Source organism: Acomys russatus, chromosome 2 (assembly GCF_903995435.1).
Source record: "Acomys russatus chromosome 2, mAcoRus1.1, whole genome shotgun sequence".
Classification (NCBI taxonomy): domain Eukaryota; kingdom Metazoa; phylum Chordata; class Mammalia; order Rodentia; family Muridae; genus Acomys; species Acomys russatus.
This window is the reverse complement of record NC_067138.1, coordinates 95,393,628-95,465,716: the sequence shown is the minus strand read 5'-3', so window position 1 is coordinate 95,465,716 and position 72,089 is coordinate 95,393,628. Positions and strand designations below refer to the sequence as shown.

The following is a 72,089-nucleotide window of genomic DNA, read 5'->3' as shown; positions in this document are numbered from 1 at the left end:
TCTTCTAAAAAGTGACAGGAAACAGGTGCAGTAATTCACACAGAGATCATAAAAACAAAAGAACTGTTTTCCTCATGAGAGCAGACTGGCTCTCAAGCATAATTTAGACTAATTTTGGTCAAGAATCCATCTGAGAGAGAGATGCTTAGCCAGTGAGCCAAGCTGAAAGGAGGACGAGACCCAGGAAGACATTAGATCGTGATGATGACTATCATTGGCAAATATTATATGGCTCAAGTGCCCTTTCAACTTAGCACATATGTATAAAAGAATGAAATAATTAAAAAACATATTGAAGGACTTAGGTTTCCAAATAAGGGATGAAGGGTGTAAGGCAAAGATCTCTGTCATTATCAACTTAATATCTCAACTCTGTAAGCTTCAGTGTCCTTGAGTGCAAGTTTCACATAGGAACCCGGATGCTTTACTCAAATTACAAAAGCTTTCTGATAAATTAAAAGTGTGAGTTGGCCTGATCTTAGCAGTCTGTTCATATGAAACCACATGTGTTTGATTTAGCTAGTTCAAGGTTCCAAGCCACAGCCCCTATAACTGATTATGGAATTATACTCAGCCTCAGTTCCACTGAGACACACTTCTCATGATTCTATTGATGGCTAAGGAAGAAAGGAACGTAAGAGTTTTTAAAATGAAATTGGTGTGTTCAGGATGTGAACCCATTCAGAAGGAAAAAGTGGAAACTAAGATCCTCAGTTAAAGACCAAGAAGATGTGTGCTTAGAAACAGGAAATCTAATGTATGCCTCAAACAAACAGGGCTCCCTTTCCTGCCCCTGGCAGGTTATCTGGCAGGAAGCCGCAAGGCCACACTGTTCTCCTTACGTGCCATTCTAAAGGCAATAGCCAACTTCTTTGAAAGTCAGATTCTGTTTTATTAATCTGACTATTCAAGCAGATTTTGAGTACAGAGAATCTTTTTCATTCATGTGAGTAGAAAAAGCTAATATAAGTAGTTGTGCTTCAGTGGGAAGTCCTTATAGAATCACAGGGTCTCAAGAAGCCGACACCTTTCAACAATTGCGGGAGGGAGGTTTCTGCCCTTGCCAAGGCCCAAACTCATATAAACAGCACTGAACAGACTCAGTGGGTTCTTTTTTTTTTTTTTAATGCATGTGTGTGTGTGTGTGTGTGTGTGTGTGTGTGCAACAATGATAATCAAAGTAAAGCCATCAATTTGACAGGGAGCAGGGAGCTACTTCGGAGGGACTAGGGAGAAGACACAGGAAGGTTAAAAGGAGAGGACACAGGAGCGATTGGAAGAAGGAAGGGAGAGGAATAAAGTGATGTAATGATATGTTAATTAAAATGCTAAAAGTCACATTGAGAAGCTGAATTCTCCTGTAGACTAATCTCTGGAAACTGAGCATCTCGACTTGCAGTTTAGTGTCTGAACCCTCAGGGCAGCAGGAAGGGTGTTGCGGCAAGAACCTGGCGGCAGAATTTAAACTTCTGTAAGTAAAAGCACTGCCCCAGCCTGCGTCCTGTTGCTGTGATTAGCACCAGGACTGAAGAAACCTGAGGAGGAAAGGGTTGATTTGCCTTACAGGTGCAAATCACAGGCCATCTATGAGGAACGCCCGGGGCAGGAACTGAAGTAGAGGTCACGGAGGAGTGCTGTTTACTGGATTTCTTCCCATGCCCAGCAACCTTTGTTAAACAAGCAAGAGTTGGCTTGGCCCTCCCATTATCAATCATTAATCAATAAAATGGCCCACAGAGTTGCCTATCGGCCAATCTCATGGAGGCATTTCCTTAACTAAGACTCCCTTTTCCCAGGTATCTCCAGTTTGTGTCAAGGTGACCAAAAAATAAGAGATAGAGAGATGCATATATAGATGATAGATAGATAGATAGATGGATGGATAGATAGATGGATAGATAGATGGATGGATGGATGGATAGATAGATAGATAGATAGATAGATAGATAGATAGATAGATAGATAGATAGATAGATAGATAGATAGATGGATAGATAGATAGATAGATAGATGGATGGATGGATAGATAGATAGATAGATAGATAGATAGATGGATGGATGGATAGATAGATAGATAGATAGATAGATAGATGGATGGATAGATAGATGGATAGATGGATAGATAGATAGATGATAGATAGATAGATAGATAGATCGATAGATAGATAGATAGATAGGATGAATCATTGCAAGACTGTTTCTGGAGGAAAAAATCCATTTGTGTCATCTGGCTCTCAGGTTAATCTAAAGTACACAAGGAAACTAGTCCTTACCCTGGACTCAGTGAGAGTGAAGACCTCAGGGTTGTCATGGCTCCTGAAAACACTCTGTATATTTTATATAAGGGGCAAACTGCTCAGAAAACCTGCTCTTTCCTTAGGTATATTTTTAAAGCCTGACTTTTCTCTGTAATTCCAAGTGATGATGAAGAAATCTGAATTAAACAGAAGCAGGCAGTGTATGTATTTGGGTTGTAACCCACACCATCCCTCCATTGAGCTTTGGCTACTTGGATTAAATACATAACTATGGAGATTCACCCTGTGTTTAGGAAGTATTAAAAGTTTTTTAAATGGTTTCTCTGACTGATATGCACTTATATTTTTGTGATTTTTTTAAATTGTATACAAGTTACTGCAACTTTTCTGCACCATGCAGAAATGAAGCCATTCTAGGTTAGGAAAAACAGTTCTTTCCCTACTGAGGGTATTTTCTGCACCACTTTCCCAAGAAATTCCATGGGGTCTGAAAGTTATTGTCATAACTCAGATGTTTGAGATTGGAAAAGAAGAACATTCCATTTTAAACATTGGAGAAAATGGTTCTACAGTCAACCATTTATATACAGAGTGATAGACTCCTGTGGCAATCACAGCAGTAATTAATGTTATAACTCTGGTACTTTTCCGTAGTAGAGCCCTGTTTTTAAGTTATATCTTTATCTTATTTTCACAGAAGCAGTGTGGCATTACCCAGTTACCTATTTTGCAAAAGAGAAAACAGATTCCACCTGTGCTCTAGGTCCTCCAGCCTTGGAAAAATGTTCTCACTTAGACTCTTCAGTTACCAAGACACATTTCTTCTCAGTGTTATTAGTCAACCAAGAGAGGGAGAGAGGGAGGGGGAAGAGTGAAAAAGAAGAGATGAAAAGGAGAGAGGGAAGCAAAAAGACCTTTTCTATATACAAACGGCACTTCATAATCTCTTACCTGTCTTTAATCCTTGACCCAAACAGTCACGTGCACTGCTTCCTGGATCTCAGTTCTATGCACCGTTCCACCCACCGCATCATGGCTTCCAACGTGGCCACATTATCAGTGCCCTCCTGGGTAATCAAATAAAGACAATAAACTGCATGTCTGGTCTCTTTGCAACTTTTCAAGCACATCTTCCCCAAACTTCAAGTTTTGACTTCTGCACCTGCTATTCTTACTTAAAATCTGAGAGCCACTTCTGAGGTGACAACCCTTTTTATTCTTCTCTGCCTTTAGATGCTCATGTACCTCAGGAACATGAATCTGCCCTCTTCTCATTGGGCTTTATATTTCTATCTACACATTTGGTAATTGTATCTATTCTAATTTTTTTTGAAAATGCATAAATCGATATAATGTATTTGGATCATGTTTGCCCCTCACTTGCCCCCCTCCAGATCCTCCCAAGCACTCCCACCACTTTCCCCTCCCAGCATCATGTACTCCTTTTTAAACCCACTGAGCCCACTTAGTGCCGCCCTTCTGTGCATAGATGTGTGGCTACTAGAACATAGGTAGCCGATCAGTAGCTTCATTCCTGCAGAAAAGACTCCCCCACCCTCAGCATCCATGAGTTGCCAATAGCTTGGCTAGGGGTGGGTTTTCATAAACACCTTTCCCATCCGTGCTGGAATGCCTCAACTTAGTAATAAATAGCTTAAGATTTGCCTTTTTTTTTTTTCTTTTGAAATTTCATTCTATTGCTAAGGGTGTTAGAGACAGCTCAGTACACCATATCTCCACTGCCACCTGTGCAGACACCTGGAGCACTCTTCATAGCAGCTGAGTCTAAGGAAGGTTTCCCATCAATGCTCCAAATGTTTTGTGTATTCACACGCCTGCTCCTCACAACAACCTCACTCCATATGTATCATTTTATAGGTTATTAAAATGAGCTTGAGAGAGGCTAGTTAGCATGTCTAAAGGAACATAATAGAGAGTGCAGAGTTGGATGTGAATGGAGGATTCAGATAGCTACGGGACCCCCTTCACCTAAGTATAAAGAAAAATAGTCTTAGCATGGAAAACAGTGCAGAAGATAGATGAGTGAGTTATATCTACTACTAACTAAAATACATTGTAAAAAATGGTATCAAAAGTATCTACTAAGTATTTTGAACACTGAAATACATGAAAGCTATTAAGATTCCTTTGGTTCAACATCTCACCCAAGGTAGACAGTGCAGAGAAATTTAAGTTTTGGTCAACTTTCCCAGTTATGTCCTGCTTCAATGTTTCTATTTAACAGACATATGCCGAAGGTCAGAAGCACCAATGGAATAAACTGCACATGATCTGTGAAATAGTTAGAAGCCACACCACCTACCTCATGAAGCTAATTATAGAAATAACAACCTAGGGTAGCACTACAGTGAACATGAATGCTTTCTATTCTGTCCCTTTAATTGGGTTAATTAGGCTTGATAGTAAATCTGTATCCTATAAAGAACTTATGCCATGAAAGGAGCAATGTGCTAAAGTCTCTGCAAGGGTTTCTCCCATTCCAGTTTTTCATAAGTAATGAAGAGTCAATTAAAGCCCACAGTTAACCAAAAATGGGCAACTAAAACATGAAAGACAGTCAATGAACCATGTCAAAATTCAGAGGCCAACATTAAGAGAAATTAAAATATAAAAATTTAATTTAAAATATCTAAGAACACTTCCTTTAAAAAGCTGAGAAAGACAAAGATGTCCATTTTATCTCTTACAGTACTGTTGCCCTAAGTCAGAGCAATTTGCAAAGAGAAAGAAAAGGGATTCCAATGGAAAGAAAGAAAATTAAATTAACCCTATTACATATAACAGCATTTCACATATAGAGAAACCAAACTACTCACTAAAATACTGTTAAAATTGATTTTAAAAGATTCAGTTAATTTTCACACAACACAAAACCAACATGCAAAAATTGAAATATTTTTTTACAGCAAAATGAACTGGATAGAAAAGGAATAATGAAAGTAATTCCTATTGTAACAGTAGCTACAAGAAATGCTTGTGATTATATAATCAAAGATGTAAATTATCTCTACTTAGAACATCATGAAATCAGTAGGTAAATTCAGTAGCAAGCATGAGGACCTGAGACCGAGCCCCAGAATCCATCTTTAAAAGGCCAGGCTGGAAGCATGCTTGTAATCACAGAACTGGAGACATGGAGACAGGTTTATCCCTGGGCTTCACTGACCCTAGCCTACTTGATGGGCTCCAGGCCAGTGAAAAACCTTGACTCTAAAAAAAAGAGAAAGAAAGAAAAAGAAAAAGGACATTCACCTAAACAACAACATCTGAGGATTTCCTCTTGTCTCAGTATACATAGCCACACACATGAACATACACCCCCACAACCACACAGACACACACACACACACACACACACACACACACACACACACACACACACAATCAAGTTCTGGTGAAAAAAATTAAATAAAACATTAGAAAATTGAAAGGAGTCCCAACTTCATGGATTAGAAGGGTTAATAGTCTTAAAATGTCCAAGCAACTCAAAGTTACTTACAAATGCAACTCAGTCCTCACAAAATACCAGTAGTATTTTGCATAGGAATAGGAAAAACAATCCTAAAATTCACATAGAATCATAAGTGACCCCCAAGTCATCTGTTTGACTGATGTTTTTGTGCACTGTGAAACTGTCCTTATACATTCAAATGCTGATTTCTGTTCCTGCAGGGATATGATTACAGGACAGACTTTGGTATTATCATCATTATGAAGCATTTTCTGCCTCAGTATTTTGTGAACATTTTTCTCCATGACCTGCTGTCAGAGACTCTCTGCTCTAGCAATGTCTGGAGTAGGATCAAGTACTGAATGTGGAATCTCCCTTCACTTTATCTCTTGGGTTGCTGAGATAAAACCCTCTCTAGTGACTGACTGTCTAGTGACTAAGGCTAAGGAGGAAAACTTAAACCAACCACTTATTTTCCTATAGCCAGGGCTGTAAAAGTGGCATCTAGCCAAAAACTGCAGAGGAGCCATAAGAGGGCTCTTTGATCTGTAGATAGGCCTCTGTGCAGAGATCTCCAATAAGCTAAAGTATGCCTGCTTGTCTGAGAGAGCTGATGGGGAGCCCTAAGTCTGTTCACTTATTTGTGAATCTATGGTGGAATAAGAAATAAGAGAGAAATAGAAAATCACACACACACACACACACACACACACACACACACACACACACACACATGGAAAAGGTGGGTGAAGTTCAAGGCCTTCAGGGCCATTTATTGTCTGGTTTCAGCGTTTTATACATTTGAGACAATGCTTTCTACCTCAGAAAAGGAATCACCTCATAGTCAAAAGGCAGTTAATCATAAAAACAGATGAATTCTAAAATACAACAGGTTACATGTTTTAAAACTAAACATTTTTTATTTATGTATCCATTACATAAGTTGATAGTGACTTCAAACTGACAAAGTTTGTCAAGGCCTAAAGGCACAGGGTCTAAAAGTTATAAGAATACATGTCCTTTCAATTCTGACCTGGCTACACATTTTCCATCTATCTCTTAGTTTATAGTGGGTTCAGGACAATAATTTTAACTGTCTATGAAACAAAGTAAATTTAAAATGACAACATATAATGCCATAAAGTGACAAGGTACAAGGAACTATAACACAACAGTTTGTACATTTGGACATTAAAGTTTCTTCTTAACTTAGACATTTCTAGGTAGCCCAATTATATTTTGGGTTCATGGGAAGCTTAAACGAATTTGCCTATATTTATGCTGTGTACCAGGATTCATGGTACCATCTGGAGTGAAGGTGTCCATGAGGCCACATATCTGCCTCAAGGCTGCCGCCTAGTGAGGCATCTGGAGGGCCACAAAGGTATTTATTGCAGCCATAAATTTTCTAAAATTATTTTACAAGATCTAAAACAATTTAACTTTTAAAATTATTTTAATCAAATCAGGAATTCCATAACCAGGAATTAATTCATCTGAACAGCAGTCTTCAATAAGATCCCATAAGATGTTTGTTCCATCAGAGCTGGCCAATACCCAGAAAGTGATCTAGGTCCTTACCATATTCCTTTCTATTACTGTGTCTTAATGAAAAATTACTGTAAAAATGCTATGTTCCTTGACTTTTTTATTTTATTTTTATTACTTTAATTATTTATTCTGTATACATATTGGGGTAAATGATATCCATGGTGCATGTGTGGAGGTCAGAAGACAACTTTCAGGAGTTGGTCCTCTCTTTCCATCATGTAGGATGGAGGAATCAAACTCACTTCATCAGGTTTTGCACCAAGGACTCTTACTCACCGAACCATCTTGCTACCTATCACACCTTTTTGTTTTGAGACAGGATCTCATGTAACTCAGGATGACTTCATACTCACTGGGTGTCTGAGAAGAGTTTTGAACTCCTGAATCCCATTCGTTTTCCTCCAGAGTCCTGGGAAAACAGGCATCCTACTTGTTACTTAGCTTCTTTATGCCTGTGATTTATAGTGTGGTTATCCTGTGTTACGTGGTTAATATCTGCTTATAATGTTAAGCATGTACCATGCCTGTCTTTCTGTGTCTCAATTGCCTCACTCAAGATAATCATTTCTAGTTCCATCCATTTGCCTGCAATTTTCAAGATTTTCTTGTTTTTAATAGCTAAGTAGTATTCCATTGTGTAAATGTACCACAGTTTCTTTTTCCATTCTTTGGTTGAGGGACATCTAGTTGTTTCCAGATTCTTGCTATTACAAATAAAGCAGTGATGAACATAGCTGAGCAACTGTCCTTGTGATGTGGTGGAGCATCTTTCGGGTATGTGCCTAAGAGCAGTGTAGCTGGGTCTTGAGATGGAACTATTGCCAGTTTCCTGAGAAAGCGCCAGATTGATTTCCAAAGTGGTTGTACAAGTTTGCATTCCCATCAGCAATGGAGGAGTGTTCCCATTTCTCCACATCCTCGCCAACATGTGCTGTCACTTGAGTTTTTTATCTTAGCCAATTCGAGGAATATATGGTGGAATCTCATAGTTGTTTAGACTTGCATTTCCCTAATGACTAGGGACAGTGAGCATTTCTTTAAGTGTTCCTCCACCATTCAGTATTCCTTTGTTGATAATTCTCTGTTTAATTCTGTACCCTATTGGTTAATTGGATTATCTAGTTTGGTGATGTTTAATTTCTTGACTTCTATATATATATTACTCCTTTGTCAGATGTAGGGTTGGTAAAGGTCTTTTCCTAGTCTATAGGCTGTCATTTTGTTCTGTTGAGTCTTTTGCCTTACAGAGGCTTTTCAGTTTCATAAGGTCCATTTATTAATTGTTGATCTTAGGGCCTGAGCTGCTGGTGATCTGTTCAGGAAGTTGTCTCCTGGGCCAATGAGCTCAGGGTTCTTTCTCACTTTCTCTCCTAACAGATTTAGTGTGCCTGGTCTTATGTTGAGGTCTTTAATCTACTTGGACTTCAGTTTTGTGCATGGTGATAAATATGGGTCTATTTGCATTTTTCTACATGTAGCCATCCAGTTAGACCAGCACCATTTGTTAAAGATGCTATCCTTTTTCCATTGTATGGTTTTGGCTTCTTTGTAAAAAAACAAAAAAACAAAAAAAGAAAAAAAGAAAAAAAACAAAAAAACAAAAAACAAAAAAAACAAAACAAAAAACAAGTGTCCACACATGTGTGGGTTTATTTCTGGGTCTTCAATTCTATTCCACTGACATACCTGGCTGTTTCTATATCAGTTCTGTACAGCTTTTATTACTGTTGCTCTATAGTGCAGCTTGAGATCGGGGATGGAGATACCTCCAGAAGATCTTTTATCGTATAGGATTGTCTTAGGTGTTCTGGGTTTTTTGTTTTTCCATATGAAGTTGAGAATTGATTTTTTTCAAGGATGGTAAATAGTTATGTAAGTATTTTGGTAGAGATTGCATTGAATCTGGATATTGCTTTCAGAAAGATAGCCATTTTTACTATGTTAATTCTACTGATCCATGAGCATGGGAGATCTTTCCATCTCCTGATATCTTCTTCAATTTCTTCGGAGACGTCATGTTTTTTTCATACAAGTCTTTCACTTGCTTGGTCAGAATTACACCAAGATACTTTATGGGTTTTGTAGCTATTGTGAATGGTGTTGTTTATGTAATTTCTTTCTCAGCCTATATGTCTTTTGTAAAAAAGAGGGCTACTGATTTTTTTTTAGTTGATTTTGTATCCAGCCAATTTGCTGAAAGTGTTTCTCAGCTGTAGGAGTTCCTTGGTAGAATTTTGTGGGACACTTATGTATACTATCATATCAGCAAAATTTAAATAATTACTAAGTTATTTAAATAATTTCAAAACTATTGCTAAAAGTAACAAGGACTGCCAAAGATTTAAAGAAAACTATTGTAGTCTTAGTAGAAATATACATTAATAGAGCCATTATGAAAAATGGTGTAAAATTTTTTGCAGAAAATTAAAATAGAGCTACCATTAATTCTAATGTCTCACTATCTTCTCTCACTCAGTGTGTGTGTGCGTGTGTGTGTGTATGTGTGTGTGTGTGTGTGTGAATTGGAAGCAGTATATCAGAGACCTCTGCATACCCATGTTCACTTCAACATTACTCACAATAGCCAAAACACAGAAGCAACCTAAATTCCCATCAAGCAGAACATAGGGAAAGCAAATGTAATGTGTATACATTGCAAATCTGACACTATTCAACTGCTAAGAAAATATCCAGCCATTTAAGACAATATGACTGTTACTAGGGGTCCTTGGGGTAAATGAAAAAGAAAAGGCCGCTACAGGAAGCAGGTATCACTCATATATAAACTTAAAAACGTTGATTTCATAAGAATAGAAGACCAAACGTGAATCGCAGAGACTAGAAGGAGTCGGGAGAGGAGATGTGGGGAAAGAAAACAGGTACCAGAACATAGATAGGAAAAAGACAGTGAAGTGTCTACAGATAACACAAAAGTGCTATATGCCTCAAAAATCCAGAAGGAAGAATAGAGAATGCTTTTGCTAGGAATAAAGAATAGATGTTTGAAGATAATATAGTTAAGCTGATTTAAAGATTATATAATTATGCATCATACAATGTACACGAGTGTCCAAATATTACATATGATATTGTCAGTGTGTACATTTTTGTGTTTTAAGTGTCCGTGTTTTACAGGAAAATCAAAGGCGGAGTCAACTCAACCTTGGAGTTGAACCCATTGCAATTTCTGATATTCTCTGTAACCAACAAAACATTTCTTAAAAAGAAAAAAGAAAAAAGAATCTTTTTTGTTTCGGTGCTATTTAGTTGTTTGGGTTTTCAATTTTCTTTTCCTTTTCTTTCCTTCCTCTGCTCCCCACCCCTCCTTTTTTTTAACAGCAGGAGAAACCTACAGCATCTGTCACTATATTGAACATTACAAAGTAGAAGGGAAGTCCAAGTAGGGGTGGGGCAAGATCTGGAATACTAAGTCTCAAAACCTAATAAAGTCTTTACCCAAATATTAAAACTCTGTCTCTAAGTACTAAGAAACTGGGAGAAATAAATTATATGGCCTTTCCACTTCAAAAATAATAAGATAACCAGTGGAGCAAAGAATGCACCAGGGGGATGAATGTAATTAAATAGCTGGCTCAAATAATGCACATTTGCAAATCTTAAGGAAAAAATCTTTAAATTATTTTGAGCATAAGCTGAGAGTTAATAACATAGTTCAAGTCTCTTCTGGGCATCCCTGAGAGGCTCCTTGGCACCACCTAGTGCCAACCATCACTAATGACACAACTGTTGTCAAGGAAAATTTAACATCTGTGCTGGTTTCTCCTTTTCCTTAGAAAAATAAGCTTCCAGGAGAAGAAATGTAGGCTCCTTCCCCATAATATGAGCTGTGAAGAATTTCAGCTCAATATAAATGGCCTCATAAGGACTATATATTCATGAACCTCTCCCTAGAGAATAAAATTCAACATGTGCCATTCTCTTAGTACCTCCTTTGTACCAGACCCTGTATGGTGGACCAGACTTATCATTATGGTGAAGAAAGATGCATAATCAATACAATAGAGTTTAGCAGGTGTTTACTTCCAAAGTGTACTTTTACGAATAATAGAAATCTGTCCAAATAGAGAAAAACAGAAAACAAAATGATCTGCATAATGAGCAGCCTTCCTGGTGGCTTTTCAGGATAATGAGAGAGGGTCTTCCAGGAGTTGAATATGGCAAAGGGGCTCTGAGAGGTGTGTTTATTTCAGCTTAACAAGGACGAAGCTAGTCTAGCCTGGTTATAACTTTTCTGTCTCATTTCTCTGTTACTTCATCTTCATCCTTGTTAAACTGGAATAAAAACAGTACCCTTCATATAGAGTAGCTGCATGGAACATGCATAGAAAGTAGCTGTCATGTGCTGTGTGTCCAATCCAAATTGGCTGTGACTGTTTGGACTGGAATTTAATCACTTGAACCAGCATAAAAGGGAACTGAGATATCACTCTGCTTCCAGCATGTTGTGTGGACTCAGCCCAGTTAGCCAGAAATTCATTTATTTTATCTAAAGACATGATGGGGCACTCACAAGTGACCATTTTTATCCTTGTAGCCCTAATATGAAAAGCAATATTCTAGAACTTTCTCTTGATCTGAGGTGTGTAATAGTCATTTGTGACTGAGAGTTTCAGTATGAGGAATTCTGTGGTTCCTACAATCTCCTCTGTAAGTACAGAGTGGGCTTGGCAGAGTGAACATAAAACGTCATCCAAGGGCCATAACTCAAGCTGCTATTTAAGTGGTTCTATGTGCTTGTGCCTCTTATAAATCTTGCCATATTCTTATCTTCTATATCCCAGGAAATTAAGGGTGAAGAGGAGAGAAATAAAGAGGGGAGGGAGAGAAATGACTAAGAGAAAGACAGAATAAATTCATCGTATGCTTATGTCCTAGCACTTTCTATTTATTAAACCCACTTTATTAACACATACATCCATGAAACAGCCATATTTTTCTTCACAGTTTAAAATGGGAAATATGAAGGTGAACCCCAGGGAGTTGAAATATCTTCCTCAGAGCTGCACAGTTGCTAAGTGAGAGGCCGTGATTCTGCTGCACCCCTAGCACTACATTTACTGTTACCCAGAAGCCATCAAGCTTCCCAAGAACCCAAGAAGGATGAGCTTAGCTAGGGTTAGCTTCCCAATCAGATGAGCCATGTTCCAGTATCCTGCCCCATCTGCCCACTGTTTAAATAGTTATTCTTGCAAGACGCTTGAATTTGGCCAGGTTCCAAAAATAATCACATATCTGTGTATACGCATTCAGTGGTATCTTAGCTATTGTTCTATTGCTCTGAAGAGACATCATAACTAAGGCAACCTACAAAGGAAAACATTTAATTTGGGTCTTGTTCACATTTTTCAGAGGGTTAGTCCATCATCATTATGGCTAGGAGCATGGCAGAATGGCACTGCAGCATGAGAGTTCGCATCTAATCCACAAGTTGAAGGCAGGGCCAGGTCAGGGAGGTGAGACTGGGCATAGCATTTGCTTTTGAAACCTAGAAGCCTCCAAGAAAGCCACATCTCCTAATCCTTCCCAGTTACACCAAATGGGAACCACACATTCAAATTATGAACACATGGAAGCCATTCACACTCAAACCACCACACGTGGTGCTTGGATAAAGAACAGTTAAAATCTCTCCCAGCAATATATGACACAACACACATGGCACAGCCTGACTCTTATCTTTCCAGAATCCTGTGACTTTGGAAGACTGTTAACTGAAATGATTTGTGCCTAAAGAATGTTTATAATCTAAATTTCTGTTGATAACCACTCCCCTTATTTCTGCACTTTCGTCTTGACTTAGCCTTAAGATAAGAACTTTCCATTAGCCACCAAACTGACATGCCAGTCATTTACTGTGTTTCAGTGGTGAGCAAGTATCACTTCTGCTTTAAAAATTTCACCTGCAGAGTGGGAGGTAAGCTTTTCTCTGGGTAGAGACTCAGCTGTAAAATATGCAAGATTTCATTTCCTCTACAGCCAAAGAGGCTAGACTTCTGTGCAAGCAAGACACTTTAAAGAAAAGAATATGGGTCAAATTTCAAGAGAATTATTATTTTTTCATCAAAAAGTGGTTCACTCTATCTCTGTACTATCTTTGTACATTTCTTTTTCTACACATAGGTACATATGTTTAGTCTATGTCCATAGCACCCTGGACCAGCCCAGTCTTGTCTGATCTTAGAAACTAAGCAAGGTCAGGCCTGGTTAGCACTTGATGGGAGATAAGGTTTACAACATGGGAACTTTTGATGTCCAAAAATCTTCTGAGCTATAAAAATGGAAAGAGAGGTGATGCAACTAAGTATTAAGAGGGAATACTGGGGAGCACAGGCAGCTTTGCAAAAGCTTCAATGTGATCAACTCAAGGACTCCCTTTGTGCATTAAATATAAGATCATTTTCTCTGCTCAGCCAAGTGTGCAGCAAGGCAACGTGATTGGTGAGTACTGCTACACACAGGAGAAATCGCAGATAGACAGAGGTGATCCATAACATGTGGACTTTCAAAGCCAGTTTTTTTCTATACCAGATTTGACTCATCTTGTGCATAACTTGCATGTTTTCTCTTTTCTCACTTCTATTGAAACAGCCTGAGTCACTATTTTGATATAAAATTTACAAAAGAAATGCTGTCTACAGACACCTGGCTAGCTGAGTCACTGATATTTTTAAACCTAGGGTTTCTTAAACAGAAGTGTTACTTTCTAAAGGCCTGAGTCAGAGGTGCTGTAATAGTTCCGTTTTCTTACAAAGACAAGAGGAAGGTGTTTAGGGGTTCCCCCTTAACATCATATAAGTGTACTGTCGTGTTACCCTGTGAATTACATATATCATCTCTTAGGTTACAGATCTGAGCACCTAAGTGGGGAGCTGAAATACATTGATTTTATTGAATATAGAAGGTATAACTTCAAGGATCAGGGGGGAATTAGAGACTTACTGATTAAAATAGTTGAGAATAACCAGGTTTTTAGAAAATGGGAAGGTACAACCCAGAAAGTAGAACCAGCACACAAATGAGAGCCAAGCCAAATATCTGATTGATTCTGATGGATCCCACTAGAATTTTATCACAGAAGCCTAAGAAGGTTTTAGAAAGAGGAGAAATTACTTTTGATTAGAGAACCTTGGAAAGGTAGCTCAAAGGCAATGTTTGTGAATCAATAAGACCAAGACCACATACACACAAGCTCAGATCTGAGAGCAGCAGTAGGAAGGAAATTCTAGTTAGTCGTGGCTCAGTGCTTAAGAGCACTGGCTGCTCTTACAGATGACCCAGGTTCAATTCCCAGTACCCCACATGGCAGCTTACAACTGCCTATAACTCCAGTTCCAGGTGATCTGACATCCTCCCACAGACATACATATACAGGCAAAACACAAGTGCACATAAAACAAGAATAAATAAATCATTAAAAATGCTTTTAATACCACTCTCACCCAGAGTCCAACAGTGAGTCCTAGCATCTGTCCTCATCCCCCACTGGGTGGAGTCTCACAGAGGACATGTATATTGGGCTAATATTCACTTTTCAATGAGAGCGGTATGGAAGAATGAGTGGATGGAAGGACCCAGAAGGTTCAGGCGCCCACAAGAAGATCATCAAGGCTGGCAGATCTGGACCCAGGTGGGCCTGCACAAACTGTTGCACCAACCAAGGACAATGCATGCAGCAAACCTATACTCCTTATTCAGATCTAGCTGTGGCCATATGATGGGGAAGAGGTCCCCTTCTGTCAGAGGTCCAAGGGAGAGGAATAGGGTGGAAGAGGGAGGGAGGGTGAACATGGGAAGATACAAGTGAGGGAATAACAATAGGGATGTAATTAGAATAAATTATAATAAATTTTTAAATGTTTTAAAAAGAAAAAACATGGTTCTATATACTATGCAATCAACTGCTTCTGAATTATAGTTAAGACCCCCAGACTCATGTTCCAACATATTGAGACCTTCTAATCAATAAAAGCAATGTACAATAACAACAATAAAGTTATCCCACATTTAAGTGAATGGAATTAGTCACATATACATTCACTACACCAACAAAAGCATGGACAGCTAGCCTCAGAATCTGTTGCTTGCACCACAATCCTGGGACTCACTGCATCCAGTCTCCAGTGGAAGGCTGTATACAAACTCAAAATAGGCCCAAGCATATACTAAGCACAGTGTACCAAGAATCTTGTGAGTCTTCTTTCTCCCCCAGAACATTCCCAGCCCCTGGCTAGGGAATGTTCTAAAGGTTTAGGGTGTGTCCTAAAGTGCCTGGGACCAATAATCAAACAAGACAGAGTCATATACAGTGTGCTTGTGGATTCAGTTAAGATGGGGACAAAGGGAAGCTTCTACAGGAGTAGCTAAAGTGAAACTTGAAGGTTCTTGGGAAGTCACAGTAGCGGTCTCCCCTAGATGGATGGACCCTCCTCCTACCTTCTTTATCAACTCTCCCACTACTTGTCCTCTTTAAGTCCCCTTTCAAATAATCTACTTGCCCACAAGGATTTGTTTCAGGTAAATACTATTTATGAGAAGCCATCCTAAGATAGAATGATCTATATAATTATTGATCTATGATCTATGCAAATGATGATATGTGCACATCAAAGAGCCTAGCCTTGGAAAAAGGTAGTGACTGGAAATTGCCAGTGAAATAAACCTGTTAATAAAAAGGATTTCTCAAATAATGTACAGGTCAAGTAAAAAATGATTATGCTCATTGACTAGCGATCTCCAATATTAACAGGCAATGAAACACAACCCAGGCTTCAAATCACGATGTGTGACAATATGTTTCTCTAAACATTCAAATTGCCTTGAAGTTTTGCAAGTGCCAGGACAGCATGATAGCCAGATATGTTCCAAGCAGAACTAATTCAAGACCTCAATAATCTTTATTAGTCCACTGATGTTTACAAATATCAGACTTGATCCTTCTTAAACACCTCCATTAATAGTTTATGTATAAGGCTTAGTCACAGGTAAAGAGTAAGGTGTCTGGACTTGCCCACTATTTACTGTTGAGGCCTTAAAATCAGAATTGGTTGCTATTGTTATTGTTTTAATTACTTCTCAGTTCACAAATTCTGAGCATGAAGAAACTTACCTATTAAGGCAGTAAACTGTCCCCATGGTATTTGAACTATTAAAATTTTACACAAGAAATATAAGTTGAAATTGTTTCAGGATAAAATAATGTATTTTCTGAATTAATTAATCTTGTTTAAAAAGAAAAATGGTTCTAAAGAGTCAGTTACTGTTCATTCTGCTCATTCCAAATTCTCGATAACCAAGAATAATCTCTGTGGAAAACAAAAGTTTTAGTCAAGGAAATGAGGCCATGTGAGCATGTGATAATGAGTCACAGATTCTTTGGCTTCTATCATTAGGAATGTCAGACTTCATCTGTTCAGTGCAGAATGCTCTTTACAAGCTGTGCACCTTGCTTGGCCTGGGAAACAAAGTAGGAGTATCCCTACTCTTATTAGATATATTGTGAATGGAAACACGTGTTTGGAGGGGGGGTTGGTTGTTGGTTGGTTGGTTGGTTGGTTGGTTTGGTTTGGTTTGGTTTTTCAAGACAATGTTGCTCTCTGTTGGCCAGGTTGTCCTAGAACTCAAGAGATCTGCCTGACTTTACCCACCCCGAATGCTGAGATTATAAGCCCCACAAACTGCCTGGTTGGTTTTGGTTTTTTAACCAAAGACATGTTGTTGGAAACGATGATTGGTGTTAGGAAGGAGGAATAAGGAGAGAAAACAAGGGAAGAAGTTAAACTGAGATTAGCGTCAGGGCACAGCTCTCTGAGAAAGTAATACTCATGAAAGAATGAGTAGGAAGCAGACAGGTGACCATATGATGATGTCACAATGGAGCACCTCAGATTTGAAAAGTGAATGGCCATGATTCTAAGGAGCAAGGCCAAGTGTGACTTGAGAAGAATCTGGAGACACAGGTAGAGAGGTGCTTAGCCAAGTCCTTGAGGCCGTGTTAAAGTGTTTGGGTTTTGTGTTAAATGCAGCAGGAATCTCAACTAAACACTCACCAAGTACAAGACAAACAGAGAACAGCTTTCCAGTCACCCATTCTTGACCCTACAACTGCCATGGATTTTATTGTGGAACAGCTAGTTTCAAAGTCCTGTACTGCAACTGCCTGCTCAGAATTAATTGGTGTGAGTTAACTTTGATCATAGAAAACAGGAATCTGGCTTAGATGTAAACTGCAAAGGAGACTCTTAGCCATGAGACTCAAGAGGGATGGATCAGTGTGCCATTCAGAGAGTTCTGTGTGAGGTGGGGAATGCCTCTGTCCAGAAGACAAACATAGGGAGAGCCATACTCAATCCCGGGGGAAAGAAACAGACCACGTGATTTTCACAATTTAGCATCTTCTAGATACTGTCCAAGCTGCCTGTGGTGCTTGTATCAGGTCTCCAGCTAATTACAGTCACTTCTATTGATAGATGTGGCAAAAGTCACTCACTGCCTCTGGGGACTTGACTAAGGAGGAAGCACTTCATTGTCATCGAGTTTGAAGACAAATAAGACACTATCCCCCAAAGATTCAAGCTCAAAGGAAATACAGAGGTCAAAACTCCCCCTAGAAATATTGCAGTCAGGTTCAAGGGTAGCAACTAGACTGGATAACAGTGGGTCAGGACCCTAAAGCTGAAGGACTGATTAATTGGGAGTAGGCATGGAAGTGGTATGGCAGGGCCATGTGAGCCAGGCAAAAGCTAATACACAGTGACAAATTAATGCTGATCTGTACACATGGAATACATATGTAAAAACACTTTAAAGATAACTTTCCTCATGGGTGAGATCCTGTTTTCAGTTGTGCACTGACTGGGTGGAGACCCAACATTGCTCCAATCATAGCCCTGATCTGGTGGTCACACAGATGGTCCTGAGTAGCAAATAGGACAGAGAAGAAAACAAAATGTCAGAAATCTGAGAAAAGGATACATAAAGAGGAAAGAGGTGATGGGGTGAGAGGGAGATTCAAAAGTGGGATAGAGGAACCAGAATGCATTGTATAGATACAGGAAATTTCCAAAGAACCAACTTATTTAAAAGACACAGTGTATGCATACATACAATTGTCCAAGAATAAAATACAGTTTAAAGATTCAGAGATCCACAGCCAGACTTTAGGTGGAACTGAGTGAATCCTGTGGAAGAAGAGGAGGAAGGATTGTAGGAGCCAGAAGAGTCAAGAACACCCCCCCCCCCGAGAAAGATGCCACAGAACCAACAAACTTGGACTCACAGGGCCTCCCTGGGACTGAATCAACAGTCAGGGGGGCTGCATGAGTCTAACCTAGGCCCTCTGCACACATGCTATGGCTGTGTAGCTTAGTGCTTTGTGGGATTCCTCGTAGAGGGAGTGGGGGCTGTTTCTGATGCTTCTGCGTGCTTTTGGGACCCTTGTCCTCCTACTGATTTGCCTTGCCCAGCCTTAATATGAGGGGAGGTGCCTAGTCTTAATGCAAATTGGTATGCCACATTTGATTGCTATCCCTGGGAGGCCTGCCCTTTTCTGAAGGAACACAGAGGAGGAGTGGATGGGCATGAGGAACAAGGAGGAAAGGAAGGTGGCGATAAACTGTGGTCAGATGCAATATACGAGAGAAAAAATTAATAAGAAAATAAATATGTGGCTTGAGAAAATTACATACTAGATTATGTAAAGTAGTTTTAGATGAAATGAATTAACCTTAACTTTTTTTTTTACACAAATTGTATTACACTAAATTTTCTCTTATTTGAAAGAGCTGACATAAAGAGCTATCATCCCAAACCATGGGTCAGAAAACTACAGCCTGAGGCTAAATCTTGCACTCAGTCTGCTTTTATACATCAATTTCTATTGGAAGATGGAATAAAAGAAAACCTCTCCAAAAAGTCTTAACTTCTGTTCTCCATTAGCTGAATTTTCAGTGATGAACAACTATTGTTTGTGTGTTTATTTTAAGGACATTTGTTACTAACACCTTGCAGTCCCAGAAAAAGCAATGTACAGCCTAGTAAATCATTACAAATAGGGGAAAAAAAAAAAAAAAAAAAAAAAAAAACACTATTTCTATTACCATAGAAATCTTCCTATCTTTGAGTCTCTCTCAAAATGACTCTCTGTCTATCTGTTGAGTTGAACAGATATGGCCACTCAATTGCAGTCCTTAGAGTTTTTCTTATGTGATACAGTAAATTCCCCACAATTCACCTGTGAAACAGTTAGGCCGAGAGAATCCTGTCCAAGGAGAGTGAAAGGCAGAAGCGAGTATTTCGCTGACTCGTCCACCAAGCAGTTTTCTCTTGAAGCTTTGGGCTATTTCTAGTTGCTTTGTGAAGGTGTTGTGAATTAAAAGAAGTTGCTTCAGAGCTACTAATTACGCCGATTTTTTTTTTTTTTTTTTTTTTTTTTCCTTCTTCTTTCTGTTTGCCTTTGAAGAACACAACCAACAAACAGCCACTAGGTGTCCTCAGAATCAAACGAATCCTCACTTCTGCGCTTTCAGAGTCGAATTCTTGCAGGCACTGGGCTCAGGGGCTCCCCAGGGATAGATTAAAACTGTGAGCGCTCAGCCCTGCTCTAAGTGAAAAGGAGTCCCCAGGGAAGCTCTGGGGTGTTTAGCACGGAACGAAGGCCGGATGATAGGGTGGAGAGCCTCTTAGCGCTAAAAGGGAACAAGAGAGGCCAACTTGCGGGCAATCGTGCCACTCAATCATTTCAGAGGTGCAGAGATGTATGCTTTGGTTTTCTTTAGTCATGGCGTTCAGCTAAGTAGATCTGTCCTTTCATTTTGACGAAAAGAGAACAACGCATCGCCAAGTCTTCAGGCAGAGTCACCTGACTATTCACCAACTCCTCTCCTCTCTCCAGACGCTTCTCTTTTTCTCCAGTTCTCCCCTGACCGCCCACCCACCAATCTCTCTCTTTTCAGTTTTCTTCTAAACAGCATCTACACACACACACACACACACACACACACACTTTCCGGACTTAAATATGAAATTTACATATTCAATGAGAGTAATATTTCATGACTTCTGAGGGTCAACGAAAAAGAAAACGGGAATAAAAGAAAAAAGAGAGAGAGAGATGCTGAAGAGAGGCTCGGGTGTTGTTGAGTCATTGTTGCTCTAGTAAAGGACTTGGGTCCTATTGGTCATCCTATTCCCAGGACCAACATGGCAGCTCACCACTTCCTGTAACTCTGGTGGGTGGGGTGGGGGTGGGGGGGTAATCCCATGATCTCTTCTGTCCTCCGCGGGCTCTAGTATGCATGCCCATACTCATGCACAAATTATAAAATAAAAAGTAAAAGAGGCAGAAGAGGTAAAAGGGGGAGAAAGAAGAGAAAGCAAGCAGGTAACTGCTCAGATCTACCCAAAAGTTCAGGAAAATAAGGTCACATGGTGGGAGCTGGTGGCAGGAGCTGCACAGGGCACTTCCCTTCATCTTTCCTGCCTCAAACTCCGGATTCTTTATCATGTGTTAGGAATTTCTAATCTTACCACAGCCAGATGACTCAGACCGGCTGACTGGCTGTCTAGGCCTCTACAAAACACCTGTAAAGATAAACCGTAGTGAGAAAACAACACTCATTGCAGGGTGGCCTTTTCAGATAGTCAGGGGGATTTTCAGGGTTGGTTTCTATTTTTCCCCCGCTGCAACGGCTCACAGACCTTGATCTTAATTTCAGACATATTTGTGTCTGACAGCCAGAGGCTAATTACAAACAAGGAATAACCTCCCATGGACTGAGGCCTGGCTTCTGCTCAGGAAGGGAAGCTTATGATCAACACAACTTCAGTTGAAGCCACAGAGAGTTCTGGTTTGCAAGTTACTCAGACCAACCCTCCCCTCGCTCACTTCACTGCCCCAAGATGCTATTGAGGATCTCTCTCATTCAAGATCAGCTGAGAGGATCTTCCTAACTAATGTCTCTGGATGCTAGGCATAAGAGAACAGTGAGCTGCATGGTCTGATTCAAATTATAAATGTTAATTAGATACATAGTAACAGTTACATGCCAGTATGTGTCTTTCCATGCAAATGATAAAGAAAAATAATGAAGGAGCTGTGATTTCTGTAGGCTTATGCAGGAATAAAGTCCTGCACATTGAAGTAAACCGTACATAAGCAAGTAATGACCTGTCAACTCTTGTTTCTAAGCCTTTAAAATATCCTTAGTCCCTTCTAGGAGTTCTTTTTTTTTTAATTTTTTATTATTAATTTATTCTTGTTACATCTCAATGGTTATCCCATCCCTTGTGTCCTCCCATTCTTCCCTCCCTCCCGTTTTCCCCTTATTCCCCTTCCCTATGACTGTTCCTGAGGGGGATTACCTCCCCCAGTATATGCTCATAGGGTATCAAGTCTCTTCTTGCTAACCTGCTGTCCTTCCTCTGAGTGCCACCAGGTCTCCCCCTCCAGGGGACATGGTCAAATGTGAGGCACCAGAGTACGTGAGAAAGTCATATCCCACTCTCCACTCAAGTGTGGAGATTGTTAGAAGGATCCAGAGGGTCCTAGAAACCTATAAGTAGAACATTATGATAGGCAGATTTGGGCCCAGGGGTCCCGCTTAAACTAAGGCACCAGCCAAGGACAATACAGGTGGTAAACTTTAAACCCCTTCTAGGAGTTCTAAAAGCATTTATTCATTTAATATGTTCAACAACCTTATAAAGTACATATAATTGTAGAACTAATGTTCACAGAAGTTTAATTTTTTTCTTTAAAATGAATAGGGTTTTTTCTTTTGTTATAATTTGAGCAGGGTTCGAGTATGCCAGAAAGCTTGAAAGATATGTGAATCAGAAAACAAAACAAACAAACAAACAACAACAAAAAAAACTAGTCAGGAAATGTTTCTCAGGATGTGGAGAAAGGGAAACACTCCTTCATTGCCGGTGGGAGTGCAAACTTGTAAAACCACTTTGGAATCAATCTGGCGCTTCCTCAGAACTTTGGTAATAGGGCTAACTCAAGGCTTTTCCACTCCTTGGAATATACCCAAAAGATGCTCCACCACACAACAAGGACATTTGCTCAGCTGTGTTCATAGCAGCTTTATTCATTCTAGCCAGAATCTGGAAACAACCTAGATGTCCCTCAGTCAAAGAATGAATAAAGAAACTGTGGTACATTTACACTATGGAATACTACTCAACTGTTAAAAACAAGGAAATCTTGAAATTTGCAGGCAAATGGATGGAACTAGAAATTATCATCCTGAGTGAGTTAACCCAGACCCAGAAAGATACACATGGTATATACTCACTTATAATTGAATACTAACCAACATGGATGTCCTCTGAGAGTCTCAGTGGAGGATTGGGACAGATGCCAGGACTTGCATTGGGACTCCAGGTGAGAGAGGTATGGGAGAATAGGGAGATAGAAGGACCCAGAAGGTCCTGGAACCCTACAAGAAGACCATCAAGGCTAGCAAATCTAGAACCAGGGGTGCCTGCTCAAACTGCTGCACCAACCAAGGACAATACATGCAGTAAACCTAGACCCCCTATTCAGGTCTAGCCAATGGACAGAGCATTCTCCACAGTTGTGTGTAGAGTGGGGATGACTCTGACATGAACTCTGGTGCCCCCTATTTGACCACTTCCCCTTGGTGGGGAGGCCTGGTGGCACCCAGAGAGAGGGGAAGCAGGCTATCCAGATGAGACCTGATAGGCTGTGATCATATGGTGGGGGAGGAGGTCCCCTTTCACAGACCTAAGGGAGAACAATAGGATGAAAGAGGGAGGGAGGGCGAACAGGAAGATACAAGTGAGAGAATGACAATTGGGATGTAATCTGAATACATTATTTTAAAAATTTAAAATTAAAAAAAAAGATCCCATTCATTTTAGCATACAAGACAAGAATTTCCAGAGGTTTTGTAATGAGTGGTGACATCATTGACCTGATAGAATATGCATTTGTTATTCTGATATTTTAAATATTTCTCAGTTTCTATTTCTATCATGATAAATACCAGTATCTATAACCAATGCCAATGTATATAATCAAAGTTCTTTGGGCTCCTCAGCAAATTAAGGATGTAAAAGTTGCCTGATACTGAAAACGTTAAGAACTGCAGAGGCTTTTTTTTTTTTTTTTTTTTAATGTATTGAACACAACAGGAACAGGAGGAGAGGGCAGAGCAGAGACTGCTGGCAGAGGCGTCCATCTGAGCTGCATGTAAATGTGCAGAGTACGCATGCAAGATGTGGCAAGGAGGCCAGGTTCCTATGACTGGCTCTACTAGAAGTAGCTAAGCCCAGCAATGTACTAATATCTGCTTTGTCTTCCACAGAAAAGAGATACCAGCTCAATAAAGAATCCTTTACTCCAACATGGAAAAAAAATTAGTCAGGTAATGTTTCTCAGGTACCTTCCTGTTTTCCACCATGTATAATGATTAACTATATTTAATATTAATTATAATATAATACCAAATACTTATAATTCATATAAAATATAATTTGTGTTTGTGTTGTAATTTAATATTTAGTATTATTAATACTTAAATATTAATAATATTAAATGTGATTAATATATAAACATTATATATAAGCATGTATGTATATAAACACAAAGTCTCTCATTGGCCTGAAACTTGTCAAATAAGCTGGGCTGAGTCCTAGGAATCCACCTGGGCTTTCAAGCCCTGCTCCCTAACGCCCATTCCCAGGCTTTTGCTTTTCTTTTTGTTTTAAGTAAGTTCTGGGGGTTCAACTCAGGTTCTGGTGCTGGTAAAACAAGAATTTTACTGAGTTCTTTTCTCAACCTTTGAAAATATTTTTGGAGTTTAAAATTACCAATCTGAATCCAGATAAAGAAAACATACCTATTGATTACCTTCCTTCTTTCTTTCCTTCTTTCTTTCATTTTTGCTTCCTTCCTTCCTTCCTGTCTCCCTTTCCTTCCTCCTTTCTATTTTAGAAGACTATGTTTGTTCTCTTCAGTACATTCTATTTTCTGGTCTTCCTAAAGCACAGTGCTCGAGGACAGAGACTCAAGAGTTGAAGAAAGAACAGCCTAGCGTTTTCTACTGCTGGAACTCATCACACCACTGTTAGGGAGACCAAGGGTGATGACTGAAAGTCTAGAAACTGGGGTGGTGATGAATAGATCCCAGGAAGATTGGGTGAAATGCCAATGGAATAGCAGAAAATTGGCTCTCAGAGTTTGTCTGAAGTATCGTTTTATTCCCAACAGATTATGACTTTGATGCTCCTCAAAGTACAGGCTAGGGTCATCTGCCAATCGTAGATGTATTAACCATCAGCAGTGAGATAGAAACAAGCTTGGGCATGGGTAGAACTCATTCGTAATACCCCATCATAAAAGCAAAATAGTTTATGTTCCCAAGTAGATGTGTGCCATGGTTTGGAACAAAAGCTGTTAGTGCTCAGAACACATGAGTTTACTTCAGCAGGGTCCTGAGTGGTGTCTACAAATCTCCTCATAAGATAAAGGTCGATTCCCAGTCACAATTTTAGTTCAGAGACCACAAGAACCAGAGCCAGTTGTCTCCCCCTGGCCACCTTGTCACTCTACTACCTGAAACAGTCTTCCTTGTCCAGCTCAGGGCACCATGCCCAGAAAAAAAATGGAAAAATATTTTCTGCTGCTTTTTCTTCATAAGCTTCAGAATCATTTAGACATTTTTAAAAAATGTTCCACTGAGGCCATGGTTGGCAATACTTTAAGTATAAATTTATATATCATGTGTATGCAAATGGATCTAAAAATGAACACATTTAAGAAGTTTGTAACTTTCCTCATAATTATTCAGAAGTTGCTCTCTAAAATGCTTTGTTTTTGAAGTTGCTACCCAATGCGGGGTCTCTTTTTTTTAATTTAACTGAATGCTTTGTCAGTCAACCTCAGTCCTCCTTTACTCTCATATTTTCTATCTTTTGGCATAAAGGAATCATCTTAAAGCTGTTTGTTTTCTATCCATTTTTTAAAACTAAGCCGTTACTATTTCTGGAATTTTTATGCTTCATATGGGAATAGAATAACATTGCTGGCAACTACTCATTTTATTTTCTTTCCTTCCCTTAGTTGTGTCTCTGATTTAGGTTTCACTTCTTATTGCTACCAACAGAATGAATTTTTTTCTTAATTAAATCTTTATACTGGAAGACATTTAAAAATGAAACAGAATACAAAACAAAATTGTGAAGGCACTACTCTTCCACTGGGACACTGCCAGGAGAAGATTTAGGGATTAACAACTGTGAATGCATGCATTATTGAGGAGAAAGTAGAAATAATAAATTGCATTATTATCCAGTGAACTTCTTCTCATATTAAGTTAAAACCAAGCCAAAGACAAAAAAGGAAACAATAAATTTAAACAAAATAGAATAGAATGGGCAATTAAAACAAAAATGTATCCATCACCACCATAGTTTAGGAAGCACTAAGTTAAACAGATGTGTTTCCATAGGCCTATATCCCAGCACTTAGGACATATAAGCTGAGCCAGGCCAAGAGCCAGCTTAAGACTCTCTGGAATATGTAGTAAAACTGCCTCAGAAAAGTAAGGGCAGAGGTCATAGCTCAGTGGTAGGACACTTGAGTGAGTTCAATCTCAAGAACCAGCACTTGATGAAGAAGAGAAGAATGAGGAGGAAGAGGGGAGAGGGGAGGAGATGAAAGGAGGGCACTTTACTTCATAAAGGTTTTGTAAGTGTCTTGCGTCTCCCTTATAAAGTTAGAAGCACTAAGCAAATGCCACTCACAGAAGGCATTGACCTTTAATCTCTAGAGAGCTTCCTACAGTCCCTGGGCTCTAGAGACCTTGAACATCAAGCTAATCAGTCCAACCATAATAGACTTTTGTATATCAGCTCCACTACTGTATTGGAAATGATCATAATCTATGTGTCCTTTAAAACTAAACGGGGAGCACACCTGTAATCCCAGCACTCAGGGAGGCAGAGGCAGGTGAGTTCGAGGCCAGCCTGGTCTACAAAGTGAGTCTAGGACTGCCAGGGCCACACAGAAAAACCCTGTCTTGAGGAAAAGTAAAACCTAAGTGGGGGGGTTCTTACACTCAAGCAGACAAGCTCTAGGCACCTAGCTATTCTTCAGAGGTGTCAGAGCTACAGAGGACAGAACCCCATTTCTGCAGCCATTCCTGAGAATACTAAACCCAAAAAACTGTCTCTTTCCTTGTGGTTGAAGAAGGCCCAATCAATCTCAGAGGCAGGGAGATGGTGGAAGCTTCCCTGGCCCACTTGCCTGCTGACAGCTGCACCTGACCCTGGCTGCAGTGTGAGCAAGAGCAATTTGTAAAATGTTCCCAAGCCTTTGCCAAGGGATGAAAAGTTTTCCCTAAGAAATCTGAAATCCTCAGCAGGAAATCAGGCATAAAGGGGAACAGGGGATTTAATTTATTTGTCTCGGAAACCCTGGAACCACTCATCCGATGCGTGTAATCAAATGTGGCTCTAAGTTATTAATACCACAGGATATTGTCAAAGGGAAGTGCAAGTGCTTTCTGGAACATGGCCATCGTTGCCCAACCCTCGTCATAGCCCAACCGTGATCATCCAGTATGAGAAATAAGGAGTGATCGCAAAATGGACAAAAGGATGAAACAAAAAAATCAACAACTTCCAGGAATTAAACTTTTAACTGCCAACATTAAAGCCTAGCCAGATGATTTAAGCAAATTAAGATTAAACTGGCCAGCTTTGGCATTCCTAAGAACAAGCAGAGATTGAAAGACAGGAAGAAACGAGAGTCACAATAGCTCAGAAGGAGATGTTGCAGGCAGGAGGACACATTAGTCTTACATTTAAGCACAGAATTCATGCACACAGCCAATGGACACCAAGAACACCTGCTGTCTAAGAGCCAAGTTCCTCTCTAGAGACAGACTCTATACTCTATTTGTCTTTTTTTTTCCCTGACAAGGAAAAGAATTTAGAAAGAAAGGGGTACATTGGAGGAGAAAGTAAGATCTACAGTATTTTTAAGCTTTAAGACACAAATGTATATTGGCAATGAAAACCATTACATTTTCACAAGAATCTATAAGTTAGAAGCAAAAATTTGTATACCTTGTATGCCCTTTAGTGCATGAATTCAGAAATCATTTAAAAAACAAAATTAATTTACTTAAACTTTAAAAAATTCAGAAGATTCAGAGTCATAAGCAATCTCAGATTTTAATTCAGCCACTCAACTAGAAATCGCTAAGTGTCAGATGGCAGAAAGAAATGGATCTGTTTAAAACTTTTCATACTAATGTAATTTTTTTTACAATGTCATCCAATAATATTTTGACAATTTAAATACAGAAAAAAATGAAATTGGAACATTTGAACTTCTTTTTCTTAGTTCATCTCTTTTATTTTAAATTAAAGAATAGTTAGATGACTTTGTCTCTCCCTGTGCTCCCTCCAACACCTCCCATGTAACCCTGTTTTTTCTTAAATTCATAGCATTTTAGTCTTTGATTAGTATAGTTTTGTGTACATGCATATTTGTGTGCATATCCATACATTTATGGATAAATATCTAAATACAACCTGCTAAGTCTGGTTAGTGTTGCGTGCGTGCGTGTGTGTGTGTGTGTGTGTGTGTGTGTGTGTGTGTGTGTGTCTGTGTGTGTGTGTGCTTCTACTGATATAATTTTTAAGTAACAAAAAAAGTCTCACTTTTTATCTTTCATATTCAAATGTATTCCCATAAGCAATAAATCAACAGGATGTTTGTCCTTTTAATGATTTACTGGCTTATCCAAGATATCACCTTGTTAGCTTTTTATGAAGCTTATCACCTGAAGGCAGCCTCCAAAATTAGAAGCTCTGAAATGGTTAGCTACATGTCTGGATGTGCAGCAGCTGAGAGGGGAACACTAGCAGATCTTGCCTCACTCTTCACTCAGCCAAGTGATTAGTGTGTATCCAGTGGAGCCATCTTATAGCTTAGAAACCATTCTGTTGATGTGCTGGATGTAAAGATCTAGAGAAATCATTGTCTACATGGCTTGGAAAAAAACTCATAAAACTGCTTAGGCCAGCCACATTTACACATTGTCAAACCTACTTTTCCAAATGATCTGCAGACAAGGGTAGATGCTGATATTTATTTTCTACTTATATCAAGGCATTTTCAACTTACAGTGTCAGATATCACCTATCTGGATTCAAATCCCACCAAATTTGGAAGTACAAGCAGTACTTAAGATATTTGCTAAAAGTATATCTTTTATAAGAAAATACTGTTCTAAATCTATTTTTAAAATATGTAGTAAAGAACTTAGAGATACTTCATAGTTTTGGACAGAGAAAAAGGTTCTCTATACCTCAAAATTGTCTTTTAGCTCAATGTGGATATGGAGATACGTATTAGAGAGCATACGAATGATAGTTAATTTAGATAGATGATAATTGTGTGTGTGTGTGTGTGTGAGAGAGAGAGAGAGAGAGAGAGAGAGAGAGAGAGAGAGAGAGAGAGAGAGAGAAAGAGAGAGAGAGAGATATGAAATGTTGAGTTCTTGAAAAATGAAGACAGTCTTCAAATTTCTTTACAGGCCTAAAACTTAATATGTCTGATTATCTCAGAGTTGATCAGTCTCCTGTAAGCCAAATTTGACTCCATCAAAGGGAGGGAAGGAGAAAAGGAGAGAGGAAAGAAGACAAGAGCAGAAGGGCAGGGGAGAAGAGAGAGAAAGAGAGGGGGGAGAGAGAGAAAAAGAAAGAAAGAAAGAAAGAAAGAAAGAAAGAAAGAAAGAAAGAAAGAAAGAAAGAAAGGGAAGAGGAGGGGAGAGAAGGAGGAAGAGAAACCAGGGTGTGAGTGGCAGTGAAGTGTACGCAGGCAATCTAGGCAGCAGTGTGTGTAATCTGTCTCATCCTTTGCTATGTTATCCTGAAAACTCTTCGAGACTATTACAATAAGCAAAGCCAATTCCAGCCTTTGAGGGATATATGTGTGAGAAAGGAAGAAAGGCTTTTGGGCTAAGCCATTAAGATGTTTAAGTCATTAGTTACTGAAACAAATCCCAGCCTATGCTTCCTGTTGTGAGATACAACCCAGAATTAAAAACTGCTAATTCTAAAATGAGGCACCACCCTCTTAGAGTCGGGATATACTCACAAACTGATGAGTGGTTGGAGTTTGACTCTGTTGTATGATTAGAGCAAAGAGAACTGGAAAGTGAGGGCATTGTGAGATACTTAATGAAGCAGGATGGATAATTGCCGCGTCTACCTATGTCTCTGGTGAGTACAGCAAATCTGCCTGTCAAACGCCAGCACACATTCACTTAGTCACACAGTGTTTACTGTGTAGCATCTGTATACACTAAGAACCCAAGCAAGTTGTACTTAGTTCTCTTTTCCGTACATAATCAGATTTTTTAATCCAAATGGTATTTTTCTGATTTAATTGCAAAAAGACCTCACCACTGACTTTGAAACTAAAGAAAATTTCTTTTAATCCCTGACCAGTACTTTTTGTTGTTATACATGACGGAGTAGACTTAGTCTTAATCTACAAGGACAGTGTTGGCATAGTTACCCAACAGCCTCGGAGAAATGCCTTGGCCCCTGGATCTTCACATACAGCATAGACACTAGTGAAAAACCAGCCCTTTGTCCATAGCCAGTGAATTGCTCCTACCAAACACCTGCTCAAACTGCTATGGTCACTACATGAAGCTGGGAAGGTGAGCAGCCTGAAGAGTTAACTTCTGTGTGGAACTCCTAGAGATGGACACACAAGCAAAGTCTCCACAACAGCAGAAAGAGGCACAGGAGTATCTTACCTAAAGCTGAACTCATGTCAAAGAATTTTTCTTTCCAACTTGCTATTTCAAATAAGTGTTAACCATCCAGTGTCTTCTCTTTCCCTTCAGGATATACAAACCACAGAATTCCGATGACTCATCCCAAAATAGCTTATGAGTGTGCCAGAGGCGGAAGGGCATGCTGTTTGGTTCTTTAAGACTTCCTGCCAAACTGAAAAAAAAAAAAAGGGACACTGAACATACGAGGATACTTGGGACTAACTGTGAGTAATAATGAGAATCTAATCTTTTATCATTCTCAGCTTAGCCACAATTGCCTAGCATGTCCGGTTGCATACATGTGACTCCTCAAAATAATAATAAGAATAATAATAAGCTAACACTAATAGCACAATGTTTTTGTCATTGAGACTGCTACCATCTATGTTAATTTGTAGACTTCTTGGTAGAACCATAAAGGAAAAAAGATATGAAATAGATATACTGTTATGTGTCTTTAAAATAAATAGCCACCCTGGGCATGATGGCACATGCCTTTAATCCCAGCACTCGGGAGGCAAAGGCAGGTGGATCATTGTGAGTTTGAGGCCAACCTGGTCTCCAAAGTGAGTCCAGGACAGACAAGGCTACCCAGAGAAACCCTGTCTCATAAAACCAAAAAAATAAAATAAAATAATTAAAATTAAAAAAATAAAATAAAATAAATAGCCAGGATCTAATGTATAGAATTACAAATCATGATAAAGAATTGTACTGGCTAATTTTGATGTCATCTTGACACAGGCTGGAGACATTGGACAGAAGGAAACCTCAATTGAGAAATGGCTCCCACCGGATTGACCTGTGATGCTTTTTCTGGTTTGACGATTGATGTAGGAGGTCACTATGCATGCTATTAAAAGCAACACTCTTCTAAAGCCTCTGCATCAGTTCCTGCCTCAACTCCACACTATTAATGAAAATAAACTCTTTTCTCTCCAACTTGCTGGTGGGCACAATGCTTCACCACATAGCAAAGGAATGTGGAAGTTCAACGAAGCACATTCATTAAGACGTAGACTTTGTTAATCAGTCCACAAAACAACTCAGCTACCATCCCCCCTGCCCCCCCCCCCATTACTCCACAGACCCCAAGGTGCCCGGCTTTCCATGTGCAGATTCAGGGTGATAATAATATCTGGGCCTAGGAACTTTTTTTAAATTTTATTTAAGTAGTTTATTCAGATTACATCTTGTTATCCCATCACTTGTATCTTCCTGTTCCCCACTCCCTCCCTCCTTCACCCTGTTCCCTTCCCCTAGGTGGGCCTAGGAACTTTAAAAGGATTGGATTAGAGGTGTCAGCAACCAAAGAATACTGCCAAAACTAGCAAAGCTCCAGTGAATTCTCTTCTCAGGAATGATAACTCTGGAGGCTAAAGCCACTGAGTAACACTGGAGGGGCTGCCAGCCTACCAGGGCAGTGAGAAGCAGCCTGTTCTAGTGCTGTAGTTATAAGCACAGAGCCAGTCAGCCAAACTGCAACCCTATTACTAAACTTCTCAGCTGCATAGCCACCTCCGGAAAGTCACCTAGACTTTCAACTTCAACCTTTTAACTGAAATAAAAGATAATTAGTAGTAGCAGTAGCAGTAATAATAATAATAATAATAATAATAATAATAATAATAATAATAATAATAATAATAATAAAGCCTGTCTCATAGGGTTGTGACACCTTAAATGCATAATGGGTGCAGCAATAATATGCTATAAAGACAAGTCAGTAAATACTTCTACAATGCAATAAAGCTGGGAGGTTCTGGTTTCTCCAAAAACAAATATTAGAGCAAAATAAATGTCAGCAATGCCAGGCTTTACAATCCATATGCCTCAACGCAACCCAGCTTAAAAAGAAAACAACTGAAAAGCTTGTTTGATGTAGTTTTTACATGGGATCAAAATATTTGTGCAGATCTTTCCAGATCGAGATGCAGGTTTTCCTGAAACAAATGCATTTGTTCTGTTTCCTTTTTCTTCTAGAGGAAGGACACAAGCAAACAAATTTAAAATACTTCAAACAACAGCCTCTTGGAGTTTGAAAAGACTGTCAAAACCAAGAAAAGCAGGAGGGGTGGCCCTCACCAGGAGAGAGCACACCAACTGGCTGTCCAGTTCCGAGTAAATGGTCATCCCTGAAAACATACACACAGCTAACATTGTATGGATTGGCAGGCTATGTGTGGAAATATATATGTATATATGAATGTACCACAATTAGTGGGAAAAGAGGCCAAAATTTTTAATGAGACCTTTGGGGGATATACAGTAGGGTAAGGATGGAGGAAAGAGAACAACGAAACATTGTAATTAAATAGAAATAAAGTAAAAATTGGCAATACCCAGATGCCCATGGCATTTACCCACGGAGCTTCAGGGTCATTCATCCATCCAGCCTCAGGGCCTGCCTCCAGACCAGCTACAGTGAAGATGCCACACCTCTGCCACCCATAAAACGACAACAATACATCTACCTTATGATCCATCTCGATAGAAAAAGATGTGTGATACGATTCGTAAAATATAAGCTGCTTTTCTCATTTTAACTGACTAATTTTTCAAAACTATTCTGATATCTGAAAAGAAATAAAAATATTTATTTATGTATTTACTCATTTATTTATATTATTTATTATGTGCCCGAAGATATAGAGAAGAGGCCAAGAAGCAATAAAGAAGAAACTTTCACATTGTGGAGAAAGAAACACTATATTTTCATACATTATGGCAAGAGCTATAATAGGGCTACATACTAAGTAGGTTCATGTGTTTAAAAATAGAACCAAACGTCAGTATTTATTATATCTAGTATTGGCATGACAATGCTCCTATTCCCATCCAATTAGGCCTTAATTTGAAGATCACTGGTCTAGGCAAAGACATCAAGTACTTTCCTAGAGTTAAGTGTCTCTGTCAGCACCTTGGGGCAAAAGTCAAGATGGTGACAACAGTACAAAGGTGACTCTAACCTGTGACTTGGTTCCTAGCACACTGTCTTTGCACTGCCTTAGAACTGTGCAAATGATTGAAATCTCAAACTGAGGCTAGTTGTCCACAGGGCATTGAGTGCTACTTACTGTCCTAAATACAGTTTCTTTCAAAGAGAGAATGACACATATGCTTTGCTCCATATAAATCAGAAAGAAATATAACATAAGATCAAATGGGATCTTTTTATGATGTGGGAGATAGAAGGGAGCCTGAGAAGGTTATGGCCCTTCAAAACTCTTTAAACTTCCAGAAGAGAACTTCCTGAACAGACTTAAGTTTGAATGTTTGAGGCAATACTACAGTCAGACTGTACCACGCCCCAAACACATTACAGTATCTCCACTAAAGATGAAATGGAGACTATCTCGAGATTCCTGTATGCTACCAGGACATCTGGTGTTTCAGAGCCTCACCTGATACTGACTCATCAGATAGAAGAAGAAGAAGAAGAAGAAGAAGAAGAAGAAGAAGAAGAAGAAGAAGAAGAAGAAGAAGAAGAAGAAGAAGAAGAAGAAGAAGAAGAAGAAGAAGAAGAAGAAAACTAGGAAGAACAACACATGCAGGACGACATGCCAACAGCTGTTTCCAGCCAATGGTACCAAACTCCAGACACTGCCTGAGTTACTTACTTTCCCCTTACATTTTAAAATATTCCAAAAATCATAGTCATTGGCATTTGGACATTCTCTTGTCATTCAGAGGGTTTGGTGTCATCTGACAGATCCTCAACTCACAGCATCCTTGTGCCAGCACTACTGCAGAGGCTGATCATTCTCAGTAGGCTCTCAATTCACTAAGCTTAGCTCAGAGATAACAGATGGCAAGGACCACTAGATTTCCTAAGTGCATCTGAAAACCATTGTCTGGCAGCACAGATATTGAAGGTTGTTTCCTCACAGGGAGAAATTTTTTTTTCCTCAGCAAGACACTGTGTCAGGCTTCGTGTAAATGTAATGCGTGTCCGTCACCACACTGGGAAAGTGTGTGCATCAGTAGTAAAATGCCCCCAAGACAGTCGATGACTCACACATCTCAGAGTTAAACTAAATGCATACCAGACACAGTAGTATGGGATCTGATCCTCTTTTTTTTTTTTTTTTTTTCCCTTGACATATTCAAAGGACATGCCTTCCCCATCTCCATGGCAGGCTTTACATCCTACTGTGTCACCCTGCACCTCTAAAGTGCCAGGAACAGTGATGGACATGTGGAATATTTTCTCCCAGGTATAAAAAAAGGCTTTGAAGGAAGAAAAGGGAAGGGGCCAATAGTATAATTAATTATATTATAATCTCAAAAAAATAGAACTAATTTTGCAATATTAGCTTTGTAGGAAGATCAAACAACTCATATAATGAAAGACTAGCAATACTTTTGAAGTGTTGAAAAGGAGGAGGGTTCCTGGGATGCTAAAACACAAATAAATAAGCAAGTGAAAATAGTAGGCAGGTATGAGCTGCTGGGGCTGGAGTATATATAATATAGAAAAGACAAGTTAAGAGGAAATGTGTTTGTATGAGGAAGCACTTCAGTTATTCAGGACAGAGCAAGCAGTGGTAACATCTAGGAATCACTATGCACGTGCCCAGAAATGAGGACAAGAATGAGGAAAAAGAAAAACCTTTAGGAGCCAGCAAGGACAGCTGGGGATTACCAGCAACGGTAAGGGCAGCAGAATAGAAAGGCCAGTGCAGACACTGAGAGCTGAATCTGAACGTCTCTAAGTCATTTGCACTTAGCAGTGCTAACAGATGTGTTACTGATTTCCTTATTTTTCCCTGCTGATTTTACCACCTTTTACCATGTTGTTTGTTCACAGCAGGTACTTAGAAAACACTTGATGATTGAAAGGGGGAGGATAGAAACCTTGACAAAGAGACAGCTTGGGCTTAGGAGAGAGTAAATTCAGCCTGGTGCGGGCTTCTTTAGGATCCCAGCCCTGTGTATTATTTTGAGCCTATTTCGCAGTAGCCCTAGCAAAGAAATTCAGTAAGAACAGCCTCCCAACCTAGACAAAGCTGGATGCTTATCTTTCTCCGTAACTATAACTGTTTGACTTATAAACAGACTGCCCTTTTGCTTTGCTTCATGGTCGGCTGCACAGCAGAAGAAATGCCTAAGATCGCATTTCTGTTGTGACTAATCTCAACAGGGAACATGCAGAATGAAAAAGACAGACACCCCACAGCCCCCAGAACCAGGAGCAAGAAGCACATCAGCCCGTGGTATGTAGTAGAGATGCAGGAACTTCACAATATGACTGACTGTTTTTTAAAATATGACAAAATTCAAAAGAAAAAGAAAAGGAAGAGGAAGGGGAAGAAGAAGAATTATTATTTTAGCAATAAAAAAGAGATGTCAAATGACGAGACAATAATGGGTCCCTTCTGGAGAGCTTTCCACTTAAAAGACTGTTTATAGTGGTCATGTATACAGGTGTAAGATAAGGATAACAGATAATAAGATAAGATAATAAGGTACCAGATGCCAGATATTATGTTATAAAGGAGTTTATTAAATGAGCATGTGGGGAGGGAAAGTGGGTAGGGGTACCCCAGAGAGCGATACAGAGACAAGGGCAGAGACAGGAAGAGGAAGAAGAAGAAGGAGGAGGATGAGGAGGAGGAGGAGGAGAAGGAGGAGGAGGAGGAGAAGGAGAAGGAGAAGGAGAGAGAGTGTGTGTGTAAGGGGGAGTAGAGAGTAAAGAGAGAAAACCATGAGGCGGGTTTGTCCTTTAATGTAGCCCTGGGCCGGGCCACGCCCCCATGGTAGGCAAGAAATGACATCATAAGTAGGCAGACTGAAGCAGAACCCTAACATAGAATGCTTTTATTTATTTATTTATTTATTTTTTGCCTTTTCCTAGAATAAGTTAAAAAGACATCCCTCTCTCAAAAGAGGGTATTCCTAATTCATCAACTTAATAGCATGTTGCATGGCCTCAGAATATACCATTATTCATCTATGTGGAAGCACAAAAATTCACTTATTTATTGATCAAACAAATAGCTGCCAGCTTTCTTCTCCCTCCAGGTCTGATGGACTACGTCATTGGATGTCTGTATACATAAAGCAAGATTAAGCAAGAGGAATTCAATCAGAATCAGATCTGATAAAACAATGTTCTAGCTGCCCAAAGAAAAGGAAATAAAAACAGAAGCTTTGTAGAGTGTTGTTGTATGTTTTTGGGGGGCTTTGTTTTGTTTTGTTTTAATGAATGTGTGCCTGAAAAGGCAGGTAAGCTAGGGAAATTCTCAGAGGCCAGAAGTGATGAGAAATCACAGAACCAAGCTACCAAGCAAGTAGCTGAGTCAGCACTTACTTTGTGGGCATCTGTGACTCAACTCAGTACCAATAAAGTGAGAAATGAACCCCAATACTGGGATTCCCAAAAGACAATGCTTAAGACACACTGAGAAACTCTCCCATGTCACCCTTATATGCAATGTGTAGGAAAATAAAATCTGCATCAAAAAACCTACTGGCAAAATCCTGCAACCACAGAGATCAAAGGATCCTTGGTCACCGTCCCTGTGAGGATCCAAGTAAGGAAAATAAAGCTGGAAATTTAGACTGAAAGATTCCCAGGTTTGTGATGTCATCACAAGCCCCTGACCAAGGTAAAATGCCAAACTCAAAGCAAAGGTTCTCACATGGGCTCCATAACGCCCTCAATTCATAGGGCCTACCAAAGTGAGTATGGAAATGTTAAGGATTTATTTTCATTACTGGAAACCAAGCATTTCTTACTATCATGAGCATAAAGAACAGAAATAATGCTCATGATAGTAATAACTGGCATTTTCTCAAATATGTTAAGTATTTTCATATCATGAAAACTGTTATAACTATCAATAAACATCATTTATACTTATTAAGACTATATTATTCATTTTAATCAACTTGGAGCCTCTTGTTACTTCATGTATTTATTTCTAAAAGTATGCATATTCACCAATCTTTGTGTCAGAGGCCTACTTAGAATGCAGAGGCAGCAAGCTCAGGTTTAACACTAGCCTGGGCTACAGAGTGAAGTCAAGGCCAGCCTAGGCAATTAGTGAGACCCCATCTTAAAATAAAAAAAGTAAAATCAGGTTTAAATATAATAGCCTGTGTGCGTCTCTCTCTCTCTCTCTCTCTCTCTCTCTCTCTCTCTCTCTCTCTCTCTCTCTCTCTCTCTCTCTCTCTCTCTCTCTCTCTCTCGTGTGTGTGTGTGTGTGTGTGTGTGTGTGTGTGTGTGTGTGTGTGTGGTTTTCTAACTATATTTTAGCATGATCCTATTATTATAATCTGAAGCATCCCTAGGGTGTATCTGACTGAAGTCATCTGTGTTTTTTAAAAAAATATTACAAAAGCAAATGCAGAAATGTAACCTGATCAAAAAATCAAAGTGGACTGCAAGAATGCATACAATTACCTGTTCAATAGACATTTTCAGAATTCAGAAAGGAATACAATGATATGGCTTCTTGAAAATGTCAGTCAAACTTCATTTCTTTCTGCTTTTAAACACTAAAGAGCCTTAATTAAAATGTTTTTGTTTGGGCTTTCATGTTTTATTACAGATATCTGTCACAATTCAAAAGTGAAAGATGAATGGAAAAGGGAACACAGTTGGAAATGTGCTTGGCTGGCTGTCTTGCTACACTCTCAAACACTAATTTGAATGCATGTACTTTCTCCTACTTAATTCCAAAGCCACTAATCTAAGAATTTATACTGGGAATCGCATATTTTCTTTCTCATTCTCCAGAGGAAAAATAAACTGCTTACATTTATTGCTTGGCATTTAAAGTATAATTTAGTTTTCAGATGATCCTAGGTAGGAGCCTGTTTAGATAGTCTGCAATTTGTGAAATGAGGCTACATCGTCACATTCACTCTTCAATCTCTTTACAAAATGTAAGAGTGAAATATCAATATGTTTGTGTCCAGCTCCATCAACTCAGCTGACCCACCGCGCCCTTTACTGGAACTTCAAAGGAAGCCCTGAGAGGCAGTGCTGGGTCTAGCTGGATGATCATCCTGTGTCTCCCTCCCCCCCCCCCCCCCCCCCCCCCCGTGTACTCCTGCAGTGTTTGGGGCTCCTTTCATCTTCACCCCTCAGACTCCAGAACAATAGCTCTGACATTTGCATCTAACCCTCTGGGTCTTAGCTGTCAAAAGAGCTTCGTGCTTTGATGATTTCGTGGCTACCCTCACTTGGATAATTGCTGTGTACACTACCTGGCATGAGTAATCTGTCTAAAGGCAACATGGATGTCTCCAGAGAGCAGGTATTGAGACATCCACAGGCCTTCTTCATGCTGGAGGCCATACTTGGAAGGATGCTTACTGGTAGAAACACTTCAAAGCAGGTTTCTCTATGACTCACAGTATGAGATCTCTGATGCTCTCCTGTGACTCCAAGGAATCCAAGCGTCTGGTACTACTTTCAAACGCACTTCAGAGAAGCGGCATATCCACTGGGACAGAAAAGTGATCTTTTCTGAATGTTTCCTAAAGGAATACAATAAATTATCCCTTATAACTCAGAGAAAATCTTCCCAAAGGTGTGATTTCCCCAGATCCTCCCTCCAAATCATCACATTTTACAGCAGTGGCTTCCCTTTCTCTTCTATCTAGCTCACTTGTCTTCAAGTTCCGTCTGTTATAAAAACAGAATGACAAAGACATCTAGGAACAAGTGAGCTGTTTCCTAGGGATACCACCGAATGACAAACGCATGGGGCATCCATTTAGCACTGCAGAAGAGTCTGGGAAGGGATGGATTGGAGACAGGAAGATGATCTCTCTCAGCACTTGTTCATGGTCAACCCTGAGCCAAGCCCAGAAAGCCAACAGCTGATCCTGAGAGAAAGGTGCAGATCTGGGTGGTATATTTGAAATTTTTACTCTATGGATAAACCAACAAAAATTTCAAAGGCTCCTGTGTCTTATAGGGGATAGAGAAATGGCACACTTGTTTGTCAACATCTGCTACTCAGGATCCAAACACTGGTTCTAATCTTGGGGACTACAAAAAGCTAGCTTGATCCTGACTTAGGAAGCAAGACTTTCTGAGCAGTTAGAAGAATCCTCGCTGTAGGAGAGCTAGTCAATAACGTCAGGCACGCCAGACTTCCTTGCCAAAATCTAGTGTTTGAGCCATTCAAATCATTCGTTTATCTTAAAGTTAATACCCTTCAAGTGTATCAATGGCTCATTAATCCCGCTAAGAATATAAGAATTAATTCCCTGTTAGAATTTTTTTGTTCGCTGTTGCATTCCTAGTACTGTAGGAGTAATAGAAGGAGACCAAGTCTACTTTGGAAAAGTGCGAGATACACAGAGTCCGTGTCCTTCGAGGAGGATTTTAAAGCAGGAGGATGAACCTGGAAATAGGAACTATCAAGAAAGAACAAAGAACTGTGATCAGAGATACAAACACTCAGACAAGGGTTTTCAAAAGTGTTGAAAAAGAATTCATTCTCACAAAAAGTTTTTAAAAATCATAAATGAAGACAATATTTCATACATCAGTCAAAAACTAATACATTGGTGTATGAAACTGATAATGTTTGTTTTACATGAATATTCATTTTCAGAACTAGAAGATAATACCTGAAACTTAACAACAGATACTTACAAATCTTGAAAGCATTTACTGGGATTGAGTTTCATTTTAGGGGGTGTGCCACAGAATACTTATAGTTAACACAAGGAGTTATGAAAAAGTTTCATGTTTTCAAATATTCTGAGATAAATACATCAAATAAAAGTTGAGTGAAAATAAGTAACTTGGAAAGAAATACTAAGTTTTTACACATTATATATCCCTGTATATATTCTGCACACCCACCCACAAAAGAAAAAACAAACAAAACCACTAAAAAATACTTCAGACCTTCCCCTAGAGGTGTTGCAGGTGTGGCTATTGTGTGACGGTTGGGTCAGTACGTGGCAGAGAGGAAAGGGGCTGTGCCTAAGCTCAGTGTTCTGACCTGCAAACATCTATCTGAATGATTAGTAGCCTAACATTTCCGGAAAAAAGTGAGCCTGAGACCACCAGCAGTCTGCTGCCAGGGAGCCCCTGCAGGGAGCTAGCCTGAGAAAGCCTGTCAGGCACCAGGGCTCTCAGGACGGCAAGCAAGGGGGACACTAGAAGAAGCCCACCTGGGACCCTGGGCCCAGGCAGAAATGAGACCAAGACAGATGGCCGTTTCGGTGGGCCAGGTGAGAAGTAAGCCCAAGACTACCACCATGGGGCCCAGACAGGGAGCTAGCCTGAAATGAACTGGAGTGTCTGGAGTCACACAGGCCTGTGGGGACAGACCATGCTTCAGATGAGCCCTGTCATGCCAAAGCTGGGCATAGCACTCATAAAACCACTCCTGAGATGACTCCAGACACTCAGAAACCTAGAGCAACACTAAGAGAAACAAGAGGTAGAGAAATGGAAAAAATAAATAGAAACGAAAAATGAGCCAGCGAGAGGCAAAACTGGAGACCTGAGGGTAGCACGGAACAGCCTGATGTGAGTGATGCCATCTGGGACCATGGTGGAGCCCTGACCGATGCTACTACTAGCTGTAGCCCTTCGGAGAGCGGGCCCTGCATCTTGCCTGGTCAACACAATGGAGCTGGCCCTGATGGTGAAGGCACGGGTGAGCCAGCCCCAAGGGCCTAAGAGCAGGAGAGCTGACCCTGCCTTCTGCCTATGGCAGCACTGAGAGGCCTAGATGGAACAGTGCTGGAGAGCTCGCCCTGGTGGGGGCCTAAGGAAAAGCCATCGGGCAGGCGGACCACCTCACCCAGGCCCAGATCCAGGGCTGAGTTATCATCTGCAAATGTTTGGGACCCATGAAAGAGCCAGTCCTGCTGTCCCAAAGCTGCATGGCCTCCAGGACACAGGTCAACAACAGGATTAACTAGGAGGACTCCCAGTGAGGATCCAATGTTGGTGGTGTCACAGAACCAGACCAATGGCTCATTACAGTGACCACTTACAAGTGAAGATGTGTGGACAGAGGGATATATTGTGGGACACACTGTGACGTTCTACAGCTTCCATGATGAGACGTTTTCTATGCTTTGTTTTTGTTGTTGTTATTGTTTACTTGATTTTTATTTAACTAAAAAAAATTTTTTTTTAATTTTAGGTTGCAAGCGTGAACGGCAGATATGAGGGGACAGGGAGTTAAACGGGGCTGAGGTGCATGATGTGAAACTCACAAAGAATCGAAAAAAAAAAAAAAGGAGAAAGAAGCTACAAAGTTATAATAAATGAGCTGCTTCTCGTGATTCATGTTTTAATGCTATAATACTATGTAAGGAAATTTTGTTTTAATTATATTTAATATTTGCCATGCTACTTAGCTAAAACATACTAATATTTTTAAATTAGGTCAACATTTTTTAAGGTTAAAGTAACCAATAAAAGAGAAAAAACACTCATACAATGATTGCAAACATACATATATTATTTATCACTATGCTGTTGCCAGATTTCATTGAACTTTGAACCCGACTAGATTTTTCTTAGTTTGAAGTCAAACATACATGTAAACTCAGTCTCAATGAGTTTAAATTGAGACTTTCAATTAGAATACAGGAAAGGGTATTAGAATTTTTATTCTTTTTATTTCAAATAATTGTAAGGAGGCCTTTAATGTTTCTAATATTAAGCAATCAGCCTTTTCTCCTTAGAGACTGGATTCCCTGTCTGTCACTCTGGCATGACATTAACAACCCTAGGACAGCATTTATGTTTCTGTTGATGTGTTTATCATTGTTTCCCAAAAATGTACAGAGATTTTTGAAAGTAAAAAATAGGGGGGAAATCCCATTTTCTTCATTGTTAACCACCTTCCATCACAACAGGCTTTAAACACAGCTGTTAAAATTTAGTAAATGTCTCCTAAGAAGAAAATTCACTCACTAGAAATGAAGGCATTGTCTTTTTAAAGGTGACAAAAATTAGTGAATAAACAAGTCATTGGTTAGATGGTTTTTCTGCAGTATAAACAAGGAAGTTAAAGAGGCATTAGCTCTTAAGACAAAGTTGTCAATAAAGCGCCATGAGGTGGTAGTGGGGGCGGTGTCTAAAAAGTGTGCTTTATCTGGGTGGATTTCTGAGGAGCTATAAAGTGTCCTAGCTGCCTTTGGGCTCATTTTCCAAGTGAGAACCAGATAAGGACGGGAGACATTTTTATTGATCGGATCCCTAAGGCAAAACCAAACCAAAACAAACAAACAAAAACCAGCCACCTGAATTTTGTAGGCTAACAAAATCACCTCTGACCTAATGGTAAGATCATAAATACTTTATCCTCTACAGTGGTAATTTTCTGTGTCTACTTGGCTGCAGTGCAGAATGAAGCATTGGTCAGACCATAGTCAAAATGTTGCCACAAAGTCATTTTATATACAATTAATTTAATCAATAGACTTTGAGTAAATCAAAACTCCCGTACTGTGAGCAGGCCTCAGCCAATCAACTGAAAGCCAATACGGCAATGGCAGGTTTCCCGAATGGAAAGAATTTTCCTCTAGACTACAATGTATAAACATATTAAAAATGAATTCTTACGATACTGCCCCAGGGGGACAGGACACATACTTGGGAGATATCTTTCTCTCCTTCTATTTCAATGGGAAATGTTTCTTATTTATTCCTTAAATGTTTGGCCATAAAGATTTTGTCAGCATAATTTCAAAAGTTTAGGCCATCCTGTTCTTATTCTTCCCCAAATAATACTTACCTGCCAAGCCATAGCAGTAAAATGTCAAATTACAGAAGCAAAAGCAGTAGAAAGGTTAAAAAATAAAAACAAAAACTCAGAGGCCTGGGAAATTGCAGCCATATCAAGTCCATCAGGCTGTCTGCGTTGCTGTATCTCAAGACCACACGAGTGCACAGACACACACCTGAGCAAGAAGGGGGGAAAGATCACATAATCATAGTCACTTCTTATAATAGGAAGAAATTTGACCTATATAAAGCCCCATTTAAGAATTCCAGGAGAAGGAGCTAGAAGCATGGCTTAGCAATTAAGAGCACTGGCTGTTTTTCCAGAGAACTCAGGCTCAGTTCTCCACCCATACGGTAGCTCACAACTGTCTGTAAGTCCAGTTCCATGGGATCAGATGTCCTGTTCTAAATTACACACACACAGACACACATGCACGCGCATTCTCTCTCTCTCTCTCTCTCTCTCTCTCTCTCACTCTCTCTCTCTCTAGATAGATAGATAGATAGATAATTGTATATAATTTTAAAATAAGGATGAGAGATAAGAGAGATAAACATAATTTATTTTTTAAGATAGAAAGTATATTCCCTTATTTTTCAAAAATCCAGGAAAAGCTCCAAAGTTCCAAAAGAAGCCAAAGCCAGTGCCCAAGTCAACAGCCATGATTCCTTCAAGTATAACTTGTCTAGACACCTCTTTATTTCCTCTTTCACTTACAAAACTATTATCCATAATATAATGATCTATAGAAAAATAAAGATTAAAGAATTGGAAGTCTATGTTTAACTGTATTGTAATAATCATGTCTGTTTCTATGGCTGAGAGAATATTTTACAATGCTTGTATTTTAGTTAATTTTCAGATCTCAATATGTATACATTATTATTTATTCTACCACTTGATATTTCTGCATGAATATCTTCATTAACTACTCTTTGAAGTCTAGATGCTGCACAGTATTTACAGTATGGGTCTGCAGCACAGACCTATTGTCACATGTCAATGTTGCTGACATGTCACTGTTACAACACAGTGACAGGGATGGTGATGGAGTACCCACTCCTTTCCATGACAACTAACAAGTTTACAGAATCAAGGGTGATATGTAGTTCCCTTTCCAGCATGTGTTGTTTAAAAGTAATTAGATTATTATAAAAGATAAATTTGCCTTTTTAAAAAGTTTTATAGAAAATTACTAGTTAATTGGTAAAGAATAGATAAACTAGAAACTAACTAATAAATTCTAACATAATGCCAGATCAAGACAGTGACCACTAATAAATATGTTTTTAATTTTTTAGTTTTACTTTATGTATGTGTGCATGGATACATATATGCACCATATGTATATATGAGCTTTCAGACACCAGAACGGAACATCAAATCCTTTGGAACTAATGCTTTTGAGGTGGCATGTGGGTGCTGGGAGTTGAACTCAGGTCCTCTGGCAAGAGCAGTAAGTGTTCTTAATCACTGAGTCACTTATTCAGTCTCACTAGCAAATAGATTAATCATAATGCAAAATGACGATGAGAAAACTGATTATGAAAGAGCCCTCCTATGAGATTAGCCAACTTTATCGCCATTAAAACTGGGGCAGCCAGAAATAAGGTCATTTTGCTATGTTACAACAAGAACACACACCACAAGTAGACACTCTTGCCAAAAGCAAATAAAACAAAATAGCCCTGGCCGCAGTCGAGCCTCCCATTTTAAGCACTGTTATAGAAGTATAAGAGAAGGAGAAAAAAAAAATCTCATGACATCATGAAGCAAATATCAGCCGGATATAGACTGTGACATAAGACAAAGCATCTTATTTATTTATTTATTAGACACACAGCAGGACAATGAGCAAACCAGTATTCTGCACATCTGGCTTGGACGCTAACGTGAAAAGAATATGTGAGTGAGTATCCTTAGCTGGGCGTGGTAGTACACATCTATATTCCCGCACCAATGTTTGGTGCCTGTTCTACGTTATTGATCCAGTTTACCACACCGTCAACAAGACAATGTATTTAGAAACATTTATTCTATTTCAACACACTATATCTTCTTTAATTAATACTTTCTTTACTAAATTATTTGAAATTTTTTTCTGTGATATTTGGGCATTTATACATTTTCTTGCTTGGACTGTCAAAGCTTTAGTCTTAATCTATTTGGTAGTGCCCAGTGTTTTGGTCTTTGAATTATAGGAGCTTTTGTATATGTTATATAACAAAACTTGGCCTAGGGAGGCCCAGCACACATGTCTACTCACCCTGGATAGAGACCCACAACAGCCAAAGTATGAATAGCACCAAAGTCCAGTTTAGTGAACCAATGAGTTTTATGTAGGGCTACATAGAGGAATACGGATGAAGGGTTACCTACAGGAGCAGAAATGGCTCAAAGACAGCTGTGTCACCAAAGCCCAGCCCCGCGTAAGCGACAGTTCACAAAGCTGGTCTCAGAGTCTTCTTTGCAGCTTTGCTTGTTTGAGAATCTTCTTTCTGTCTTGGATTTTCTCTGTCTGGGCGAGACTTTTAGCTTTTATTGCTTATTCCAGAATGGAGAAGGCTAGTAAACCTCATCAGTTTCAGGAACTTGCTGAAGCTATTCTGAGTGGCTTGTCTTCCTGCAAGGTAAAATGTTTTGATCTCAGAGAAAACAGCAGTATACAAAACTAGCAACTCTCATGTATCTGATTCCAAATACTTCTCATGTGTTATTTGATTTTTATTTTATCCTTATACTGAGTGTTTGTGTTGTGACTATTCTTTCATTATTGTGTTTATGCTTAGGACCCCTGATGCTCAGTAGAAGAGGGTGATGGAGACCCGTAACCCCAGGACTTGATTCTGAAGCAATACCCATTGCCACAACTTCAAGACCAGCCTGTGCCACAGAACAAGACCTCAGATGAGGCAGAAAATGAGTCTCAATCCCTCATTGAAAGATCAATAGGTGCATGCAGTTGCCACTTCATTAAACACTTCCTTTTTAATTTGGAACTGTTCTGAAATCCATTTTGTGGCATGGCTCATGCATTGCTTGTACATGGCTCGTGCATAGCTTGTGCATGGCTCATGCATGGCTTGTGCATGGCTCATGGTGGCAACTAGGATTTTCATTATTTTACAAACAGCAAAATAATCACTTTCTTTTCCTACTGAGATACCACCTGACAGAATCTCTATAAACTCAGTATGTTTCTGGCCTTTTCCCTGTTCCATTTGTTTTTTGTTTTCAAGAGGAGCACGGGCCTTCCATTGCATGTGTGTGGAGGGTAGAGACCAAATTGGAGTCATCTGTATGTGAACTTGTGAGTAAAAGAGAAATTCTCACCGTAGTCCTAAGGAAATGGCGCAAGCGTGGTGTTCACAGCCAATAAGATTTGCACACATTCTTCTCTGTTCATTCCAATAAATCTCAAGGAGCCGGGGATATGATATCATTTGGAGGCATATTTTGAAGATCTCTGTTTAAAAAAAAGGGGGGGCGGGGGGAGGAGCACACAGTAGGGCAACAAAAAGAGGTAAAATGCACCAGGGAGGCCACTAGTTGGAGCTCTGCCCCTTCCTCCCACTACATCACCATCTTCTGGCAACCCACACTGCAGAAGCTTGTTCCAGTAATATTCCCCCCTTCTCTCTCTCTCTCTCCCTCCCTCTCTCTCTCTCTCTCTCTCTCTCTCTCTCTCTCTCTCTCTCTCTCTCTCTTTCTCTTGCAACTGGTGCTGGCTTCTCTGCTCTCCTATGTACCTAAGCCCTGATGGTTTGTTAGCCAGTCCGAAACATTTGTGACCTTAGCTTCTTATGTCGGCATGGGTAGATGGGCATGACTAGAAGTATACCTTCTGTAAATCTGCCTGATAGGCAGATCTAGACTTCAAGTGAATAAGAGAAGATGCTACAGGACAGCGGAAGGCGCCAGGCTCAGGCTGAGGTTGTGCAGCCACACTTTACATTAGGCTCACATCTGCATTTTTCTTGGGTGAGAGGAGTAATCCATGAAAAAAGAATACCTACTAACATAAAACACCCACAAATAACTCTTCAGCCTACTGTGGCCTCTGTTGCTTTTAGTGGTGGGGCTTCCTCATTGTTTCAAATCTATTATTTAGGTATGAACTATCAAAGAAAAAAACTAAGTCTACATGTCATCCCACTCTTAACTTTAATCCATTCAATGAGCTTTCCTTAACAAACTACATTCACGTTGTGTTCATATATAAACACTGGTCCATATATAAACAAAATATATTCAGGGTGCTCTTCTGAAAACCATCAGATACAAACCAGGACACCAAGCTGACTTCAGTCCAACTAAGTAAATAGATCTAGACCTCTTTTTCCTCCTGTGCTTAAGTGCTAAAATTAAGCATGCTACTAAATTTTGTTCCCTCCTAATTTCTTAAATTCCTATTAAATACTTACTGTGTGTTAAACATACCTCAGAATTTGTCTATTAATTTTTCTCACTTAAACCACATAGCCCTGGGAAGTCAGGTTTATCATATTGAAAAGCATGGCACACAAGGTGTGAGAGGTTAAACAGCTACAGTGAACACAGCTGAAGATTTAAGCAAGGCTTTCTAATATCATTGCATAGTATGGTTTTCTTTCCCAAATCCCTTGCAGAGTTAAGTTAAAAAAGATAACAACAAAAACCACAAAAGGGCAAAATAGTCTTTATACAACATGCTTCAGCACAAGCTGCTGGGATTTTTCAAAATTCAAATAGAATCATTGATTTCAAGTCCTAAAGAGTCCAACCAAAAAGAGTAGTGACCATGCTCACACTTGTTTGACAGCTGAGTCCATGCTTGCTGCTGCCGTCTATATAAACTAAGTTAAAAAGAAGCACATATATTGATCTAGTACGTGCTCACTATGATGTTCTATTTTGCTTCTCTTCTATAATGTCATTCTTATTTTTCAGATAAAGAACTGAGGTATAGAGAAGTTAATGTGTGTTCATCAGTCACAAAACCTGACTGTGGCACCTCTTGGATTTTAATGCAATCACTCTGATTGCAAAATTGTGAGTCCTGCACTCCTGGCATACTCAAGTAATCAAGTTTTTTCCTTCTCAAGTCTCTGATGGAACTGAAGACCAGGTAGCTTAGTTTTACAATTAAGCTTAGTTGTTTAGGGGTTAAGATGTTTTTAGGTCTAGATAGATGTTTTAAGTTCATAATGGCGAGATATGATAGATATTGATTTACATTGAGAATCTTAGATGTACCAAGATAGGAAAGATGTTTTCTTCAAGGTTGCCAAATAAAAAAATAGCCAAAACATTATGAATATAACATATAATTCCTGATTGTGTCATGGTTCTTCTTGCTATAGGTAGTTTATTGTATATATGTGTAATAATATAAATGTACATTAAAAAAATAAAAATATTTAATTAATAAAAAAAATCTGAGTCCTTCTCATAGTCCTATCCAGTCTCCAGGAAAAATAGAAATTCTTTGTCCTAGTTGACTTTCTGTTGCTGTGAAAAACACCACGATTAAAAGCAGCTTGGGAAAGAGCGGGTTGATTTGTCCCCATCTCAGTCCATCATGGAGGGAGCTAAGGCAGAAACCGAAGCCGAGGCCAAGGAGGACATGTGTGCCCGCACAGTGGGAAGTGGCACACGAGCCACATCTCTTACGTGGAGTTCCAAGAATAACTATTGGGTCAGTTCTGGAGATCAAACTCAAACTTGGCAAGCCCTTTACCCACTTACCCATCTCACTATCTCCTTGTTTTGTTTTGTTTGTTTGTTTGTTTGTTTTTAATAGCTCTGATCACTAACACACTCTTTCCTCAACTACCTCTCTAGGAAATTATGGCTACAGTATAAAGATCTTAGTATAAATCAAATGGAAATTCAACTTAATTGTTCAAAAATTCAAGCCTCTTATTCCACACCCTCTCCCTCCCCATTTCTCCAAACTGAAACCTCCCAGTGATGAGGCAAACGGATATACACACCCACGCCTGGGGCCTCGTGGTCATTCTTGCATATTTATTCAGGTTTCTTTCAATGCCAGCAATCTATATACCACAATCTATACCCCACACTTCTTTCATTTTGCAAAAACAAGGCTATCTTCTGCAGATGATTCAGCAAGCCTCATAATTCAACAGCAGCAGCTGTGACCAGGAAACAAAAGAAGGGCTACAATGCCTTTAAAAGGAAGCTTTATAAAAATTCCTAAATTCAGTGAACACTACCTTACCTAATTTTAATACAAAGATTTGGTAAAAAAGAGAATTAGTTTCTGGGTGTTTACTATTGGACATCTGTTTTTTTGTGTTTTTTTTTTTTTAATTTCCTGATCTCCAGCCTATAAAAGTACAATAGCTTTTATTTGCTCATAAAGGCTATCACAAGAATCAAGAAAATTGATGCTAGTATAACAAAAATCCTCACCCTGGCTGGGCTGTATATACATGCCAGCTACAGTTATAATAAAAACAGTGAGATCCTAGTGATGAAACAGTGTTTATCTGTGTCATTTGCAGCTCTGTTTCCCACTGTTTCCTTACACTCTGCCTCCGCCTCTGTTTTGACTGTCTAGAAACTCTGGGGATTTTTCTTCATGCAAATTATTAATTACTAGCACCTCTCTTGGAGAATTCATTGCCTTTCGGTTTGTGAAACAGGATCACTCAGAGGACTATTTAAGAGAAGTGGGGTGACTGCAACCTGATGCTCCAAGCAGGAGATTGCACAACCTCGTTTCACAGGCTCAAGCACACTCGCCCACACACCCAGGAAGCGCAGGGGTATGTGGAAGTCAGGTCTTTATCTATTATGTACACTCCGGAGCCGTAAACAAGGCCATGTGAGGACTCAGCTAGAACACTTCCTCTGAGTCAGTATTAAACAAACTTCCGAACTGTTAGGGAAGGAAATAAAGCCACCATACACCCCCAGTGACACCCACAACTATGTGCCAGCAATTCTAGAAGATACATCCAACCCGTTGTCGGAAATTGACTCAATATGAAGATGGGTAGTTTTTAAAGCATTAATAGCTAGTGTAAATTAGAATGGGCCATCGTAGCACTGGGAATATATCACTATATGTCTATGACTTACCATATGAAATGCCAAAATATTTGAAAACTTCTGGTGTTTACTTCGCATGACTGAGCAAAAGCCAACACAACTTTCTGTTTACTGATAGGACTTCAGTCCCATTGTACCTAATGTGACTTTGACTTGAGATGTGTAAGGTAAAGATCTCTTCGGTGGTCAAAAACATTACAGGTCTCACAAACATCACAGCATTATTCGCTGGGAAAGACCCAACCCTGAGCTTCCTCGGTCCTTTACAGCTTCTAGCCTGGAGACCTCAGGCAAATCACAATGTCTTACAAGATCCTTGTTTTCTTATCTACAAGTTCATAACATTTACAACATTTTCCTTAGAATCAAAAGCACTTAGACAATTGTGAACAGTTACGTGACAATGTGTTTTAACCTTTAAGTGTGATCACGTTACTTAAAATCTGAGAGCAATCATGTTCAGAGCATGCTAGAACTGTTTGCTTAAAGTAGACAATAAGTCCTAACACATTCCCTTTGACCTACAAGTACAGTTTGGCATTTAGGAAGGAAGGCAGGTTCACATCACCTGGAACTAGGTGTCTATACTCATAACAGAATCCAAAGAATATAGAACACCTCTTACTTGTGGAAATTTTTGTAGTTTTTTTGGGGGGTTGCATTATAACTTTTTATTAATTCATTCATATTACATCTCATTTGTTATCCCAGCCCATGTATCCTCCCATTCCTCTCTCCCTCCACTTGCAGAAATCCTAATTTCTGAGTTTTAGAAGGCTGGTTTAAAAAAAAAAAAAACAGCTCATTTTTTAATTAAAAAAAATGAAACAGCTAACTCATTATAAGGCATCTGAGTCCTTGCCGATGTCCACAGAGCAGAATATCTCATTGTGGGTTGTCTGGGTGCTCAGACAGTAAAGGATGCTAACATTTCCGGCAACCCAAAGTTTGACCTTATATTTGGACCTCTGGAGGTAAACTTCCTGAGAGGAAATTAAGTACAGAGAACCTGGTGCAGCTTTGGAATTCTAGTCTTGCCAAAAAATACTGTGAGAAACTCTTGCACTAAATTAATCTTTTAGTTTGCCTTTAAATATCAAAGCCAACAAAAAAAAAAAAGCAGTAGTTTTTAATTTAGAATGGGAAGTGAAATCAAAGTGAAAGACGTCCAAAAATCTTCTCCTTGCTCGTAGTCCTATACAAATAAGCTCAAAAACAAGATAAAAGAGTTCTGCCTTCGCTCCCTATACAAGTGTTACTTAAACTCTAATCTCCAGACCTTAAAAATAAAAAAGTTAGACTAAAGGCATACTATAGCAGTTGTAATTTACACATGTGCCATATGGAGATCAAATTAAACATGAAAAATGTTCAGGGTATTTTCATCATTCAAGCTCCCCAGGATCGCTCGGGCTCTCTTTCCCTTGGGAGGTGAGGCTTTCCCTCTGGGTCCAATAGACACTTTGGGGGTCAAACAGAGTCCATCCTTCATGCAGATGAGATACTGTCTATTTTTAAGAGACCTTGAGAGAAGGAAATTCCACAAGCTTCCCCAGTTACACATTCCAGTGTCTATCAAACCTCACTGTCTGAAAATTTTTCCTTTTCTGTTATCTAAATCCTTCATGCTGCGACTTAAGCCTCTAGCCTCCCATCTGGTCCCTAAGGAGGATGCTCACTGTCCCTCCTGTATCGCCCTTCTCACAGCAGCTCCTGTGAAGCTCTGCAGGCCAGGGCCTTCCTGGCTTCTAACTCCCTTAGTCATCACTGTTACGCACTTGAGGTTTCTTTCCAGCTTTTCTTCTTCCCCTTTGTATTGAAATGTCCCTTTAAAAAAACAATTTTTTAAAAAAGCAAAAGATTATTCTGTATTTTTATGACATTAAAACTGCCCACTTGTTATTTTCTCTGTCACCTGTCCTCCTCCGTGCATACATGTGTGCACCATTGGAGCCACGAGGCATAAACTACTTTATTGAACTTATTATAACTTTTTAGATTCCTTCAACCTTCATAACGCAGAACATGCTTGGAATGTCCTACCTTATCACTGTATTGCTGACAAGATGGATGCCCAGCTCATGTTTTGGACACTTTTCTCCTTTACTCAGTAGACTTAAATTACTAAGGAACACTATAAGACTCAACTAGACTCTAGGGATTTGGTGCCTGGAAAAAAAAATAGATCACTTAACATATGCGAATACATGGGGCTGGCTAAATTGTTAAGGGCTTAAAGGCACTGGCTGCTCTTCCAGACGACCTGGGTTTGATTCCCAGCACCTACGTGGGAGTTCACAACTGTTTGTAACTCCACTTCCAGGGTATCTGACTCCCTTACACAGACAAAATGTAGGCAAAACACTAATACACATAAAATAAAAATAAATTATTTTTACAAATAATTAAGTAAATAAATAAATGTTCCTAAAATCAGAAAAAGCTCTAATTTGAAATTTAAAAACAAAAAGATTATTTAAAGTACACATGATCCTGGCATCCGCTTGTGCTGTGACTACACGAGGTGGGCTGAGAAAGCTGAATCTCAAGAATAGACCAATGCTGCAAAAATTTTTCATCATTAGAAGGGCTATAAAATACCTACTGCCTCCCCAGAAGCCAGGGCAACTGAGGACAGGTCAGTACAAACCAAAGTTTAAGTAGGCCTCCGTCAAAGGATATTTGGTGAAATGGTGAACTCAGTGCATCTTCCTGAACACAACACAAATCTATGTATCAATGTAAACGTTCAGGGAGCAGTTTGAATGCAAGAACAGTTAGGAAAATAGCCACAGAGGCTCCTTCAGAGAGCCTGTGACTTCCCCAGTCATGGGATTTTACCAGTTTATAGTAGCAAGTATGAAATCCCTCCTGTGGACCAGGCCTCATATGCAAACAGAAAGTGTATGGTTGTTTTAAGTATTACTAAAAATGAAGATAGATAAAAGCTTTACTACAGAATGAAACAAAAATAGTATAAACATTAAAATTTGTGTTAATAAGCTTTCTTCACTTTACAAAATATCCAAGACAATTAGTAAGGGAAAAAGTTTATTTTGGTCCACAGTTTCAATTCATGGGCATATGTCCTTACTACTATAAGCATGTGATGGTTTAGTACCGCGGGTGGGGGGATGGACATGTCCCTCTGGCTATGAATGTTGCTCAGTGAGCAAAAACTTTCCCAGAAAGCCTTGACGTTAACCCCAAGAACCACAAAGAAAACACTATCCTTGATGCTGTTCTCATTAAGGACTTGAATGTGAAAGAAAGCCACCTATAAAGATGATGACAGAGCTGGGAGTGATGGCACATACCTATTCCCAGGCACTTAGAAGGATCTGCAGTTCAGGGTCATGACAGCTATGTGTGGTAACCTTGATGTCAGCTTTGGCTCCGTAAGACTCTTTCTCAGGTGTAAAACAAATTTAAAAAGATGAAGACAGAAGGACTCTGGGAAGAAAAAAAAATTCAAATGTAAAAGTCTTGATAAAGTGACTCTTTGTGGGTGTGTAAGAAATGTTTTTCACAGACAATGAAAAGTCACCAACTTTTTCAAATGCTACACAGCAGGTCAAGCGAGAGCTATGGAGTCTAGAACCTAGTTTAAAAACACTAAAAATAGAATGGGTTAAGTAGGCTGCTGGGGGTGGGTGGGCATTGATGTCTCATCCGGCACTAGACCCTGCACACTTCAATGCTGACCTGCTTGTTCAGATTAGCCAAAGGGCAATAGTGGCATAATAGTAATGAGATGTTTCTGTAACCAACCACTTTTTGACCCAGAGGAGGGATTTCATACTTCATACTACAAACTTGGCCAAAAGCCCGTGGCCAGGAAGTTATAAGCCATAGGTGGAAACCTACTGTTGTCACTTCACTAAAATGCTATTAAACTCTCTTATAAATACTTATCTTTACACCTATAAATTTGTTTTGCTTTCAACTTTGGTCAGAAAAGCATTTTTCTATATAGGCTTTTCCATGTGTCAGCTATAAGTAACTGTGAGTGATCAGCTGCAGGTGAATCATCCAGATCAGCCTCCCTCATCCTTGGCTAAGGGAGCATCACGGAAGAGAAGTCAGGAAGAATGTAAGAGCTGTGGGGTGGGAAGGAGTTGTGTGAAATGCTGAGCTGACTTCTGAACTCGTGCCCATCGTGCTTACCTGCACAAGATCAAATCAAAGTTCCCGCATGAATTGGAAGGGGAGCTCCAATGGGGTGGCCCTGTATAAACAGGCACATGGGCAGCACTAACTGTTCAGGGATCAGTACCTGATAGCAAAGAAGTTGGGAGGGAGACAGGATTATAGTTGTTAGGAAAAGCTGGGGGGAGGCAGTGGTGAATAAATATGATCAAAACACATTGTATAAATGTGTGGGAGAAATTTTGGAGGGAGACAAGATCAGGATCTCTGGGAAAAAATTGGAGGGAGGCCGTGGTGAATAAACATGATCAAAATATGTTGTATAAATGTATAAAACTTTCAAAAGTAAGACATTAATTTGTAAAGAAAATGGAAAAGGTCTTTGAAATAATATTCTCTACTCCAGAAAATAATAATTACTAGATAAATATATACGTTGTCTTTTCTTTCTTTTCTTTTTTTTTTTTTTTTTTTTTTTTTTGTTGTTGTTGTTGTTGTTGTTGTTGTTGCGTTTTGTTTTGGTTTGTTTGGTTCGTGGGATTTGGATTTTCGAGACAGGAGTTTCTCTGTGTAGCCTTGGCTGTTCCGGACTCACTTTGTAGACCAGGCTGGCCTCGAACTCACAGAGATCCACCTGCCTCTGCCTCCCAGTTCACTGTATGCATGTGCAAAATTCTCAAGAATAAAGAAAATAGTTTTAAAAATAATAACAGATTCCTCTTTAAGAAGAAAAGAAGAAGTTGGGAGGGAAATGGGTGGGGAGAATCCTGGGGGATCTGGAGTTGGGCGGGGTAATAGGCATAGATAAGATTAAAATACATTGCACTCATGTATAAAATTTTAAGAAAATAAGTAAATGTTATTTTAAAAAACAAAACCAATATAAAAATAAAGGATCTAGTCAGAGAGCTGTATCCAGTGAAAATATATTTTAGAAATGAAAGAAAATAAGGTTTTCCACATAAACAAGAATGGAGAACGCATTGCCAGCACGTCTGTGCTAAAAGAACTTGCTTAGTTTGAATAAATAATAGAATGGTAGTGCAGACTTTAAGAAAGAACAAGGAACAACAGGCATGGTGAGTGAGTGAGCACAGACCTTTCTGATGTTCTCATCCTATTTAAAATACAGCCAAAAAATTTAAAAATTTCTAAGGATTAATAAACATCTGTGGAAATTTTTGATATAGAAGTCAGGAACTAAACATCAGATCTTTATCAGTGAGGAAGGGGACAAAAACTTCTGAAATTCTAAAGGAAATTGCCTGTGTGAACTCTCTCTACAACTATGAACAGTTTGCTTCAAGAAAGCAGGCAGACCCTATTTGACCACCCTCTTGGTGGGGAGGCCTGGTGGCACTCAAAGAAAGAATAAACAGGCTACCAAGATGAGACTTGATGGCCTATGACCATATAATGGAAAAGGAGACCCCCTCAGTCACAGACCTAGGGGAGGGGAATAGGGTGAAAGCTGGAGGGAGGGAGGAATGGGAGGATACAAGTGATGGGATAACAATTGAGATGTAATCTGAATAAATTAATTAAATAATAAAAAATAAAATGAATAAATACTTTTCAGCAACTAAATAGGATAACTTAAATATTTTTAAAAAAAAAGCATTCTTAACAGGATATTACGATTTCTCCAAATAAAAGTCCTGACATTTAAAAAAAAGAAAAAGAAAAAAGAAAGCAGGTATAGAATATATGAAACATAAAGGAACAAAACAAACCCTCAAGAATGTAAGATGCAGAAATGAAGACAGACTGGGGAGAAAATAGCTACAATGTTTTGTTTTGCTTTGTTTTGTTTTGTTTTTGACACCTATCAGGAAAGCAGCGAGGATGGTCATAAAATGGAGCAGAATGAACAAGAGCATCGAGATTTAAGGATTCTTGTTCCTGTTTGAACTTCCACAAAAGGAGGGCTGCGTAGGAAGAGGGCAGATACAAAGAGCAGGCATGAGAGACTCAAAATACAGTGAAAACAAATGCACTGCATGACAGCATTATAATCACCCACCACCATGGTGGGAGCTGACAGTCTGTCTGGAACCTTCTTGGGGCGCGGGGGGCGGGGGGGAGGTGGCTCCTTCTGAAATCAATTCCCAGAGGATCCACCATGTCTGTCTGTCAGCGTGCTCCCCACATTTGTTGAGTCTTGCCTTGGGATGAAAACCCTGGTACGCCTCCCAACTGAGCATAATCACCTGGGCAGAGACTCCCCAAGGGCAATTATGGCACTGGAAACATCTGAGGGCAAAAGTGTAAAATGTCTGGTGCTTGAGAAAAAGAAAAAAAACACCAGCATGACATAAGCCAAACTACCCACTGAAGCTACACTGTAATCAAAGATGAGGCCAAGAGGATATGAGTCAGGAAGCCAGAAGCAGCCCGCACAGGCTAGCCTTTGTACCACACTGCTGCCCCGATGCCTGACAGTTAATTACCTCTCAGCCTTGGAGGTGGCCGTCAGCCAGTCTCTACATGTGACCTGATAGAAGAAGGCAGCCTTCACTACTGCAACTGGTCCTGAACTGTACATGATACTTATCGGCTCCTTCCACCACCTGTATTAGATTTCCCTCGTGATCATTCGGCACTTTTTCTAGCCTAATAAGGTGACTCAGACCTTCCATCCCGAGACGTCTAAGCCCCACGGCTACGTTGCTCTTGTCAGGCCACATTTTCGGCAGTTATTCCTCATCTTTCTAACTAGATATGGGAATGCCAGGAAGGTCTCTTGATTAATTTTTTGTTAATAGCACACATTACTTGTGCAAGGTAGTGGAACTCACTGTGGTATTTCCTACATGAATTTCTTACAGCGTGCACGGATCGCACGCGCCCATCTGCCCTTCTAGTCTTAATCGTACCAGTTCCTAGAAGCAACTCTCCTACTCCAGGTCTGATTCATGCTGTCGTTAGTACTTGTTTTTACTGTCTCGTTTTGCTTAGCATGACATCCTCCTTTCCCATTCTCCCTGCTTCAAATGGCCAGTTCCTCTTCTTCTTCTTCTTCTTATGCCTGTATAATACCCTGTACCCCTTTACCTGCTCATCTATTGACAGGTAGCTATGAGGAGTCCATCAGCACCGTGGCTAATATGGGCTTGGCTTTTGTGTTCTGCCTCTGTTTCCTTTGAATATGCAGGAGTGCGACAACTTGATCACATGCTAAGTCTATTTTTAGTTCACGAGGCTTCTACCTACTGCTCTCCAAAATGGACCTATTGACTGCTATTACCCCCCACAGTATGCATGAATTCCTTTTTATCCACAGCCTCGCCAGTATATTTATGTTATGGGGTTTTTTCTGATAGTGGCCATTCTAACTGGGATCTGATAATATTGCGTGTAATTTTGATTGTTATTTCCCTGGTGGCTGATGATAGTGAATACTTTTCAGGTTTTTTTTTTTTTTTATTTCTATGATTGTCAGTGTTTTAGCTACTTCAAATTGCCCAAAGATTTAGTTTTTAAAGTCTCCTTATCCTAATCCTCAACAGTGATAATCTTAACACTAGACATGAAGCTGAGGTTCTACTAGGATTCCAAGCCTCGGGGAAGACGACGATGAGTCTGCAGAGCACAAGGAGATAGTATCTCTCTCCTTCACCTGCAACCCTCACCAAATGAATATAAGAATATTCTCTTTCCTAGAATGTTTTTAACTCTTCTAAATGCCTAACATCATGCCTTTTAGGTTTTCTTTTCTTTAGTAATATTGAATAAACAAACAACACTATATACTATATTTTAATATAGTCATTAAAACACAGTTGACCTAACACATGTTCTGTTTATAGTTTTGACCTGTGTTTGTGTTTCACTTTAACAAGTAAGTACCATTCTGACTTCAAAAGATTATCTTAACCTTTCAGAACTTTCAACTTCCTTATCTTAAGGGGAAGGGTAATAATAGGCTGCAGAATTGTGCTGCATGTGAAATTATTCACATGTGAATTCACTACAGCAACAAATAAGAGTCTTCAATTCCTAATGTTCTGGTCTCTGAAAATGCTTTGTACTGTAAAGATTGTATTCCAAAAAAAATTATTATACTATTGTTTACACAATAAATTTTATTGACACTTCTCACTTGTTAGTTTCTTTGGCTTATTTGTTTGTTTATTTAGCATGTCTGTTTGCGATGCTGCAAATTGAACCTAGGGTCTTGCACATGCTCAGTTAGCTCTCCACCACTGAACTATATCCCTAGCTTTTGTTTTGTTTTGTTCTGAGACAATGTTGTTAAGCTGCCAAGATTAATCACAAAACTCTTAAATTTCAGGCTGGCCTTGTACTTGTTAGTCCTCCTGCCTTGGCCTCCCAAGTAACTGGATGACAGGCCTGGTCTTTTATTTGTTTTAAAATGTTTTTAGCCATTATATTACATGTAGAAAATCAAGCATTAAAATATTTTCTAGAACCTAGGAGATGGCACTCTTGCAAACACATAAGTGCATACCTACACACAGACTTGAACACAGATATACAAATATATTCAAGTTCAGATTCAGCAGGAATTTCAATAGCTAAATTCAACAGATAACTTATGGACTTGCTATAGAAGATTATATTTTACCTAGAGATACTCAGCAGGAAAACTAGAAAATAAACTCTAGAAAATAATGTGTAAAAGAAATCAGAAAGTAAAGCAGGGAATGGGGGAGAGGCAGATATTATGGGGTCACCTGTGCACAAGCTCTTTTCCCCCTTGACATTTTTTGGAGTAAGGATGACCTTAGGAAGACAGAAAGCTGAAGTGTTCATTGCCTGAGATTTTATGAAACATTACAGGAAATGACCTGTCATGAGATATTCTGCTAAATACTTTTTAGTATGAGCATTACCTGTATTTTATTATATTTTAAATTTCTTTATGTGCATGTGTGTTTTGTCTTCATGTGTATATGTAGACCACATATCTTCCTGGTGCCCATGCAGACCAAAAGAGCATCTCAGAAATACTGGAACTGAGTTCCAGACCATTGTAAGGCTCCATGTGGGTGCTGGAGATGGTCCTGGGTTCTCTTCAAAAACAACAAAGTGCTCCTATCCACTGAGCCGCCTCTCCATCTCCCATTACCTATATTTTAAGCAAAAATCTCACATGTTACTTTACATTATGAAAAAGTATTTGTTCCTAAGTGCAAGTAATAGAATTTGCTGAAAGTTAATGATATACAAGTTTCACATATTCTGTTGGAAGCAGGCAAGCAGAAAATCTAAAGACTACTAATGATACTCTGATATGCTGCCATGCTTTCAGACAGGAGAGTGGCATAGCTGTCCTCTGAGAGGCTGAGATTCACAGTCAAACCCTGGGTAGAGCACAGGGAGTGCTGTGGAAGGATTGGGGTCAGGAAAGAAAGTAGAAGAACCCAGAGGGGACAGGAGTTCCGCAAGATGACCAACAGAGCTGACTAATCTGGGCCCATGAGGGCTTACATAACACAAACCAAGGACCATGCATGGACTGACTCATCCTAGCCCCTTACACAGACATAGATGATGGGTAGCTTGGCCAACATGTGGGTCCCATAGAAAGGAGAGAAGGGGGCTGTCTCTGACATGGACTCTGTTGCCTGCTTTTTGATAAATTTCCCCTGGCTGGGCTGCCTCTCCAGGCCACATGGAAAGAAGATGCACTAAGCCCTGATGTAACTTGGGGTGCTGGGGTGAGTTGGTACGGGTGAGGCACCCCTTATCTGAGGAGTAGGGGAAGAAGGATAGGAGGAAGAGGAAGAGAGGATGGAAGTGGGAGGAGGCGAGGGAGGGCCTATAATTGAGATGTAAAGGGAATACATAAATTTTAATAATGAAATATTTCATCTATTATGCCAACAACTTTTACCCAACTTTATTCTATACATATAGTGGGAAAGTGGGGATCGTTCTATGTAAGTATTTTGAGTATTATTTGTTACCTTTCAGACTTATCTGCACTTATTTTATATATAAACACATATTATTATATTTTTATGACCTCGAGAAATTTTAAAAAACCTCACATACCTACCATCTATTCCTTTTGTCACTATTTCAGGTTCAGAACTGACAACTTGGAACAGGGTAAAAACTGGATAGTGAATGCAAGAAAATAGAGCTTAAAATAAGTAGATAAAAACTGGCGCTGACTGCTCTATGCCCAAAGAACACATGAGCCAACTGAAGGTTTCCAGTAGCCGTATTTGGAACAACCTGAGCAAAAAAGTATACAAACATTAATGAAAATAAATGTCTACAGTTACAAATTGATGTAATTTAATGAATAAATGAAGAAAAATCTCTCATGCAGAAAAATTTCAAATTATTTATATGTCCTCCTCCTTTGAGAAGGAGGTACTTAAATTTTCTCTCCTCAAATATGAGCTCTCACAGAAGCCTTGCCAAAAAGTCAATAGGGAAAGGAGGAAAAAATAGTAGATTTATCAGGGAGAAACCTGGTAAACACTAGCCCAGACAAATGGCCAAGGTCAACATTGGTGGTGATAAATCATCCTGATATTATGTACCCTTGATTTGAGATCACAGCAATGACATTTCACCTCTGTAGTTTTTCTCCAAGTTGCGCAAAACCCTGTGAGAAAAACACCAAGCCAATTCTAACAGAGAAGCACTGGTTAGAATGTCTGCCAATACTACCTAAACTGTTAAGCTTCTCAAAAAGATAGAGGAGGAAGAAGAGGAGGAGGAAGGAGGAGGAGGAAGGCAGAAGGCGGAGGAGGAAGAGGAGGAAGGAGGAGGAGGAAGGCGGAAGGCGGAGGAGGAAGAGGAGGAAGGAAGAGGAGAGAGGAAGGAGGAAGAAGGAGGAGGAAGAGAAGGAGGAGGAGCTAGAGAAACTGTCACTACCAAAAAGAACCTAAGACATGGCAACTAGATGCACTGTGGTACTCTAGATGAGATCCAGAACAAAGCAGTGATAATTACATAATTAGTTAATAATTATATATCAGCATTGGCTAATTAACTTTAATAAAAATTTAAAAACCAACAAAATACATTACATTCAGCAGGGTTTTCCAGAGAAACAAAGCTGGTAGAATGTATGTAACTAGATCATTAAAAAGGATTTTTAGATTGGCTTATGTGATAGAGTCGGGGTAACTCAACAATTGTCACGTGAATGTTCAAGATCAAGAAGCAGAGAGCTCTGGACTGTTGGTCCAAGAAAGCAGATGTCTCTGCCATCCCAGTTCAGCCTTGAAATCCTGAGAGGTGATGAATTGCTGCTGTGCATATCCAACTTATGGTTTGGTGAACCAAATGAAACCCAGATCATGAAGAAAATGCCAGTTGGTGGCTTGGTGGCTGTACTAGTTAGTGGTTGTCTGGTCACCTGGGAAGAGGGAACTTCAGTTGAGGAATTGCCTCTATGGAGTAGCCTATGGGCACGTTTGTGGGGCATATTCTTGATCAGAAATTGTTGTGGATGGCCCAGCCTGCTGAGAGATGTGATACGCCTGGCCATGTGGCTCTGGGTTGTGAAAGAAAGCAAACTGATCAAGCTGTGTGAGCAAGCCAGGAAGCAGGGTTCCTCTCTGGTCTCTGCTTCAAAGGTCCTGCTTCCAGTTCCTGTTTGAGCTTCTTCTGTGACTTCCTTCGGGGAAGCACTATGACATAGAATAGTAAGCCAAACAAACCACTTCTTCCCCAAGCTGTTTCTGGTTGGTGTTTTCACAGCAATAGAAAAGCAAGCAAATACAGAAAGTGGAGGGTTCGCTGTGAGGTACCTCAGCATGGAAGGGGTTTATATAAAGGCATAGTTGAGCAGAGATACAAACACATATACACATAACATTTTTAAATTAAAATTGAAAAATATTAAAGGATGCCTCTACATGCCTTACATCACCGGATATCTAGGAATTTTACTGATATAGAAGCCCACTGATAGCTGTTGTTGTTGTTGTTATTGTTGTTGATGATGATGATGTTATTTTTTTAACTTATTTCTTATTCTTTGAGACACAAGCATTTCAACAAGTCCAGAGTACTTGGTTCAACAGCATAATATCATCAGTGTAGCAGACCAGTGTGAAACATTATGAAACAGATGTAATATTCCTCAGAATTAATTTATAGCACAGAGCTGAATAATTAAAATACCTGTGTGGTAGGTGAGTAAAAGGTATACTGCTGGCCATGCCAAGTGAAAGCAGATTGCTCCCTATGGGACTTACAGACATAGACAGAGCAAGGAAGTATTTGCCGGAGCAATAGCTGCACACCAGATACCAGGAAGTGTTTTAATTTGCTTAAAAGCAAACAAAGCAAAACAACAATGACAAACCACACTGGTACAGTATTTGCAATAAAAATCACTACTGAATTAAGTTTAAAATAATCAAGTTTCATTTTTCAAGATCTAAAGGTGTTCTGTACGGGGCAAAATGAGGAAAATTAGTTACTTTTCATCATTGTGACAAAATGCCCAACAAAAGGACTGAAGGTAAAAGAACTTATCTGGGCTCACATTTCAGGGCCTACACGCCATCACATGAAGAGGATATGGTGGTAATAACTTACAGTAGTGGTAGATGAGCATGTGGTAGCTGTTGCATCATACTAGAAGTATGGACCTTCAGATGCAGCCATGGGACTTCTGTTGCTTAGCTCAACCATGCTTGTAGAGCCATGATATCTTGAGGCCAGGAACCCAGAGCTGACCTCTCTTCATTGCAAGGCCATTATGGGAAACTCCTTGGGGCAGATGCCCAGAAAGTTTTCAGAAGGGTGAAGCCTTCCTGTGGGCAGTAACCCTGCATCTTTCTGCTTGTGAGTCCTAAAAAGTTGTAGGAAGGCTAAACAAATACAGCGATGTGGCAGGATACAGAATCAACTTGCACAAATCAATAGCTTTTATACACACTAACGAGAGAGAGAGAGAGAGAGAGAGAGAGAGAGAGAGAGAGAGAGAGAGAGAGAGAGAGAGAGAGAGAAGGAGGGAGGGAGAAAGAGAAAAAGAGGAGAGAGAGAGAGAGAGAGAGAGAGAGAGAGAGAGAGAGAGAGAGAGAGAGAGAGAGAGAGAGAGAGAGAGAGAGAGAGAGATTTTTCATGTACACATACCCATTCACAATAGCCTCAAATTATGAATAAAATATCTAGAAATAAACCTAACCAAAACAGTAAAAGACTTTGAACTTCTGGAAGAGATGGAAAAGGAAACTAGAAAAAACATTCTCTGCTCATGGATTGGCAGAATTAACACTGTAAAATGAACATTTTACCAAAGATTATTTACAGAGATAGCGCAACTCCAAACAAAATGTCCACCTCATTCTTCAAAGAAATAGAATAAGGCTACCTGAAAATTCATATGGAAACATAAATGATTCAGCTATCTAAAACAACCCTAAAAAGGAAAAAAGGAAATTTCTGGAGAAATTACCATTCCAGACTCTAAGATATTACAGAGCCATGGTAATAAAAATAATATGGTACTGGTGTAAAAATAGATATACACCAATAATACAAAAACAAATATAGAAACCTGAGTATGCAGAACTCCACCCAATTAATATTAGACAAAGACACCACCAAAATATACTGTAGAAAAGAAAGTGTCTTAACAAATAGTTCCAGAAAAACTGCATGTCCACAGACAGAGGAATAAAATTAGACTGGTATCTTTCACGTTGCACAAAAAAAAAAAAAATCTACTAAAGAATATTGATAGTATTAGACATAGTCTCTCCAAGGCAGAAGCATACCAATTGGCCATCCCTGAAAACATACATACAAGTAACATTATACAGGTTGAGAAAGATATGTATACATACGTATATGTGTCCCAACAGACAAATCATAAGTGTGACTCACTAATACCTAAGTGTTTCATAATCTAGCCAAGTTGATAATCAAAATCAGCCATCACCATTTTACAGTTTGTCAATCTGACACCCAAAACCATCACTTTAACCTACACTATTTACCACTGGCCTCACACAAGCCTATGTCCCTCTCACAATGCAGTGTGAACTTATTCCATTTCCCAAAGTCTTCAACAGTTCAAACATTGTTCTAATGTGCAAAGTGTAAAGTGTCTCATGTAAGTCTTAACTGTGAGCAACTATAAAAATCAAAGTGCCAACTTACAAATTTCTAGCATTCAGTGGCAAAGAGGAAACATTCCCATGACGGGGAAAAAGGGGGGGGGGGATGGGCGGCAATGAGGTATAGCAAGAAAAACAGAACTGAATCAGAGCAAACCCTCAGCAGAACAAACACCGAACTCTGCTGATACGTGCTTGGAATTCTGGAATCACCTACAGTCCAAGAGGTAGCCTCACCTTTTTTAAATCACTATAACCTGCAGCACATGCAGCCTCTTTCTTGGGGTAGCTCCACTCCACGTGGACATAGCATATTGTGAGAACCCTAATAGCTTGGGGACCCCATAGTGACTTGAACGTTCTCTTCAGAGCTTCAGAGAAAGCCCAGCCATGACTTTCACACTGCATTTGTGCCCCTGCTGTATGTTATCTAGCATCTGACACTTTCAGGAATATTGCTGCCAACTTCATAAATCCTAATTTTTGCATCTGCATATTTGTAAAATCAACAAAGTGTGGCATCTGTCAACAAGTTCTGCAGGCATCTTGAGATGAAGCCTAATCCACTTAACCCACAGCTTCAGAGAGAGAGAGAGAGAGAGAGAGAGAGAGAGAGAGAGAGAGAGAAGAGAGAGAGAGAGAGAGAGAGAGAGAGAGAGAGAGAGAGAGTACTTTGGTGTATGAGAGTACTTTAAGTAGCCCTGTTTTGTCAAGATGCCATGGAGACTCTGTCTTCTCAGACATTTTCTTTCAAATGAATTTGCAGTGTTATACACTGAATAGGGCTAATGGATGGGCCTTACCTACAAGAAGTTTTCCTATTATACGAAATGCAAAGTCCTAGTTTATCTTGAATGGTACTAATCTAAAATTACAGATATTTTGTCTATACCTGTTTTATTACTCTCTCCATAATTTTATCTGTACTACTTTCCTCAACAAACTGAACATTTTCCTATCTTTCTCCTCCTGTTCTGTTCTGAATGTTACTATAAGCTTTACTGAGTGCGTTTATTAATAACAATATCACATCTTAAAAGCTATGCTATCTTGAAAAAAATCTTCTTTCAAACAAATCAGTCTATCACTTTGGAATAAAGTCTCACGTGGATTTTTAGAAACTGGGGTGAATTCGGCCAGAGCCTTTCAGAGAATATAGCATCAATGGCCTCTGTCCCAGTTCATGATAGAGCCTTTGTTACTCTCCAAAGCCTCATGAACAGTTTCCATCACTGCATTTTTATCAGCACCCCTGGTATTCCAAAACCCACCAGATTTACCAATTAACTTCCAGACTTTCTAGGGCTTCTTTAGCTTGTCATTCCAAAATTGTCTCCATTCCCTCTGCAAGATTGCAAATTAGTTCCAAAGCCACATCGGTATAAAACCCTACTCCTGGCACCAATTTTCTATGTTAGTTACTTTTCTTTGGGCTGTGGTCATTACACAACAATAAGACATTTAAGGAAGGAAGGATTCCCTTTGCTCATGATATGAGGGTGTAGTTCATCACTGCAGAGCAACATGGGAGCTGAAGCAGCAGGAATGTACAACTACATACTCAGGTCGTGATGGATCTGGATGCATAGTAGGGATGAGAAGTAGGACTGGCCTATAAACTTCCAAGCCACCCCTATGGCATAAATCAGTTTTCTCCAGTTAGGTCCCACTTCCCAAATCTTCTACAACCTCCCAAAATGATGTCAGCATCTGATGACCAACTGTTCAAACACATGAGCATTTTACATCCAAACAATAACATATGTTAAAAACATTTACACCTAAGTATGAGTTTATTAGAATTCTATGTGCTTTTTCCATTTTTTTAGGTTCCAACCATTCTTTACAATATTTTTGTTAAATCAGGAGATCCCTAAAAGATGTTTGAGAAAATAACAAAATATACATTTTTAAAATTTTAAAATAGAATATTTTCTACGTATCTTACTAGGGAAATTTCTTTTTTAAAGATGTATTTATTTATTTATTTATTTATTATGTGTACAGTGCTTTGCCTGCATGTACGCCTGCAGGCATCAGACCACATTATAGATGGTTGTGAGCCACCATGTAGTTGCTGGGAACTGAACTCAGAACCCCTGGAAGAGCAGCCAGTGCTCTTAACTGCTGAGCCATCTCTCCAGCCCATTATGAAAATTTCTAAACTTTGAAAAGAATCAAGGGATTTTTCTGGGATGTTTCCATTGTCATTCATTTTTTGTTTTGTTTTGTTTTTGTTTTTGCTTGGAGTTTGTTTGCTGAGACAGGCTCTCACCACATAGCTCTTCCTAACTTATAATTCACTATGTAGACCAGTCTGTCGTTGAATTCATAATGATCCTCTTGCCTTTGCCTCCCAAGGTTAAAGGTATGTGCCACCACCTGGCTTAAAAAAATCAAGAAAGTGTACATGAATTACACAACACCAAGTTGTTGATTTTCTTTAAATCTCAAACAAAACAGAAAAGGTGAGGGCGATATATTCAAAGTAAAGCAAACAATGATGAGTGCATTCACTTGTAATGAATAGAGGGTGGAAAGATGTAAGAGCTGGAAGACACACAGAAGGGCTACAGGATGCTGTCTTCTGGCCATGATGCCGTGAACCCAGAGTGTCCGTCCTTGCCTACAGTAAGTCTAAGCAAGACTGGGCCTGTCAGCAGCCAACCATAGAAGGGGAAAGAGCACAAAGACCCTACTTCTCCACACTAAAGTAGTGTCTCCTGGATTCTGAGAACTGGGAGTCACTGCCATCAGCTGTATAACCACTAGTGAGCTCACCTGTCTTAATGCTTATCACTATAAACCTGGTCAGGAGATGGTGGCTGGGCAGATCACAGAGTCTTGTGGGAAACCCACTACTATCATTTTGTACAGTGGACATGTGGTCAAGCTGCCTTCTAAATATGTGTGTTTATATCCATAGATTAGTGTTTCTCTGGGCTTTTCTCAGAAAGTTTTACTGCATCAAATGGTGGTTAATCCAGGTACTCAGAACCAGTCAAAGTTAGAAGAAAGGACCATGGAGTGCTCAATACTAACTGAATCATCTGTATCTATATCTGCCTCTCCAATACTCAAGGATCATCAAAAAGAAGAAATAAAAAAAATGGGAAGGCCATACATAGGGGAAGCTTATCATAAACAGACCCATAAACTCACTACAGTGTGGTCCCTGGCATTAGACCTGCACAAGATTGGGCCTGACAAAATTTCATGATGGATGAGAAAAGGGTTCATGAGGTCCCACCCCACCCTGAGGGACTGCTGATAATTATGGTTGCTGGAGGGAGGAGCTTCACTTTCTTCTGTGCTGCACCAAGCAGTAAGTTGCCTATGCTCTAGTAAATAACCTGCCATACACGCGTCTGCCAGCAACCAGAACTGAACTCAGTGGGACACACACACAAAAGGAAAGGGGGAGGGGACTTGAAGGGAAGAAGGAAGAGGAATGGAAAAGGGGTGACTATACGTGTGCTGTGTGTGTGTCTCTGCATGTAAATGTTTGTACATTTATATGACAATGTCAAAAGAGAAAGCTTTAGAATACACATTAATAAAAGATGAATGATATAAGCTCAGAAAAATTACACATGTGATCTATATTTAGATGATTCTCACATGTGTGGGTATTTTATATGCACACATATATATCTGCCTTCAGAAGGCAATGCTAGTGGGCAACAGATATATAAACATATAACGTATGGATACGAGAGCCTTTAAAGTGTTGTTGGCATGTGGCTGCAACATCCTGTCATAGGGACCTACAAACTTTGTGTAAAAGGCCAGAGAGTAAATATTTAAGTTTTGTGAGGTCACGTAGGCTGTGTTAAAACCACTCGTTAGGCTGGATGTGTGAATATGTAAGTGTAGCTGTGTTCCAACACAGGCAGGAGGCCACGCTTGGCCACTGGGCCCTATGGTCAACACACAGGCAGGAGGCCACGCTTGGCCACTGGGCCCTATGGTCAACACACAGGCAGGAGGCCACGCTTGGCCACTGGGCCCTATGGTCAACACACAGGCAGGAGGCCACGCTTGGCCACTGGGCCCTATGGTCAACACACAGGCAGGAGGCCACGCTTGGCCACTGGGCCCTATGGTCAACACACAGGCAGGAGGCCACGCTTGGCCACTGGGCCCTATGGTCAACACACAGGCAGGAGGCCACGCTTGGCCACTGGGCCCTATGGTCAACACACAGGCAGGAGGCCACGCTTGGCCACTGGGCCCTATGGTCAACACACAGGCAGGAGGCCACGCTTGGCTACTGGGCCCTATGGTCAACACACAGGCAGGAGGCCACGCTTGGCCACTGGGCCCTATGGTCAACACACAGGCAGGAGGCCACGCTTGGCCACTGGGCCCTATGGTCAACACACAGGCAGGAGGCCACGCATGGCCACTGGACCCTATGGTCAACCACTGAATAGAGTAGCAAAAGCCTGAGAAAATAACTGAGACAAAATTACACACACTGTGTGATCCTAACTACACAAAAAGTTGGAGAAAAATGCTAGATAGAAGAGCATTAAATAATTGTATCTTTTCATTTATGTAGAATAAAGACTTTTTAGTCCCAATTTCCTACACTTACACTTTCGAATGTGTTAAAGGTGAGGAAGTGGTCACAGCTACCAGAGAGGCTGAATCCAGGAGTTCAGGGCCAGCCTGAACAACAGAAGAGCTTGTTAATAACAATAATGCAAATCATTTCAAAGGGGAAGACAAGAGGAAGCAGGATGGAAAAATTTAAAAAGAACTGGCTGTGCTGTCGTAAAGACACCAGAGACGCCCAGGCCAAGTAAGGCTTGAAAATACTATTTTTGTCATATTTATGTCAATTTGGGAAAAAAAAATTGTTACCTCCATTCCAATTCCCATTAAAAATGCATATTTTAGCATTTAGATTATGAGACTGGCCCTGCCTACTGTGCTAAGGAGGAAAGTTATTTTAGCATTCGGATATAATACTTTGGAGTTTTCCTTTTTTCTTTCTTTCTTTCTTTCTTTCTTTCTTTCTTTCTTTCTTTCTGCCTGTCTGTCTTTCTTTCTTTCTTTCTTTCCTTTTTAGTCAATTCAGATTGTTGGTAACTAGTGAAATGTTTCAGTGTGTCCAAAGTCTGGGGCTTCATGCCTCCCCTGCAAAGCCACACAGTACTGGAAAATGCTGCCTGCTTTTCTAAAGCTCATTTTAATGACTCATATTCTTAATAGCCTCTGTTCAAGTGACAAAAGAAGCACTGTTGTTAGGCGGGATGTGCAGCACATTACACAAGTTTACCCTGGCAAGCCACCGGGGCTGATCTGCAAGCCTGTGTCAGCACTTTTAGGTCTCACTAATAGGAATACAGATGGACCTGTGAGAGGCTGGGGCATCTTCCAGGGCCAATCACAACATGAAAAACAAAGGCCTTTATCAGACCTGTGCTGACCACAGCTCCCTACGGTTTTGCTAAAGCATATTCCTCTCAACTTCCCACGCACAGACTACCTCTCACCTGAGAGAAACCAGACCTCACTGACAGCCTAGGGCACGAGTTTTGTGCTCTGCTGAGTGTGTGATCACCCCCTCAGGAAATGGAGGGATGAAGCCCCTTTTCGTCTGTCTCTGGGAACTTAAAAAACAACCCAATAGCTTTGAACACACAGGACGCAAAAGAAAGACAGGGGCAACAGTTGGGCTGATACTGAGCAAGTATGGGAAAAGGGAAGTGTTGTCTGAGACTCTTCCAAGGAGAGAAACAAACATTTTTACCCAAAGCATCTTCTCTGCTTTGCTGTCTGTAAATGAGCCTTCCTCACACACCATAAAAGGGGCTAGCTACCTCCTTGTCTTCAGCCCGCACTATCTCCCTCACAAGGACACCGTGTTTTTCTGAGGGTGCCATTTCCCATAGTTTAACTCGCTTTTGTCTGTAACAGACATTATGCTCTTGCTAGAGAGAGTCCTGAGAGAGAGAGAGAGAGAGAGAGAGAGAGAGAGAGAGAGAGAGAGAGAGAGAAAGAGAGAGAGAGAGAGAGAGAACCTCTGTGGAATATTTACTAGAAACAAATCATAATTTAGTCCGGATGTGCCTGTTCTAATTCCAACTCTACTGTACTAGTGAAATTTCTCCTGCTTTAAGGGTGTGTAACAATCACCCCAAATCTCAGTAACTGAGAAAGCAGTCACATTTTTCTACAATCTGCAGGTTTTCAGTGATTCCGCAAGGCTTGGCAGCAATCATCCTTTAAGTCGGGTTCATTCTGGGTCCTGCAGCTACTTGCAATTGACAAGGGAGCATAGCGTAGAGCGAGGAGAGCAGAGACAGGTGAAAGGAGCATAGCGTAGAGCAAGGAGAGGAGAGACAGGTGAGAGGAAAGCTTCGACTGGGAGCTGGCATGAAGCCACTTCTGGTTCTTTCCACTGGTCTAAGCAAACCACTGGAGGAAGCCCAGTATCAAGAGGGCCGGGAAACAGAGCACCAACCATATACCAGGATGAGGAAGGAAGGAAAAGTTGTGGGAAAATAATGAATCCACTATGTTAAATAAGTAAGATTCATGTCATAAAGTTTCAACTTGTAGCCGGAGAAAAAGATTATTCTAGCTTATACATTATTAAGGCTCTTGTGATGAGCAATGGATTTAGCGTGTTTTTTACATTTATGTAGTTATGGAGGGTGCTACACATGTAATAGTGTGTATGTGACGGTCAGAGGACAGCATGTGAGATTGGATTCTCTCCTACCAGGTAGGTCCCAGGGATAGAACTTGGGTCATTGGGCCTGGCAGCAAATACCTTTCCACACTGAGTCATTTCACTAGACCAAAAGAATGGTTTTATATGGACATTGTTGAACAAGAACTTGGCTGCATAGGCACCAGACAATGACTTAAAATCAAGTCACTTTTTCTTTCCTCATAGACAGAGTATGCAATCAAGCTTTGCACTGTGGCAGTGGCTTAGCCAATGAGGTTTATCTGAGATGCGATTATTGCTAATAGAGACAAGGAAAGCACAATGTGATCATTGCCATGAGTTGTGTATAAAGCATCATAAGAGCAGGTATCCTGTTGCTCTGGATACACCCTTACAAATATATAAGAATTAGGGATGAGGATAGGAATTTTTAAAAGCCCATGAGATAGAAGACTTCACCAGCAGGGTCTCCTGAGAGAGAAAAGTGGAACTGAAGTAAATATGAAAGATGATTGTAATTTGATGGATTTAGATACTGTTTGATTTGAAATATTTCAATATTAAAATATTTTAATGATTTTTTAAAAATAATTTTTAAAAGGGGGATAGGAAATACTGGGCAGAAAAGCAAATCTGGTTTTCAGGGGCCACATGTATAAGAAAAACGACTAGAAGAGAATAAGAGGGTGAGGTTCCTAGGACTGCTCAAAGTGGACCACGAAAATGCCAGCTGTTTGCTGTCGTGGAGTTGGGACTAGAGACATCTGAGTGCTGTCGTCTTTGCCACTTTCTGAGGGGGAATGTTTTCCAGCCTCTCTCAGCGCTCTCATCATGATTATCCATCCTTGACTCTCTCTAGCTGATGGGTATATCACACCAATCTCTGCCTTCCTCTTCACAAGGCTTTCCCTTTGTGTGGCCTTCAGGTGGGCATCTTCCCGTGTCTCTGTGTCCAAGCTTCCTCTACCGGCGACGATACGTAACTCACTAGGATAAGGGCCCCATGATACTTCGATATGACATCATCGTAATTTGACTAGCATCTGCAACAACCCTTTTTCCAACTAAAGGCACATTTTTTGAGATACTGGGAACTAGGGCATCAATCAATATTTCCAGAATACAAATCAACCCAGGGGAGGAGCCAAGATGCGGCGATGGTTGTTTGCTTATTACTACCAAATGTTCCCATTTGTGTAAGTCCATAGGGAGCGTATGTTCTACTTATCTCCTAAAGCGCTCCTCAGGGAATTCAAAGCTTCCCTCCCTTAGTGAT

At 39.8% G+C, this 72,089-nt stretch overlaps 1 long non-coding RNA gene and 1 other non-coding gene across 2 annotated transcripts; one reads left to right on the top strand and one right to left on the bottom strand.

Annotated features, from left to right (window-relative positions):
- Positions 1-40,007: 40,007 nt before the first annotated feature.
- LOC127207773 (small nucleolar RNA SNORA17) lies at positions 40,008-40,143 on the top strand. The gene has a single exon (XR_007832984.1). It is a non-coding gene; the product is annotated as a small nucleolar RNA SNORA17 (small nucleolar RNA).
- A 2,605-nt stretch (positions 40,144-42,748) lies between these two features.
- Positions 42,749-51,744, bottom strand: LOC127207347 (uncharacterized). The gene is made up of 3 exons (XR_007832910.1): positions 51,694-51,744; positions 45,236-45,374; positions 42,749-43,031 (listed from the first exon to the last, which is right to left on the bottom strand). It is a non-coding gene; the product is annotated as an uncharacterized LOC127207347 (long non-coding RNA).
- Positions 51,745-72,089: the final 20,345 nt, after the last annotated feature.